This window comes from Cucurbita pepo, chromosome LG06 (assembly GCF_002806865.2).
Source record: "Cucurbita pepo subsp. pepo cultivar mu-cu-16 chromosome LG06, ASM280686v2, whole genome shotgun sequence".
Classification (NCBI taxonomy): domain Eukaryota; kingdom Viridiplantae; phylum Streptophyta; class Magnoliopsida; order Cucurbitales; family Cucurbitaceae; genus Cucurbita; species Cucurbita pepo.
Genome location: NC_036643.1, coordinates 5,715,478 through 5,787,283, shown reverse-complemented (window position 1 = coordinate 5,787,283; position 71,806 = coordinate 5,715,478). Strand labels below are relative to the sequence as shown.

Here is a 71,806-nt window from a genome sequence, read left to right as displayed (position 1 = left end):
AGCTTTTAGAGATGCTACTCATAAAGCTCCATTATGGGATGAAGTTTCAAGGTTTTTTCTCAATTCATATTCTTTTTCTTGGCAAGTTCATATCAAATTTGAAAAATTTAATCAATTTGATCTTATTTAGCATGTTGTAACATGGGTTTGTCTGTTTTTCTCTCTCTTCTAATGCAAAAGCTTAGAACTTTATCTCTATTTTTCTCTCTCTTCTTTAGATCTTTGAATTGGTTGAGATTTCAGGAAGCTAAGGGAGCTTGGATTCAATAGAACTCCAAAGAAATGCAAAGAGAAATTTGAGAATGTTTATAAGTATCACAAGAGAACCAAAGAAGCTCGAGGTGGGAAATCCAATAATAGCAAAAAGATTTATAGGTTTTCTGATGAATTGGAGGCTTTTAATCACATTTCATTTCAATCTCACCACCGGCAAGTGGCGGCGACACCGTCGCATTACGATCAACCGGGGAAAATAACCACCGATACTATTATATCGACGATGAACAATTCATTACCACCAAAACCCTCAAACCCTCTTTCCAATTTCCCAAACATGGCGCTTAACGTGATGTTTTCGAGCTCGACGTCGTCGTCAACCGCATCGGAGGAAGATCCGTTCCGAAGTAGAAGGAGGAGGAGGAAGAAGAGAAAATGGAGTGATTTCTTCTTGAGGTTAACAAAGGAGGTAATAGAGAAGCAAGAAGGGCTTCAATTAAAATTCTTAGAAGCCTTGGAGAGAATAGAGAATCAAAGAAAATTAAGAGATGAAGCATGGAGAATCAAAGAAATGAAAAGGGTTAATCAAGAACATGAAGTTTTAGTTCAAGAGATGTCGATAGCCGCCGCGAAAGACGCCGCGGTCGTTGCATTGTTACAGAAGATATCTCCATTCCCATCTCCGCCACCGCCACCACCACCGCCACCATCGACTCGTCCTCAAGACGGGGAGATAAGGCCGTCGAGATGGCCAAAGGAAGAAATTGAAGCATTGATAAGGGTTAGAACAAGAATGGAAATGAAGTATGAAGAGAATGGTGCAAAAGGGTTAGTGTGGGAAGAGATATCAACAGCCATGAGAGGGTTTGGATACAATAGAAGCTCAAAGAGATGCAAAGAGAAATGGGAGAACATAAACAAATACTTCAAAAAGGTGAAAGATAGCAACAAGAAGAGGCCAGAAGATGCCAAGACATGTCCTTACTATCACCAATTGGATGCTATCTATAAAGAGAAGGAAAAAGGCATGAGCTTTGATATCAATAGCCAAATGGAGCCATTGATGGTTGAGCCAGAGCAACAATGGCCGCCACCATTTCAGGTCAATCAAATCATGGGGAATCAAGAGGAAGAAGAAGAAGAAGAAGAAGAAAGTAGTAGCACAGAAGGGTTGCAATCTTCAATAAGCATATGATATCCATTACATAGCTGAAAAGGGGTAAAAGTTTGGCACAAAAAGCAAGCAACTTTGCAATACATGTGCTAAAGAGCACTAGAATTTGTATGATAATTAATTGTTGTTGTTTATAGTGGGATTAATTGAATTTCCCTTTTTTCTTCTTATTATCGTAATCAAGCTTAAATTATTGTCAAACTTTGTTCTATGAATTATTGTTGTGCATGTTTTAAAAGTTTGATAGAATTAGCTTACACATTTATTTTCATGTGTAATCTTGATGGTAGCTAATTCTATCAAGATTACACATGGCCTATGTAGCAATCAGTGTCGGGTCATTTCGGATGGTCCTTGCTCTAAAAAAAATTGAAAAAATGTTATGTTGAGAAGTGGAGAGTTAGACTCCACGGTAAAAGAAGTCCCTTACTTTCTTTTATTCTACTTGAATAGTTCGAAACCCATCAAAGAATAGACGGCTCTTGAGTTGGACATGCTCGGACGCATCATGTTCGACATGATATACGTTAGTCCCTTACTTTCTTTTATTCTACTTGAATAGTTCGAAACCCATCAAAGAATAGACGGCTCTTTGAATAGACGGCTCTTTGTGGAGACTAGAGGTCTTCTAAGACACTCTTGTATGAGTGAGGCATCGCTCACATAGACTATTTGAACAATCATGGCACGCTAGAAGGAGGGGTCAAACCTTCGATCTTGTGGTTAAGAGCCACACGCTCTAACCAACTGAGCTATTCCAGCATTTTTATGACAACTTGTGCCTAGGATTTATATAACAATTTGGCACTTAATAGCTCTCGCCTTCCCCTATGGCATGGTTATATTACTTACTCCTCATTTCTAAGAGTGAAGACTATCCACACAAACCAATATGAGTCTCCTTGCTTCTAAGAGNATCACTATGTGAATCTTTTAGCCAGAGTTCTCCTTGCAACTTCTCTCTATCCTTCTCTTTGTGTTCATCTAGATCGAGCGTGTGCGTTGTTGTGCGATCCTAACAACTGGTATCGATCCTAACAANATCAAAGAATAGACGGCTCTTGAGTTGGACATGCTCGGACGCATCATGTTCGACATGATATACGTTAGTCCCTTACTTTCTTTTATTCTACTTGAATAGTTCGAAACCCATCAAAGAATAGACGGCTCTTTGAATAGACGGCTCTTTGTGGAGACTAGAGGTCTTCTAAGACACTCTTGTATGAGTGAGGCATCGCTCACATAGACTATTTGAACAATCATGGCACGCTAGAAGGAGGGGTCAAACCTTCGATCTTGTGGTTAAGAGCCACACGCTCTAACCAACTGAGCTATTCCAGCATTTTTATGACAACTTGTGCCTAGGATTTATATAACAATTTGGCACTTAATAGCTCTCGCCTTCCCCTATGGCATGGTTATATTACTTACTCCTCATTTCTAAGAGTGAAGACTATCCACACAAACCAATATGAGTCTCCTTGCTTCTAAGAGTGAAGACTATCTCCACAGACCATACCTACATTGAGTAATAGAAAAGAAAGGTGTACCTTGTTGGTAAAGGAAGTGACTTTCAATTCTTGTAAGTCTTTCATAACTGTGAGATTGAAATGTCCATCATGCTTGCATGACGCATGACAACCATTGTACTTCCGGGTGTCTGGCTACAGCCTAGAGGAGCTAGTGTTAGGATCGATACCAGTTGTTAGGATCGCACAACAACGCACACGCTCGATCTAGATGAACACAAAGAGANCCCGACTAGCAAGTCTAATGGATGTGCGAGTCCGCCTGGTAGGCCCACACTCGCATGTGTGAGTCGTGGAGTACTACACATCCAACTATGTTTTGAATACATAGTTTAAGGATGTTTTTGTTTATTTTTTAGTTTGAAAATATTATTAATTTTTTTAAAATTTTAAAAGTATGAAATTTGAGGGTATTTTTGTTAAGAAGTAATTTTGTGGTCAAAGGGATAAGGGTAAGAGTAAAATGGTGGCCCTCTTTCGTTAAAAGCTAAAGGTCCCATTGGAAGTGAGTGGCCATGTTCTATTAAAAGCTTCATATGTTTTGAATACACAAAAAGCTCATTTTGATATGTTGCCACAAACTCACACATGCTATCTCTCTCTTCCCTAAAACCCTATCTATTCACTTCAACATTTGTCCTTCCTTTCAACTTGTTGCCAAATTCATCACCTAAAGTTGATATGAACCCGTTTTATTTAGATGCTACTTTTTGCTAGCGTATCCGTTAGAGAGGGAAATGAATCACTTCTTATAAGGATGTGAAAACTTGCCTCTAGCAGATACGTTTTAAAATCGTGAGGCTGATAGTGATATGTAACAGGCCAAAATGGACATATCTTCTAGTGGTGGACTTGAATTGTCACAAATGGTATTAGAGCCAGACATTTGGCAATGTGCAAGCGAGGATGCTGGGCACCCAAGGGTAGTGAATTGTGAGATCTCACATCGGTTGTGGATGGGAACGAAACATTCCTTATAAGGGTATGGAAACATCTCCGTAGTAGACGGGTTTTAAGATCTTGAGGCTGATGACGATACGTAACGGGCAAAAACGAATACTATTCCCCAAAACATTCCTTAGAACGGTGAGGAAACCTCTCCCTAGTAGATACATTTTAAAACTGTGAGGCTGATGACGATACGTAACGAGCCAAATCGAACAATATCTGCTAACAGTGAACTTGGATTGTTACAGTTTTCAAAGTCAATTCATACATGATCTAGCACTCAGTGAGTAAGACATCTCTATTACACAAATTCAAGAGTCTGATATAACTTGATCTCAGAATACTCTATAATTGTTGTGATATCCACATTGGTTGGAGAGGAAAATGAAACACCCTATATAAGATGTGGAAACCTTTACCTAGCAAGCGCGTTTTAAAGCCTCGAGAGGAAGCCCGAAAGAAAAAATCCAAAGAGAACAATATCTGCTAGCGGTGAGCTTGGGCTGCTCTTCTCGGTGTCTGTGTGTCAGTCTGCATCGGGTTTTGTCAGTCTCCCCTAAAACCTTTTTATTACGCCAAATTAATCACAAAAACATACCGCATTCTAGGGTAAATATGGACAATATTTCAAATAATTGTATTGATTCACTTTTCACTATATATATAGTTCGAAGGAATGAGATATGTAAATGTAGGTTAAATTAAGGGGAAAAAAAAAATATGACCCACATAAAATTGATTAAAAAATTTGTATGATAAAAATGGAATTAATTCCAAGAAATTTGGTGGCACACAAATTGGGTAATAATGAACAAAAGGGGCTTGTCATTTTCAGACACATGACTAACAGCTAGATGTTCTAATAGGTATCACAAAAAGGTGCTTGCTTTGAGTTTATAGGTAAAATGTAATAAAATTATGAGATTTAAGCATTAATGAGTTATTCAAATGATTGTTATGGACTAACCAATGATGAAAAGTGCGATCATTAGTGGCTAATGATTAGAGTCGAAATCTATTGATATTGATGCATCGTATTGTACCATTTTTTATGATGTTTATGCTTATAAATATTATGAACGACTATCTAAGACAAACCTGAGTTTGCAAATTCAATATCGTTTAGAATTGTTATAACCTAATCATACTTAATTTTGTGTAACTACCCGACTTTTTAAAATCGTTTTTAAGCAATTTTATATCATCAAAATCGCTCTCATTCGAATATAGTCTTGGTTGATTCATGTGCGTTTTCCTTTACTCGGGTGTATACTTGTGAGATCCCATATTGGTTAAAGAAGGGAACAAAACTTTCCTTGTAAGGGTGTGAAAACATATCTCTAATAGACACATTTTAAAATTGTGTGACTGATGACAATACGTAACCGGCCAAAGTGGACAATATTTGTTAGCGATGGGCTTTGGCTGTTACAAAGATATCAGAGTCAGAGACACCAGGGAGTGTGCCAGTGAGGACGCTGAGGGAATGAATCATTGGTTGGAGAGGGAACGAATCATTTCTTATAAGGGTGTAAAAATCTCTCTTTAGTAGACGAGTTTTAAGATTGTGAAGCGAAGCATTCCCTAGGCGGTGTGTCAGAGAGGATGTTGAGTCCTAAATCGAGGTTGATTGTGAGATCTCACATTGATTGGAGAGGTAACGAAACATTCCTTATAAGGTTCTGAAAAACTCTCCCTAATAAATACATTTTAAAATTGTGTGGCTGATGGCGATACATAACGTGTCAAAGCAGACAACCACGTGGATGCATAACTTCATGTTAACTAAATTAAAACCAAACACTTTCAATTCTTCTTGAGCAATGATCATGTAGAGGCAAGCAAACAAAAAAAAGAAAAAAAAAAGTTTGTAGAACGTCGTGACAGTCAACGTTATTAAAAGTTTAGAAATTTTTATAACGTTTTTTATAGCTATAATGAATGCTACAATAGACTGCTGTATTTAAAGCATTAGCCCAGAATGTCTCTGGCAATCCAGAATGAATTCTCACACTCTTTGCCCGCTCGTTCAATGTTCTGTTCATCTTTTTAGCAACACCATTTTGTCTTGCTTTACTGGGAACTGTCGTTGTTAATCTAATTCCCTCGACTGCACAAAATGTTTTGAATTCTGACTTGTCGTACTCCCCTCCATTGTCAGACCTCAGACATTTGATCTTCAAGCCGGTTTGATTTTCACTTTCAGCTTTCCACTTCTTGAAGGTGGCAAACACATTGGACTTATGTTTCAGGAAATAAATTCACACCTTACTGCTGAAATCATTGATGAAGGTGACGTAGAACTTTGATCCACCAAGTGATGGAACTGGAGATGGTCCCCAAACACTTGTATGGACCATTTCCAACCGCACTTTCTTCAATTCTCTGGCAGTCCTTGCTGACTCATTTCTGCTTGCAGTTCTCACAATGACCCCTATCAATAGATTTCAAACCTTCTAAAACTCGTTTTGCAGCCAGCATCTTCATCCCTTTCACGCTCATGTGTCCAAGTCTATTGTGCCATATACTTGAATCTAAAGTACTCTCAGCAACAACCTCTATGTTCATACACCTGCAGTGTTGTATAATGTTCCAGATTTTGTGCAACGTGCTACCACAATAGCACCCTTTATAATCTTCCACGAACTCTTCCCTCACTCTGTTGCATAACCTGTGTTGTCCAACTGACCAATAGAGATCATGTTCTTCTTGAGACCAAGAATATATCTGTCAACCTTTAATGTTCACTGATTTTCTACCGGAGTTATTATGCTGACATCTTCTTTTCCTTTAATCTCCAAATCTTTGTTGTTGGCAAGATACACCTCTCAAAATTTCCAGACTTGAAATTCTAGAAAAACTCTTTATTTGGAGACGAATGAAAAGATGAACCTGAATCCAAAATCTAGGATTCAATTGGACTATCCAGGCTAAGGACTAGAGCATCCCTAATGTCTTCGGCTGAATTTAGATAATCATCATCTCCAGATTTGTGATTCTGTTTCCTCTTTAGTCTTGTACAATCCGACCAAAAGTGACCTTTTTCTCCACAATTCCAACATGTTACTTTTGGTCTATTTTGAGATTTTTCTCGATTCTTTGATTTTGATCGCCCTTTGTTTGGGCCCTTCGGTTTACTTCTTCCCCGTTGGTCAACATTGAGAGCACTACTAGATGAATTTTCAATTTCTCGTTTGTGAATACTTTCGCCAAAAACTACATCTCGAATTTCATCAAACTTTAGTTTATCAGATCCTCGGAAACTGCTGATTGTGGCAACAATAGTATCCCACGACTCGAGTAAAGATGACATCAAAATCAATGGTTTAATTTCATCATCGAAATTAATCTTCACCGAACTCAGTTAACTTACGATCTCATTGAATTCATTTATATGATCAACAACAGATCCACCTTCAGACATTTGTAGATTCAACAATCTTCACATCAAACACACATTGTTCATAGCCAACGATTTTTCGTACATATTCGACAGCGCCTTCAACAGATCTGACGTTGTCTTCTCCTTGATGATGTTGAACGCCACGTTTCTGGATAGCGTCAACCGTATCAGCCCTAAAGCTTGTAGATCCTTGAGCTTCCACTGCTCTGTGGTTATGGTATCTGGCATCACCCCCCACAGGGGTTCGTGAAGATCGTTCTAGTATAGATAAGCTTCAATCTGCATCTTCCAGAAATCGAAACCGAAATCCGATCCATCAAACTTCTCAATTCCAATCTTTAAACTTTCCATCTTCACAGATCATGGTGAATTTCACCTTGCTCTAATACCAGTTGTTAGGATCGCACAACAACACACACTCGATCTAGATGAACACAAAGAACAAGAGAGAGAAAATACAAAGAGAATATTGGCTAAAGGTTTTGTATTGATGACTTGAGGTAGGTAGAATAAGAGAGAATACAGAAAATACATTTTCAAAGCGAGAATACAGAAAATACATTTTCAAAGCGAGAATACAGAAAATACATTGGTTATGGTTTAGTTTACTATATATACCTTTACCAGATATAACAATCTAATATATAACTATCTATCATATATAGGTTTACTGGATGTAGGTTTTTACTGTAACTATTTACTATTTATGACAATTTACCTTATATCTCATTTATCATATATAGCTTTACTATGTATAACAGTTGACTAAGCTATAAATAAGCATCAGACTCCATAACCTAACAATCACATAATTTCTCGTTTAGTCTGACATCTTAAGTATTAGCGCTAACACTAACCTGTCCTTCCAATCTTGAAAACTTACCTTGCAAGCCTTGGTCCATATGAATGAACACAACCGGGGTGATAGGAAGTCCAAATGACATCACAACAAACACATAGTGGCCGTATCTCTTTCCGAAAGTTGTCTTCGGCACATTCTCTTCTTTCATCTTGATATGATGATAACCTAATCATAGGTCTATCTTCGAGAACACCATTTATTCCCTAAGTTGATCAAATAAATTCTCTATGCGTGGACGGGGATACTTGTCTTCATTGTCTTCTTATTAAACTCCCTATAATCGATGCATAAATGCACCGGTCCATCCTTCTTTTTTACGAACATCGCTGGTGCTCCCCACGAAGATACACTATGACGGATAAAGTCTTTATCCAGCAATTCTTGTAGCTATGTCTTGAGTTCCTTTAGTTCTGCTAGTGCCCTGTGTCATGGTTGTACTTTCTCAACCATGTGGCGTCGTAATCTTGACACACTTACGACAAGCCTTGTGGGAAACTCAAGCCTCATATTCATTTTTTACCTGACTTTGTGGCTTCCCTTAAGCGAGGTTTTCATTCGCCAACCGAACATCACTTTTGCAGAATCCAAGCTTGTTCGGCCAGACACGCTACCTAGGCATGCATGTTCAATCTTCTGCGACACAACCGACGTGCCTCTACACCAGGCCAAGTCATTCAGCTCGACATTGCCTCTACTCGGGGCCAAGGTCTCTCAATGTAACACCGTTTTCCATCATCTCATCTTGGTTCACAATTAACATGGCCCTCATGCTTTGACTCCATCCCAGGTCAAGGGATGTCGTTGACCATAACAGCTCACTCGGTCATGCCATCGAGAATGGGCTCACGCGTCATTCATAATCTCGGGACATCCTGAACATCTATCCATTCTGGTTCAATCGAGGCATTGGCCTTCTTGTGTTCATGCTGAACCATTTATGGAATACGTACCAAATAGTAGGAGCAAAATCCAACCTACGACGCTTAGGCTAGGGTGCAATACCAGGACACTCGTGCTGCCCAGTATTGTCTTTGAAAAATCCATTTGAAAGGAAGCCGCCCAAGACACTTGTTTCAAAACGATCACCCTCACTGTGACACACACACATGGCATATGGTAGCTCGTTTAGGCCACAAGGCCCAGAGGTGGTGGGGAGCTGACACCATGCTTCCCCCATAATACAATTTTGCATCATGTAGACATGTACTAAAACTAATGCTTTATACTTGTGGGGTCTCATGTATGTATATAATTCATATAGGCGTGAAGAACGATAGTTTTTGTTCTCCTCTTTCTATGACTCTTTGAGGTCCCTACATGCACTAAAACATTTAGTGTAGGGTTGATGTATATGAAAGTGATACCCCCATATGTACGAAAGTAATGCATACCCAACGAGACCTAAAGATTACGAATGACATGAGTCTAGTGGGTTTCATATGTACAAAAGTTGTGCAAACATAAAAAAACTAAAGCACAAACCGTTATTTTAGGTCCTAGTAGAAATGAACGTCATGATTCATCTTTGCATGTACCAACATTTTCAAACTCCAACAAATGGGTCACTTACTAGACATTTGTAATACTCAACCATTTCTAAGCATGAACATCTTACGCGACTGACAGTGGTTGCTACATAAGCCATAGGTAGTCATGTTAGAGTCAACTTTCGCAATAGTTTCCATGCTTTAATACTTTTTGTAAAGAAATCTTTATATTTGAACTAACTTTGAGATTTATACTTTCAAACATGAATTTTAGGGTTTCTATATGGATAATCTCGTATCGAAATAATAAATCATCTCGATATCATCATTTACAAAACAATAATTACCTCTCGCACAATTCAACGATGGAAAGTTTTTTTCTTTCTCGAACTAAATGATATGATTTATGCATAAAAGTGAGATACAAGTGTATGGTGGGATGAGGGGTTTAGGGTTTGGTGGACAAGAAATTGGAGACATAAAGGGGGCAATATGATTAAAAGTTGGGAGTGAGTGAGGGGGAGCCCTATCAAAATGAGCAAAAGAAAGTCCAAAAAACACATCCATACAATGAGTTGAAGCCAAGTTTTGATGGGGTTTGAGAGAAAGAAACTCTTTCCTCCTCCTTTTGCCTTTCTTTTCTTTCTTTTCACATCTCCCATATGTCTTGTGATGAACAAAAAGGTAAGGCCCTCCCTTATTATGTCATTGTTCCTATGGCCTTCCAAAAGAGACAAATGCAACATATAAATCTTTTTAATAATGTATTTTCTATTGAAGATGGGGATATTCTATCTTTCTCTCTCTTCTTATCTATTCTAATCGTAATCTCAAGCCCTATCGTGAATAGATATTATCCATTTTAGCTCGTTACGTATCACCGTATCACCGTCAGCCTCACGGTTTTAAAACACGTCTCTTAGTAAGAGGTTTCCACACCTTTATAAAGAATGTTTCGTTCTCTTCTTCAATTGATGAGATCTCACAAAAATAACCCTAAATTTTGATTTTATCTCGAAAATACCTTTAAACTTTTAACAAAATGTTTTAAAAATACATTTTCCATTTGTTTTCGGATAGAAACCGTTAGTATTTTGATTCAGAAATACCCTTGGACTTTCAATAGTGTTCCAAAAATACCGTTCACTTTCAAATGTTTCATCAATATTCTTTAAAGTTAAAAAATACTCTTATCCTTAGTACCATATTTAAAAAATACCCATGAAATTTTGAAAGTAACTTTACACCCTTAACCCTCGTAAAAAAAAGTTCAAAAAAGCTTCTAACGTCAGTACATTGACGAAAATTGTTTATCTACACCTCATAGATTATCTTCAAACTTTTAAAGAAAAAAAAAATCTTAAAGTTTAAGGAAATTAATGTTACTCTTGAAAGTTCATAAGTATTTTTTAAACGGAGTTCTAACGATTCGGTCCACATACGTTAAATAAAAGCATTTTTGGACTTTATAAAAAAGTTTAAAGGTTACTAATCAAATGTTAAAAATGTATTTTTTTTAAACATATATTTTTTTTATAAACTTTAAAATTCAATAATATATTTTTTTAAAATAAAATACAAAAATAAGATATATTTTTATTAATATATAAAATATTGGTGTTATAAATGAGAGACTTTTATGAGTTGTAACAGAATATTTATTGCTATCCACAAAAAATGATAATAATAATAATAATAATAATAATAATAATAATAAAATATAAAAAAAATAATGAAAGGTCCACATCTTGAATGGCACACAAAATTGCCCCATTTCTTAAGTCAAAGCAAAAAATAAAACACTCCATTTTTATCTCTCTTTCTACCTATGTTCTTCATCATGTCTCTATGTCTTAAATAATGCCTCACTTATTTTCTTGTCTTCTCCAAAATAATATCTTTTTAACCCAATTCGTTTAAATCGGATAGCATCGAGGTCCCAAAGATCGTTACACTGTTTCAGGTTCTTCGATTTCATCTAGTATTTTAGCAGATTTTAATTTTAAAAATTGTGAGGAGGAGGACGAAGCATTCATTATAAGAGTGTAGAAATCTCTTCTTAGTAGACGTGTTTTAAAATTGTGAGGGTGACGGTGATACGTAATGAGCCAAAGTGGATGATATTTGTTAGCAATGGGGCCAAAGTAGATAATATCTGCTAGCGACGAGCGTGTGAAAAACTACCTGTCCTTAATAGATGCGTTTTAAAACATGAGACTGACGACGATACGTAACGGGAAAAAACGGATAGTATGTGCTAGCGGTGGGAGGTATGGAAACCTCGAGCCAAAGAAAATAATATCTGCTAACGGCAGGGTGTGGAAACCTACCTTTCCCTGATAGATACATTTTAAAAGTGTCAAGACTGACGACGATACGTAATGGCCAAAAACGTACAATATGTGCTAGCGGTGGGGAGGTATGGAAACCTCGAGCCAAATAAAACAATATATGCTAGTGGCGGGGTGTGGCAACCTACCTTTCTCTAGTAGATACATTTTAAAACTATTAGACTGACGACGATACATAACGAGCAAAAACGAACAATATGTGCTAGTGTTGGGGAGGTATAGAAACCTCGAGCCAAGGAAAATAATATATGCTAGCGGCAGGGTGTGTAAACCTACCTTTTCTTAGTAGATACATTTTTAAAACAGTGAGACTGATGACGATACGTAACAGGAAAAAACGGACAATACGTACTAGCGATGGAGAGGTATGGAAACCTCGAGCCAAAGAAAACAATATCTACTAGCAGCAGGGTGTGGAAACCTACCTTTCTCTAGTAGATACACTTTAAAACTGTGAGACTGACGACGATACGTAACAGGCAAAAACGGATAATATGTGCTAGCGGTAGGGAGGTATAGAAATCTCGAGCCAAAGAAAACAATATCTACTAGCGGCGGGGAGTGGAAACCTACCTTTCTCTAGTAGATACATTTTAAAACTATGAGACTGACGACGATACGTAACGAGCAAAAACGGACAATATGTGCTAGTGGTGGGAAGATACAGAAACCTCGAGCCAAAGAAAATAATATATGCTAGCGGCGGGGTGTGGAAACCTACCTTTCCCTAGTAGATACATTTTAAAACAGTGAAACTAACAACAATACGTAACGGGCAAAAACAGACAATATGTGCTAGCGGTATAGAGGTATGGAAACCTCGAACCAAAGAATACAATATCTACTAGCAGCGGGGTGTGGAAACCTACCTTTCCCTAGTAGATACATTTTAAACCTATGAGACTGACGACAATACGTAACGGATCAAAACAGACATTATCTACTAAAACATTTATTGATTATCGATAGAATTAAAAAAAAAAAAAAAAAATGGTACTGAGAAGAACTGTTTGAATGGCAGGAGTGAGAAGGAAGATTCCTTAAGAGAAATGGTGTAGGGCCAATGATCCTACAAATATTTATATTTTGTGTTATCCTAAGGGTCCATTTCCATGCCTACATGTGATGCTCCCTCTACCCTTCATTCCTTCTCTCTCCTCTCTCATTATTTACTTTCTACCCTCTCTCGAGACACCGTAAAACCGACTCATTCAATACCTATTATCCTGTCTCTTTCTCGTTCGGTGACCTCAACGGGTTAACATATCAATACCTTTACATCTTACAAACCTGAGATCAAAATCAATCGAGATAATAGCAATATTTTTCAAGTACGTATCTTACTGGCCTAAAATGTTCAACAAGTTTATTACTCGAAAAGCTTCAAACCTCATTCGGTTTGTGACACGGTCAAGATATCAGTGACTTGACATCTTACTACCTGAATATTCGTGACGTTTTTTTTTAGGTACATCCCTAATTATTTATTTATATTTTTTGCCACCACCTTTCACAATTTTGATAGTTTTTTAATTAACTAAACATAAGGGGTTTGCATGCAAGGTGTCATATCTTTTAATTTATTTTTAATGAAATAATAAATACAATATTTTTTTTTTATTATTTTTCTCTATAAACTTTCATATAACATTAATTATGGTAATTGGCTTCATTAAATAATAGCCATAATAATATATATTTATTTAAATTTTTTAATATATATTTTCATTATTTTTTTATTATTAATAATATTTTTTTTAATTAAAAAGAGTTATGAGACTATTAATTATAACATGACCCCTCAAATTATACATATTTCATTAATATATATATATATATATATATATATATTTTACATTTAAGTCATTTTTGTCCACTTATTTTTAAAAGTTTCAATTTTATTTTTATTAATTTCAATGGTCCCTACCATTTATCGATGTTATGAATTGCTTGCCACCTCACCATCAAATTTATTTTTATTTTTATTTTTATTTCATAATTAAAATTTTAAAAATTAAATTTACACAAATATTAAAAAAAAATAATTTAAAGGGTCAACTTTAGCCTCATATATATATTGATTTTTTTATTTTTTTTTTATTATTGACAATTTTTAAAAAAAAAATTACTTAAACTTTATTAAAATTTTTAGGCCAAAAAAATTAAATAAATTATTAAAATGGAAAAACATATAACTCTCGCCGAACTCTATTCTACAATTTCTCAATCCCCCCCCCCCCCCCCNTGAGTGTGTGTATGAACAACAAAAACCCGACAACCCGTCCCGACTCGTGAGTGTGTGTATGAACAACAAAAACCCGACAACCCGTCCCGACTCGACCCTTACTCGAGTTTTACTAAAGCCACAGTATGTTTTGTCTTCACTCACTCAGCAGTACTCACCGAAGTTGGTTTGCTAGCCACAATCTCATAGTTCCCACCACCCTCGTCCTCTTCCTCTTCATCATCGTCATCATCATCGTCTTTATCGTCACGATCCATCGGTTCGCTCTCCATCTCTTCGTTGCCCGAGTCGGGTCGGGTGATCTCTTGCTGCGGTGGCCATTGTTGTTCGGGCTGAACCATCAATGGAATCATCGTCGAAGAACCTATGTTTTCGAGCTCGAGCTTCCTGTTATTGTTGTTGTTGTTGTTTCCGCCGCCCTTTTCCCGATACAAAGCATCGAGCTGGTGGAAATAAGGGCATGTCTTGGAATCCTCTGGCCTTGTTTTTCTTGTTTCCTTCACTTTCTTGAAGTATTTGTTTATGTTTTCCCATTTCTCTTTGCATCTCTTTGCATTTCTATTGTAACCTATTCTCTTCATGGCTGATGATATCTCTTCCCATAATGGCCCTTTTGGTACATTCTCTTGATATTTGGCTTCAAGATTTGTTCTTAATTTGATCAATGCTTCCACTTCCACTTTTGGCCATCTTGATGAGCTTGAAGATGGACTCATAGTGTAATTCTCCCTACCATTATGATCCATTTTCATAATCTCCATCTTTTGTGGAAGAACTACTTGCAATGTCGATGAAGGTGGCGGTGGCGGCGGCGGTTGTACGACCGGTGTCGGATTTGACATGGGTATTGGTTGTTGTTGTGGTAGCGGCGGTGGCGTTCGTGACAGATTGTTGTTGTGGTTGTTGTTGTTCTGTTGGGATTCGGTTATTTTTTGGAGGAAGGAAGTAATGGCGGCGTCTTTAGAAGCCGCCATTGATCTTTCATGAGCTAAAATCTCTCTTTCTCTATTGATTTTAGCCATTTCTTGAATTCTCCAAGCTTCTTCTCTAACAATTCTCTCTTGTTCCCTTTTCTCAATAGCTTCCAAGAATCTCTTTTGCATTTCCACTTGTTTTTGAATCACTTCCTTCATTAATCTCTCAAAAAACTCCTTCCATTTCCTCTTCTTCGTCCTCCTCCTCGGTGCCTCGTCGGATGATGTCGATGAATCATCGACATCATCCGACGTCGAATTCGAGATAAGATCCGCTTCAAGAAACCCAACGGGGACGGACGAGGTGGTAGGGTTATTGAACGGAGCGGGCGGAGATGGGAGATGATGAATTGTGGGATTTGGTTGAGAGAAGGATATGTTCATCAAGTGGGGTAGGGTGGTGGTGGATGGAACAGTGGGAATGACGGTGGTTGACGGCGGAGGTGGCGGCGGAGGCGGCGGCGGCGGCGGTGGTGGATTGAAATTAAAAGGTGGGTGATTCTCAAGAGCTTCTAATTGTTCAAAAAATTTATAAGTTTTGCTATCTGGTTTCCCACTACGAACTTCTCTTGTTCTTTTATGGTATTTGTAAACATTCTCAAATTTCTCTTTGCATTTCTTTGCACTTCGATGATATCCAAGCTCCACTAATTTCCTGATTAAAAAAAAAAAAAATACCAAAAAAAAAAAAACAACCCCACAAGAGATAAAAATCAAAATTTCATACAAAAAAAGGAAAAAAACATCAAATTGCATGTCGAAAAGCAATGATTGAACTAAAAAAACGAAGAAATTAATGATATTTTCATATGAAAATTGCAAAATTTCCTCAATTTTTAAGAAAATCTCCTTGAATTTCAGTGTCACTGAATTGGGTTTTCAGTTTAATTAAAGATTCCCAAGAACAAAAAAAAAAAAAAAAAAAAAAAAAAAAAAAAAAAAAAAAAAAAAAAAAAAAAAANATGAACTGACAACGATTGAACTGCCGACAGTGAAACCCAGATCTTGGAAGAGAATTAAAATTGAAAAATTTCAAAAAATAAAAATAAAAATCGAAGCTTTTTTTTTTTTTTTTTTTTTTTTTTTTTTTTTTTTTTTTTTTTTTNGATTTGGTACCTGGAAACTTGTTCCCACAAAGGGCCTTTAACGCTTGCATCTCGAAAAGCCACGTCCATATCGGAGCGAATTTTGAGGAGAGCTAAGGTTTCCTGTCTCGGCCACCGGTTTCCGCCGAAGCTCCGGTCACCGTCGTCTCTTCTCCGTCTCTCCTCTTCACCAGAATTGTTATTAATCTCCTCCTCCGCCGCCGCCGCCGCTACACCCATGTCGCCGATTACCTCATCATGGCAATGATTCGTCTCCGGCACGGCGGCGCCACCGCCCAAGACGGAAGTAGTGGATTCACCAAGCATAGAGAGAATAATAACAAAGCTAATTGGGAGGACGCTCCTCCTTACCAAATTACACCACAAAACAAACCAAGGACCAAAAATAAATTAAAATAAATACACACAACAAATATATTTTTTTTAAATTCAAAAATAAATAAATAAATAAAAGGGTTTTTTGGGAATATAATTTAAAAAATTTATTTATTTATTTTCTTTTAGCTGGTGGAATCTTTATTCTTTAATGGGTTTTTAAAAAAAAAAATAAAAATAAAAATATAATAAAAACCTGCCACCTGGGGTTTCTCTATTTATTTATTTATTTAATTCTCTCAGTAATAATAAAAAGTGGCACAGAAAGTTATATAAAAATGGAAAATAATTTTAAAAAATAGAGAGAAAAAGGGGTTTTTAATTTAATTTAATTTAGTAAAAATATTATAAATATTATAAATATTATAAATATTACAGAGATTTTTGAACAGCTTGCACATACAGACAATAATGATAATAAGTTGGTTTTTGTCTGTCCAGCTAGATTTAGCTAAAAGCCGGCCCATATAACCTCACTTTTATTTTTTTTATTTTTTTATTTTTTTATTTTTTTATTTATTTGTATAAAATAAAATAAAATAAAATAAAATAATTTGTTTATCTTTATTAAAATAATTACAATTAATGAGAATTAATGCTCTGGAAATAAATGATTTAATTTTTTTTTTTTTTAGGGAAAAAAAATGGAGGGTTTCTTTTTTGGCAAGTTGGATGTGAAATGACAAAACTACCCCTCACATGGATCCCATTTGACCTTTAATCATTGAGAGGCTAATTTATTAAAAAGAGTATTATTTTATTTTTAGATCGGCAGATTAGTGATCTGTGACTGTCTGAGTAATTTCAGTATTTTTATACTTTAGGGTAATATTTTTTATTGACCAAAATGCCCTCGGTTGAGTTACTAAATTACTTATATATTTTTTAATTATTTAATATATAAAAAAATACTCGCTTGCTTTCTGTTTTCAACTTGTTCGGTGTGTGGGCTGTGGTTCTCTACAACCGGGCCTACGGAGGGGCCTACTCTGATTGGGACAAATGGTAGTTTGACAAGATTTTGATTTCTTTCTATAATTCCTATTATTTTATGAAATAATCTAATTATTATTATTATTTTTTTTTTTTTTTACACAAAATAATTAATTGTGGGATCCACGGTGGATTTAAGCTAGTTAGATGTATGTCAATGTTTTTAGGCCAAGCCATTTATGAGTAGATGTAAATGGGTGGCTATTTCTGGTTCTAGACTCGGTTAGGTCACGCTAGGTTATTCTCGTTATATAATCGGTCGGTAAAAGTATGTATGAGTCTTTGGATAGCGAGGTTGTTTTCCGTACGTGGAAACCTTCGTAGAAAATAAGTAATTTCTTATTTGTTAAGTCATTTTCGTTACAATGAACTCGAGAGAACTGTTCATGTAATACAGAAGTATGAGTTGTCTGATGTCTTCGTTTTTTTAGGTTTGTTTTGTATAGCGTGATAAGAACAAATGGATAGCACTAGTACATCATGTTTGGTTCAGAGAGTAAATGTGAGATCTCGCGTTGGTTGGAGATGAGAACGAAACATTCTTTATAAGGGTGTGGAAACCTCTCCTTATCATACACGTTTTAAAATCTTGAGAGTAATCCTGAAAGGGAAAGCCCAAAGAGAACAATATCTACTAATGGTGAGCTTGAGCTGTTACAACTGGTATCAAAGCCAGACACTGGACGATGTGCCATCAAGGAGGTTGAGCTCCGAAGGAGGGTGGACACTAGGTAGTGTGTCAGCAAGGAGCTGGGCCTCGATCCTACTGTGTGGAAACCTCTCCCTTCCCTACCAGACAATTTTTAGAACCCCGAGGAAAAACCCAGAAAGAAAAACTTAAACACGACAATATAATGAGCTTGGACAGTTACAGTAACGTCCAACCTTCTGTTCTGATCCAAATCTCACTTTTTTTTTTTTTTTTTTAATGTTATTTAAGAAATGAGTGTATAAATGATGTGTAGCCCTACAATTTTAGGGTATGACAAGTGTATATAAATTTTATCTTTCTTTTTTTTAAAAAAAATAACTAATTAATTTGTTAATTACAATTTTGTCCCTCACAAATAAATGTAGTTTTAATTTGAAAATGACTATAGCTATAATGTGATAAGGTTGTTGAAAAATATTAAGCCAATTTGTCAATTTTATTATTTTAAGAGTTTTTATATTAATTTATGGTTTTTTTTAATATAAAGTTTTAGAGAAAGTATTTTATTATGGATCTTATCTTTATTCTAATAATAATAATAATAATAATAATAATAATAGTCTATTTACTAATAAATATATCAACCTATTTTTATGATTGATGTAACTATTAAAAAAAGACATTTATATTTAATACGGAAATTAAAATAAATATTTTATTTATTCACGTATTTGAAGAGTTATAATTTTAATTATTTTAAATGACAATTTTTATTATAATTTTTTTTATTTCCTTTTAAATAAGCCTTTTTAAATTATTTTAATTATCATTACTTTATTTTTTAAAAAAAATAAAATTTAGTCCAACTTCAAGAAAATTTTAATTTTAATTAAAAAAAGAATAATAAAAGATGTTGACTTTGATTATTTTTTTAAAATAGTAAGTTATAAAATAAAGAAATGAGTAATAAATAAGTTTGGGTTGAGGAGATTTCGATTTCGTTCCATATTAAAAATTATTAAATTAAACAAAAAAAAATTAAAATGTTAATATAGTTGACTTGCGTCATGATTTAAAGCTATGAGGATTTCATGTATTTTTGTATGTCACGTGCATTGGAATACTTTCTTGTAATGATGAGTACAGATGCGTACATTACGATATCTATGTACGCCATGATATTATGTGGGCTCCTTCCCTCTACGGCTCCAGTAGCATGAGTGTGCCCTAGCTGAAGAGCAAGCCCATGGGTTACGTATATGCCTGCCTGGTGGATCCATGTGTGCGTATGTAGGTTACGTGTAGAGAAGTATTACACACTCAATTTTTGCCCGAACTGAAAAATAGAGTTCATGTATTTTTGTATGCTACGTGCATTGGAATACTTCCTTCTAATGATGAGTATAGATGCGTACATTACGATATCTATGTACGCCATGATATTATGTGGGCTCCTTCCCTCTACGGCTCCAGTAGCATGAGTGTGCCCTAGCTGAAGAGCAAGCCCATGGGTTACGTATATGCCTGCCTGGTGGATCCATGTGTGCGTATGTAGGTTACGTGTAGAGAAGTATTACACACTCAATTTTTGCCCGAACTGAAAAATAGAGTTCATGTATTTTTGTATGCTACGTGCATTGGAATACTTCCTTCTAATGATGAGTATAGATGCGTACATTACGATATCTATGTACGCCATGATATTATGTGGGCTCCTTCCCTCTACGGCTCCAGTAGCATGAGTGTGCCCTAGCTGAAGGGCAAGCCCATGGGTTACGTATATCCCTGCCTGGTGTATCCATGTGTGCGTATGTAGGTTATGTGCAGAGAAGTATTACACATCCAATTTTTGCCCAAATTGGAAAATAGAGTTCAAGGCCATGAAATGTTTTTATGAAAATATAGGTCCAACCACGTTTACTTGTATTTGCATTTTTTCGCCCCAATAGTGGGGTTACTTAATTGACTATTTCTTAAAATAGTCAAGTCACGTGTTATTCTTATTTTTGAGGTAAAGGTAAGACACATTTTGTATAGATGACAACGTCACAGCGGAGGCCAAGGGATCAAAGCTAGGATAGTTGCTTTTATATTTAAATTGTAGCCCTTGGATTAGACTAGGGCGTGTTTGTTACTTTGAGTTTTTTGTTTTTTTGTTTCCGCTATTTTCTTTAGGATTACTTTTTATTTCAAATAGATTTTCCTGCAAACGTTTAAGTCTATGACATTGTTTGCAAATATTTTTAATGAATTTTACGTTCATATTATACGTGTCATGCATGTAGTGACGACCTTATTTTTACTAGAAACAATAGAAATTTTACTCTTAATATCAGAGCTCTAGTGTTGAGGATTGTTAGGAGGGAGTCCCACATTGGCTAATTTAAGGAATGATCATGGGTTTACAAGTAAAGAATACATCTACATTGGTACGAGGTCTTTTGGGGAAGCCCAAAGCAAAGCCATGAGAGGTTATGCTCAAAGTGAACAATATCATACCATTGTGGAGAGTTGTGATTTCTAACGTGTAGGCTACTATGGATATCGAGAGTGGTAGTGTCGTGTCGATGATTGGTAGGTAGTAAGATCCTGTAGGCTACTATAGATATCGAGAATGGTAGTGTCAAAGGAAATTTTTTTGTCACTATAAAGTATGTAACTATGACTTACTGATTGCTCGTGAAATGTATATAGTAAAATGTTTGGTATAACTCTCCAAAGCTAGCACCATGACAGTTCAAGCACTCTATACCCAAACAAATTTGTAATTTTGATGAGTGTCTTTAATGGAAGTTGAATTTCGGAAGTAATGTAAAGCAGAAATCTCCGTGTCTCGACACTAATTGTGAGACTTAAAACCAAGTTTGAAGATAGCTACATGTGAAAGTTTTAAAGGTGTCACAAAGATAATTAAAGTTTTTCAGGCTCGTGTGGAGGTGGATTGTAGTACGAGATGTCCAAAATATGACTTGAAGTTATGAAACCCAGTATCGAGATTGAGCACAGTGGGAGATACATGGTGATGAAAGTGTAGAAATAGTTTCCAAGCCAACTAGTTATTGTACCTACGATAATCTCTCCAATACCGCTACGTAAATATGTTTCAACAGAATAGTATGATCAATTTTAATCAAGTTGGTGAATGTCACACCACCTCTAAAAAGAACCAATCTAAAATATTTGCTCGAGTTCCAAGTAAAATTAAAGTAACCCAATAAATGGATTTCACTGCCTATAAAACTTTAATAGAAGGCTTGATATAAGATTATAAGGTTACACATAAAACATGGTGCTTATTGGATTATTTTAAGGGGTAACCAACGATAGGTGTAAAATGACCAAAATGCCCATATAATTACGTTCCTCTACTTTGTGATCCAAGTAATGTCTCGATGACATGCAATTTTAAATGTTTTAAAGGGATTATGCAAGATCTCAAGGTGATTAGAACATGTTCGGAGTATGAACTAAGAGGAAACGGACGAAACTACCCTTAAAAACTTATGAAAGATTTATGCACTCATATGAATTAGGGCTTACATGTTAAAAAAAATTCTTTGGTTGTGCCTTAAGACTTAACAAATGACTCTTAAAGTTATAATACAAGATACCCTAAAGACTTTCCGATGTGTAGTGCAACATGATCCTATGACACAAACTACTTCGAAAGAACTCCATGAAGCTAGCTTGACCTCCGAACATAGCTGCAGACACTAGGGGTTCATGACACCAAGAACGTAGCTCCGAACTCCATGGGGAGCATGACACTAGAGGTTCCACTGACCTCTGGACATAGCTACAGACAAGTAGCTTGACTAGAGAGGGTCCAGGGGGTGTGCGAACCATCTGGAGATTCACACTCACACATGTGGGTCGTGTGTAAGAAAGTATTATACATTCATAGTAGTTCGAATTGGAGGCCACCACTAGTATGAGATGAGAAAGAGATATGTCCCTAGAGTATATTTGCATGTGATTGCATTTAGCATGACTCCAGAATGAGGTCACTCACTGAGTATTTTTTCGAAATATTCAGGTCGTGTGTCACATCATTTTTCAAGTAAAAGCAAAGTGTCCATGTACAGATGACGGTGGCATAGCGAGCAGAGACTATGGCACGTGCATAGGGTAGACTCATATTTAAATTCCTAGTCTTAGATTATAATAGGTTGTTTTGCATTTGATCGATTTAAATTATTTTGTATTTGTTTTATTTTCTCTAAATTTCAGTATTTTATATTTAAACACATAAGATCATGACTATGTTTTTAAGAGATAGAAGATGTTTTAAATGTTTTCGACATTTATACTAGAGATAGGTTTGTTTTTAAATTCAAAACCTAAACCAAAAACAATAATAATTTTGATTTCTTAAAATATTTTTGAAAATAAGTGTATACATAACCGTTAGGTTGAGTTGGAGAAATCTTTTGAACTAACTCATAATTTTAGGTTGGCTGAAACGGTGACTCGAGTAACTCAAATTGAGTTCATAACCATTAGGTTGTCGGGTTATTTTTTTATTATTGTTTTAAAAAAAATCTACTTATTCAGAATACATATTACACATCCATAACTAAAATTTTTAGAAAGCTCAAATATCAAACATTCACAAGTCACAATCCATGGCCCCGACTTCGCTATGTTTTGACTTTTTTGTGACCATCATCTCGAGAGAAAAACGAGACAAATATGTGAACTCGCTGTTGGAGATGCATGAACTCCAAGTACTTTCTATACTCTGCCACTAGCTTAAAATACTTCTTGAGGAATTTCGTCTTGAACTGAGCCCACGTCATCAGGATATTATCCTCCCAAGCGATTTTGAGGCAGAGTGTAATCATAGTCATGTGTCCTCTCCATGGATGTGACAAACCTAATTTTATAATCGTCGGGGCAGTTCATAAATTGAAATATCTTCTCAACGCCAGAAAACTACTGTTCAACTATCACTGGATCTTTAGATGCCCCATCAATGGTCGGAGAGTTCTACCTCTTGAAGTCTCTAAAGTATCTCTCTAGGTTACATGTCAAATAATTGTTGTCTGTATGAGAGATTGTTAGGCTCCAAAGACGTTTAGATTTTCACTTACCAGTTGTTCTTGAAGAGGAGCTCGAGATTTTACCTTAAAGGTAGAATCAAAGCAACCTGAGGGATTTTCACTTACCGATTGTTAGGCCTCTAATACCAACTATAATAACTCGACTTTTTGCACATGTACCAGACGTAATCGTTACTATTGACATGCTCGGAGTACCCTTTAAAACAACAAAGAAATGACATACATGTAAATCAAATCAACCAATACTAAAACTTTTATTCACAAAACATAATCCCTCAAATATCAAACATTCACAAATCATAATGCATTACTAACAATCCACCTCCCCTTCGGGATCCAGCGTTAGTGCTGACACAATGCTCGATGTCTGGCTCTAATACCATTTGTAACGGCCCAAGCCCACTGCTAGCAGATATTTTCCACTTTGGGTTTTCGGTTCTAGGGTTTTCCTCAATGTTTTTAAAACGCATCTACTATAGAGAGATTTTCATACCCTTAAAAAGAATGTTTCGTTCCCTTCTCAATCAGTGTGGGATCTTACAATCAACCCTCTTTCAGGTCCCAGCGTCTTCGCTAGCACACCGTCTAGTGTCCACCCCGAAAGATTACAGATAGATAGCTCAAGACGGCTTGGTTGAATCTCCATGAGGAATCCCTCAGGTTGCTTTGATTCTACCTTTAAGCTTTCTACATAGAATCACTGAATAATTCACCAAAGAGAGCAACGTAGGCCAAGATTCTTATCGCCTCTAGAACCCAAGATTCTTATGACCTTATCTGCTTCTACTAGAGGCTCTTGTTCTTCCATCTTATCCAAATCTTCAAAGCACAAAGTTTCCTTTCATGTTTGACCAAATGAAATCTCTATTGATGAAGCAATGGTCAATGATAAAGAAGTGGTTCGAAGTAATGAAATGGATTTCGTCTCGATTTATGAGGTTATGATATATGATAAGCTAGTAACACCTGATGGCTCTAACATTTCCTCGTATCCCATATGTCACAATCGAACTCTTGTGACAATAGAACAATGATTGTGCGACATTTGTTTAACCTAGTGAACAAGTCAGATGTGTGAAATTCACACTTCGCGGATAATATCGGCGTATGCTCGAGCCTCAGGTCACATTTGAGAGAAAAACGTGAGCGAAGAAATTTGTTGAAAATAGTTTTAAAGAAAGCAATAACAATGGCTTTCATAAGCATATAACCCGGGTAGGAAAAATTGACAACTAGTCACATCCCTCTATTGTACATTTTAGAGCATTTTAACCATGAGGGGTATAGATATGATTTTGGTGAACGGTCATACACCTCCATATTGACACAACAATGATAGTAAATGTCTATTTAACATGAAAGCAAGTAGAAGGGGGTTTGGAAGGGGCATGTGACCATGGACAACACGTCCTGGACAAGCATGACCGAGATATCCAACATGCAGCACAGGTAACATGACACCCGAAACCGACACAGGTGGGTAGGTAGAGAATACCTAGGGGTGCGAGACAACTCTCTCTGGACAAGTATGACCGAGACATCCAACATGCAGCACAGACAACATGACCATGTTACCTAATTGTCTTCGGTAACTTCTAAGAGTAAAGACGAGCATGTTTTATTATTATTATTATAAATTGGAAGGGATAGATGCCTTACAGAAGGGCTTCCTCTAAGATAAGTGGAAGAGATGCCCTTAGCCCCCCACTATGCCCCCACCTTCTTTTGTATTTACACCCAAACACCTACTTCCACTATTCTCTCTCCTCTCCTCACCTCTTTCTCTCTCTAAATTATATATTTTTTCATTTATAATCTTATAAGATTGAATGATGGAGTGTAGTAAGAAACACCCATAATGTTTTTACAACTCGATCACATGCCACATTGTGACTTTGTCGACCGAAAATTCAAACCCGTTGTTCTAGAGGTTTATCGGCCCATGAGTTTCTCAAAGTGGGCCGGTAAGCCGGGTAAACAGGACTAAGAGCGTACATAGGTTGGGTTGGGTTGGATTGGAAAAATCTTTTAGATTAATCGGAAATTTAGGGTTAATTCGATGTTGGTGACTCGAGCATCCCTCAACCTGAATAGAGTTCACAATACAACCCTATCCAACGTCTATTTCAGATTGTGTCGGGTTGGTCTTTTTTTTTTTTTTTTTTTTTTTNTACTTATCTATGATACATGTTACATTAATAACTAAAATCTCGTAAAACTCAGATATCAAACATTCACAAATCATAATGCATTATTAACATCAGTTACGAACGTCAAATATTCTTAATATTCATAATAACCTTAAAAATAGAGTAGGGTTGGATTGGGTTATAACCTATTTTCGATTTGGTCGAGTTGGTCTGGTTGACCCCACCAAAAAATGTCAACCAACGAACCGGGATAAAACAGTCTATATTGTTTAGATTCTCGAGTGATTATAAACACGTCTAGACGGATCTATTCTTATGTTTGGTTTCCCATTCTTTTTATTTTCTTTTGGGTATTTTCACAAAGGTGGAACAAACCACATTGGATCTCACACACCCACTTACAAACTTGCAATCATAATGTTTGCTCAATTATTATTATTTTTTTTTCATTAAGGTAAAATAATTAGAAAATAAATAAATGAAATTTACCTCAAAGTACACTTTTAACCCTAAGTGAGTATGTATGGATGGTTGAATTTTGAGGGTAAAGTAGGGTTTTCCACATCAAAAAGATTTTAAATTATTTTTTTTTTTATTATTATTATCATCAACTTGAATACAGTTCAATTGATAAAAATATTAGTATCGGTTAGATACTGTGTTTCATTTTTGGTTACTTACTGTGAAGTTTAGAAGTATAAATATGTTCGGAAGAAAAAAAAGATTGAAAAGGACAAACTTTGTTTTATTGTCTCGGAAGTTTCTAGGTAATTTTAAAATAGGCTAAATTAATAAAAATATCCCGAAATTTTTTACGGTGTTTTCAAAGTTACTATTAGTTAGCATTTTGTTTTAAAATACACGTTTAATAATTTTTTTTTAAAAAAACCCTTAATATTAAAAAAAAAAATCATTAATACCTTTCAATTTTTTTAAAAATTTAAAAAATTACCGTTTATCTACACTTCATATATCATTTCCAAATTTTTAATTACTTTTACGAATATTTTTTTTAATTAATTTAGTCTTGAAAATAATTCTAAAAATAAGAGACGAGAAACGAGAGCGGTCATCAAATTCTGCTTCTGTTCTCAAAAACGGGAAATACAGAACTAAAATGAGAAACGACGTTATCAAACGAGACCTTAGAAACCCTAATCGTAAAAGTTGTGGTAAGATGAAATCGGAGTCGGAATAAGATAATAGTAAGAAAGATGGAGACAAAAGGTTGAGCTCACATGGGGTTGGGCATGTGATCTCTGTCGGTCTTACCATGTGGATTACCCTCTTATTCATCTGCCACCACCTCTCACCCACCCCACCAACTTCATTTTCTCTCTCCCTCTCTTACTTTTTTTTTAAATATTTTTTTTGAAAAAATTCAATAATTCGACGACGTTAGAAATTTATTAACTACCCGCTACGATATGACTGTCTTTTAATACCGATATTGTGAGATCCCACGTCGGTTGGAGAGGTGAACGAAACATTCTTGATAAAGGTGTGAAAACTTTTCTCTATTAGACACGTTTTAAAAACTTTGAGGGGGAGCCTGAACAAGAAGATCCTAAGTGGACGATATCTACTAGTGATGAGCTTGGACTGCGAGTGGAAATCTCTCTCTATCATACGTGTTTTCTCTATTAGACGCGTTTTAAAAACCTTGAGGAGAAAGTCCAAAGATGACAATATCGGCTAACAGTGGCTAGAGCTGTTAGTTGAAACCTCTATCTATCATACTCGTTTTAAAAACTTTGAGGGGGAATTGCTCATTATATGTAAAAACTGAGTTACGGTCAATATTTGTAGACAGTGTTGTGAGGAACGTTTAAATTTGATGTATTGACACACCTGTTTTTGTAGAAAAATACCTCGAAATGGTTTCGCTCGTGGGCTGTTTTCGGGTTATTTTCCATATGGGTACCATTTGGGTTTTTTTCGCTTTCCGAACGAGTGTTATTCAGACGTTCGGAAGGAATTTATTTTTCATGTTTTCGTGCTTATTTGTATAAATTAGTTCTCAATAGTCTAACTAAATAACGTGTAATTTAAATATAAAAAAATTAAAAAAAAGTGCTTTTTTAACCTTTCATACCAAAATTACCCCTAATTATTTATTTACTGTTGTAAAAAGTAACCTAAGAATGTTCAAAAGTTACACTAAATTATAACTTCAATTGTACTTTACTTCAAAAGGTTTTGTTGTGTGTGGGGAAAGGAAGAGTAAATAAAATATCACTTTTAAAAAAAAAAAAAAAATAATTTATTAATTTCTTTATATTTATAAACTAAATTAATAAAAATAACCTTAAACGCCTCAACTTTTAGACGTTACAATATTTAAATTTAAATTTTTGGAAAAAAAAATTTTTAATACCCTTATTGTTAGTTTTATACGAAGACCGTTAGTATTTTGTTTCAAAAATACTCTCGAAGTTTCAATAGTATTTCAAAAATACCCTTAAATTTTTAAAATACCTTTAAACGTTTGTGGTTAGGTTTTTTTTATGACAGCTAGTATTTTGTTTCAAAAATCTCCTTGAACTTTCAATAATATTCCAAAAATACCCTTAAACTTTTAAAATACCCTTGTTGTTAGTTTTTTTTATGGAGACCGGTTAGTATTTTGTTTTAAAAATACTCTTGAACTTTCAATAGTATTCCAAAAATACCCTTATTGTTAGTTTATTTTACGAAGACGGTTAGTATTTTGTTTCAAAAATACCCTTAAACTTTCAATAGTATTTCAAAAATACTCTTAAACTTTTAAAATACCCTTGTTGTTAGTTTTTTTTGGAGACCTGTTAGTATTTTGTTTTAAAAATACGTTTGAACTTTCAATAGTATTTCAAAAATAACTTTTAAAATACCTTGTTGTTAGTTTTTTTTTGGAGACTGGTTAGTATTTTGTTTTAAAAATACCCTTGAACTTTCAATAGTATTCCAAAAATACCCTTATTGTTAGTTTTTTTTACGAAACCGTTAATATTTTGTTTCAAAAATCCCCTTAAACTTTTAAAATACTCTTATTGTTAGTTTTTTTTACGAAGACGGTTAGTATTTTGTTTCAAAAATACCCTTAAACTTTTAAACTACCCTTATTGTTAGTTTTTTTACGAAATATTTTGTTTCAAAAATACCCTTAAATTTTTAAAATACCTTATGGTTAGTTTTTTTACTAAACTTTCAATAGTATTCCAAAAATACCCTTAAACTTTTAAAATATCTTTTTTTAGGAAGCCTGCAAGTATTTTGTTTCAAAAACACCCTTAAAACTTTCAATAATATTCCAAAAATACCCTTACACTTTTAAAAAATATATTTACAATTAATATATATTTAAAAAAATATCCGCAAAATTTTACCTTTAAAAAAAAAATCATTTTTTTTTTTTTTTTTTACTATTTAAGTCCATGGACGGAAACTCTTTGTCAAGACCTCATAAAGTGTATTTTAAAAAATATTCCTCAAACGTTCCCCAAAATCAGCATAATGACATTTTTAAATTTTTTATTAAAATTTAAAAATAAAAAAAAAAAGTTCAAGGGTATTTTTAAAATAAAATACAGAGTCCAAGAATATTTTTATTAATTTAGTCATATTTATATATTTATACCGATAAATAAATGGCGAAAAAAGTGCATGTGCTTATCATGTGACCTCTTTTTTTTTTTTTTTCTTAATTAAAACCTTAAATTATGAAGTAATCATAAAGCTTATTATAAGCTTAATCTAATAATCAAGTGGGACTTTAAGAAAGAATTAAAAGAAGTACAAAGTTAATTAAGAAAAGGTACAATTTTTATTTGGGCCCTCTTGTGGGCCCATACAAAGCACTCAAATAAATAAATAAATAAATAAATAAATAAATAATTAATTAAATAAACAAATAAATAAATAAATAAATAAAAGCTCATTTTCAGCAAGTAAAGGGTGGGTGGCCCACCATGTGCCCACACAACATCAACTTAAAATGGGAAAAGGAAAGTACCAAACTAAAGTTTAAAATAAAGAATAAAAAAAAAATTATTATTATTATTATTTTTAATTATAAAAATAGTTATGTAAAAAAAAAAAAATATATATATATATATATATATAGCATGTTACTCTCTATCATGTCAACTTCTATCCTTTTGCTCTTTGTTACTGATGTCCACATCTTTGATGTTGAGAGATGCAAATGGATAACAAGATAAGCCTTTGCCAATCCATTTTCAAAAAGCTTCTTTAGTAGCGTTGTTTTTCATCACCCGAACCGTCCATAGGGACTGTAATTTCTGACTTACGAGAAAAATATTTGATGGGTATGTTAGAATTTGAATGACTTGTAATAAGATTTAGGAATCTGTATGCGCTTTAATAACCACGGGATATGAATTTGTTTGGTAACGCTGTTTTTGGTCATTTAAATGGATCGTAGGAGCTGTAATTCTTGACTTACGAGAAAATAATTCAATGGGTTTGTTATAATGTGGATGATTTGTAATAAGATTTAGAAATCTGTATGCGCTTTAATAATCACGGGATATGAATTTGTTTGGTAAAGCTGTTTCTCGTCATTTAAATGGATCGTAGAAGTTGTAATCCTTGATTTACGAGAAAAAAATTTAATGGGTCTGTTGTAATATGGATGACTTGTAATAAATGTTGGTTGTAGATTCAGAAATCTCTATGTTCTTTAATTACCATGACGTATAAATTTGTTAGGTCATCATCCAAATGGATCATAGGAGCCGTAAATCCTGACTTATGAGAAAAAAGGGTTCAATGGATTTGTTATAATATGGATGACTCATAACGGTGGGATGTAGATTCAAAAACTCTTGAATAACTGTAATAACTTGAGGCCGTCATAGTAAATATTGTCTGCTTTAGCCCATTATATATCGTTGTCAGCCTCACGGTCTTAAAACGCGTTTGTTAGGGAGAGGTTTCGAGACCCTTGTAAGGAATACTTCGTTTCTCTCTCCAACTGATATGGGATCTCACAATCTACCTTTCTTGAGAGCCCAACGACCTCATTGACACACAAACCGATGTTTGACTCTTATACCATTTGTAACAGCTCAAGTTCACCAATAGCAAATATTGTCTGTTTTGGTCCATTACATATCATTATTAGCCTCACGATTTTAAAATGCGTCTACTAAGCTCTTCTTATAATCCTATAGTTGGGCCTCACGGACACCTGGGCCATCGGCCTTACATCACAGACCAACCCACTTTTTTATGTATCATTTGGTTTGGGGGTGTCTAGACATGCATGTCCTCATGAGGCCCAGAGCTCTTTTGGGGGCAAACCAGGTCAAAGTGATATCAGCCTTTGAACACCTCAAAGAGAATGGGAGAGAAGGAGAAACTTATCGTTATTGTTCGACATTCGAGTTGAACGGGGTAGAACGATTTTTCTCGATGAATGACCGCCTCCCTTTTACCACGAATCCCTTGGCATTAGGGTTCCAGCATCACGGTCATATTTGTCCAAGACGTGTTGCCTATGGCTGTATATCAGATGTCCCAATCATGCTTGTCTAGGACGTGTTGTCCATAGCCGCTTGCCCATTCCAAACCCCTTTTACATGATATCATCTTAGATAGGTCTTTACTATTTCATATTGTGTCAATACGGGGGTGTATGACCGGTCACTAATATCGTGTCTACATACAACAAAGCTAAAATACCCCAAAATGTAGTATAGGGGGATATGACTAGTTGCCACTTCTTCCTACGTGGGTTATATGTTATCTAAGCCGTTGTTGTTGTCTACTCGTTTTTAGCATACAACATTGCTTTCTGTGAACGTATTTTTTTGCTCACGTTTTCTAAAACATTTTTCTTAAATGTGACTTGAGACCCGAGTATCTGCCAACGCATCTGCGAAGTCCGAGTTTCTCACTACTGACTTGTTCACTGGGTTACAACAAGTGTAGTACAATCGTTGTCCCGTAACCGCAAGAGTGCGGTTGCGACACTCAACACGACAAAGATAATAGTATCTTGTATAATGTACGAGTAGTTATTGTATACGACCATATGCAAAGCCCTGCACCTCATTAAGATCATATTGGCATACTCTCCCCCCCAAAAAAAAAGAACAGACCCCATTGAAGACGAGAGTGAGGTACAACAAGGCCATTTCTGTCCACCGCTCTTCTCACAGAGCCGTACGTGGACGTTACCGCTCATACAGCTCCCAGCCAGCAAGCAGTTAACCTTCCTCTACAAAGAATGAAAGTGTAAATGAATCGACATCAAATAGAGGAATTCGTTTTTTTCTTTTCAACAAGCCACATGTCAGATCCGAAGCATCCCTTTCACAAAAACCTATGGATCCCCCCCTCCTATGAGCACCTTGTGATCGTTTCTCAAAGATCATTACGAGCCCTCTCCCTATCATATAACATTAACAATTCTTAAATTTTGTATGTCTTCAGAAACTCTTAACCCGTTAGGTCGTAATATTGAATCCCGAGCATTTTCGAATCCATTGTTGAGTCTTTTCATCCCAACATGACGAAAATGAATTCTCCATTTGCAGAGCAAACCGCAATCACATTTATTGATATTTTGCACTAACTAATTGGTTCGTTCTAAAATCTCATCGTGACCATAAACACATATGAACTTCATACATACTTCGAACCATTTCCATCTCTCGTCAGCACGGGAATTTGTAATTAGCTCGTGTTTTTAACAAAATGTTGTGGAATCGCAATATTGTTACACGAACGAAGTCGAAACGTCTAGATACCGTCTCACTAGACCTCGATAACGGTCTACGAGCCACTCGGTTTGGTTCATAACGTTGTTGTTGTTAATATGTGCAAGAACATGGTGACTATATTTTTGATATCAAATCGGTTGTTGTTTAATGATCCAGGCCCATAGCAATGATGTTGGGCCTTCATTTTCAGTCTAACAGTTGCAAGCCACGATGCGCTATGGCTTGTCCACAGATTTCAGCCCCGCCTCTCTCGCAGTTCATGGCGAAATCCATGGCGGATCGTGCACTTCAGAGCTCTCTATAAAATCCAGGGTATGGTTCCGCCCTTCCAATCTCTTTTGTGCTTCGCCATCGTCTTCTTCTTCTGTTTCGACTTTTGATGTTTGATGATTGTGGCTGTGAATTCTTAGGGTTTCGTTTTTCTTTTCCATTTTTGCTTTGCTTCTTGAGATCGGTAACTTCATTTTCGCCCAATGATGGAAAAAACACTATCTATTGATCGGTTGCAGATGGCTCTGTTCGTCCTTAGCCTTTACTCATCTCCATATCCTCTTTCATTCAATCCATACATGAAATCGCACACACGTCACTGTTGGTAAAGGCTTTTGATGAACGAACGCCGTTTGCTTTAATACTGTGTATGATTCTGTTAAAGCTATGAGATCTGAGGGCTCAATTCTACTTCGTTCCCTTTGTTCTTGGTTTTGTTGTTCTAGGTTTTACGCATAAGAGAACATGGTATGAACAAAAATCTTACAAAATTGGAAAACAAAAACACTTTAATCTCAATCAATTACAATGAAATCATACGAATTTTGGTCAAATTCGAGTAGAAATTCATGATTCCCAATTGAAATTTTTGAATCTTCAGCGGAGTTCATGAATTTTATGATTTCCGGATAAAATATGTTTGTTTTTCCCGAGAATTGAGTATTTTTATTTATGTTTTCTTTATATTGAATAAATTATTTATTTAAAATTTTTATAATTAAAGAAAAAAACATTATCTTAAATAATTCTATCATAAAACCTCATCAGATAGGTTTTTAAATTTAGACTAAAAGAATCATTTTAATTTAATTTAATTTCTAAAGTTATTTCTTATTTTCAGGCTGACATTACATTCATAGGAAGTGAAAAAAAAAATGTTTTTACCAATAGCTCCTTTTTTACGATAACTTGAGGTGGTGAAGTTTGGAGAGAAGATCAAACCCTCCTTGTTCATCGTTAGTCAGCCTTCATTCTCCTTCACTGCCTCCGATCCTGACTGTTAGTAGGGGATTTTGATGAACCCCATTTCCTTTATTCCGTGTGTCATTCAGTTCAAGCTATCAGATCTGAGGGTTTCCTTTATTTGTGTGCTTATCTCTAACTATTTCACCTCAAATCTTTTTGGGTGTGCCTTAAATTTCATTTTTGGCTCCATGCATGGCCGCTTTCTTTAGTAATAAGCACTCTGATTCTTTGATCGTTCATGTTTTGTTTTTTGTTTTTGTGGGTCATGCTTAATATCCAGTTCTATCAAGATTTTCTTCTATTTATACGTTTTATGCAGTTGATTAGGATCTAGTATTATCTATTTGGGGTATTACGAATAATATTTGTACTGGGCTTTTTTATTATGAGGGGAATGCTGCTTAGGAAGCTAAATCTTATACGTCTAAACTCGTTTGTTTTTCATTTGTTTATATATTTGATATTAGTCTTTTTCTTCTTAGGGATTTATGCATCTGTTGTTTGAATCTGTTTCTAATTTCAAGATGGTATTTTTTGGATGAATTGCATGCTGTTGAATAAGAGCCCTAAATTCTGTGGATTAGTTTTCTTCTCCTGTTATTTGCTCTAAATTCTATGAAATGGTTTGTATCTTTATGTTTTAATTTTTTACATGTAAAAGGGATTGTGTTCTTATTAATAATACAAGTTCTAAATGATTCTCATTTGTAACAACTGTGATCTGGAATTTGCTTTGCTTGCTTTAGTATCCTGATTATTGATCTTAGTGTTCGTCTTTCTTCCCCTGTTTATCAGAAAACTGCACATGCCCACTGCCCAATCATGTAAAACTAGTTTCTAGAGGTATTAATCTGTGTAGAGGTAGTGATGAAAATCAATTTTTGGCTGAGGGGATCTTGTACACAGTCTCTGCTCTTAAAGTTGCACAGAATTTTTTTACTGTTTTTTTCTCAGCTTGCACGAGTTAGCTTTGAAGTGATGATTAGTCTAAATAATGGCTTGCTATTCGTTTTTTAATTCGAGTTGTTTTTTTAGAGGGATGTTAGATTGTAACCGCCCAAGCCCACCGCTAACAAATATTGTCCTCTTTGGGTTTTCTCTTTCGAAATTTTTAAAACGCCTCTGCTAGGGAGAGGTTTCTACACCCTTATATAGAATGCTTCGTTCCCCTCTCCAACAAATATGGAATGGAATCTCAAATGGATGATGAAAAGTCTAGGAACATTGAGTTTTGAAGTTCAAGGAGCAACTTATGAAATATTTTATTTTTGAGACTCAAAATACTTGCTTTGCTTTAAAAATTACATCTGCCCGATGATGGAATACTCCGATTGGAGCAGTTACTAATGATCTTTATTACTAGCCTTTGCCATTAACCAGCACATACATAATCTCTCTCTCTCTCTCTCTCTCTCTCTCTCTCTATATATATATATATATATATATATATATATATCTACACACATATCCATCTATAATCCATCCATTTGCTTTGTTTGTTTCTTCTTTTCTTAATGAGTGGTTAAGGATGTGTAGAGGCTAGTAATGAATGAACAGTCTATCTAGAAATGATAAATAAATGAGATCTGAGGGCATCTTGAACTGTTGTTCTTGTCAGATTTTACATTAATCTATTTTTGAATTGTGTTTATCAATTAGAAACACTGTTTTAAAAATTATTCTAAACGACCTCGTAATGTTGTATTTTTAGTTTGATCTTGAAAGACAACTTCAATCAAACTAATCCATTTTCTTCAAGGGGGGCATACCTGATGTTAATTTCTTTCCTTTTTTTTGTTTAACTTCTATACATGTTGGTTTGTTTTAAAAAGTATTCTGGTGAAGAAAGCTATTTCGTTGATAGGAATGCTATTAGAGTATTATTAGGATAGTTTAGATATTAAATTAGTATGTTGATGATGATTAATATTGATAATGATTACGGAGTAGCCAAATATGAGATCCCACATCAGTTGGGGAAGAGAACGAAGCATTCTTTAGGGTGTGGAAACCTCTCCCTACCAGACGCGTTTTAAAAGAAAACTCGGGACGGAAAGCCCGTGGGGTCTTGGACCGTTACACAAAATATGCCTGATATCATTTAGAGCTTATAATTTCCTCTAGCATCTTAAAATTGCCCCTGCCCAATGATGGAAAAACTCGTGCTTTGGAGCAATTGCTTTGATTTCTAATGCTAGCTTTTGCCCTCAACCACTACTATCTCTTTCTCTCTCTCTCTCTCTCTCTCTGGAAACACACACATGCAAATACATATATATATATATATATATAAAGCCTTTTCCATTTCCATTCTTTTCTTTTATTGTGGTTGGAGATGAGTAGAGGCTAGTACGCAAATCAAATGCAAACATTGTCAATGAGGAGCTAAGCTATGAGATCTGAGGGCATTGTGCAAAACTGTCATCCCTTTTCCTTCTTAATGATGCACTTGAATTTTGATGCAATTTAACTTTAAGTTGACGCAGTTGTTTGCTTAGTGCTCTCCTGGTGATGGGAAAGCTTCATAGTTTCTAGCATCTGCCGAGCAGAGGTATGTCCAATGTCCTTATTTTGCATTCTGTGCCCTTTGGAGTCCTTGCATGGCCTGTTGTTGTTGTCTTTGCTCAAACCTTTGATGCTTGATTGTGGCTGTGAGTTCTTTGAGATCTTCTAAGGGTGTTTTCTTTTAGGCTAAATTATACAAATTACCCCTGAAATTTGAGGTAGAACTATAGTGGCTTAGCTCTTAAATTTTGCAATTTTTCGAAAGAAAATAGAGTTTTCCTTCTTACATTAACCGACGTCTGATATGATTCTATCTGTCATTGCCATTCAATCTGTCTGATAATTATTCGCCATACACGCCGATGCCAACCGTTCAGCCTCACCCATCGACATCCAGCCGTTAGCCATGCCGAACGCCCATTGTTGTGCTTCGGTTCATCGTCCATAGCCTTAGCACAATCAAGCACCTCCAACCAAGCAAACTGAAACAGTAACAAATCTCAACCGTTCTCTTAGAAGTTTTGATTAGGAATTAAGTTGAGTTTCCTTGTTAAAGTAAAATTAGTTGTTCTTCAGAAAATACACACGCACTTAATGTTTTACTTATGATTTATGTTTTATGCTTATGGTTTATGAATTATAAGCTTACATTTGGACTGTTTATGATTTATACTTTTATGCATACATTTGGACTATTTTGAAGCATATTATGATTTATGATTTTTTTTTTTTTTTTTTTTTTTAAAATTTCAGGATCTATCCTTTCTTCTAGAGGAATTTCTTTACTTTTATAGTAACTGATTGCTCGTGTTTATTTGCCTTCGGTTCTGTGGTAATGTTCTACTATGTTACGATATATTTTTCAAATTGAGCTTTTAAACACAATTCTTGCTTCTTGTTGTTTATATTGACGAAGAATGTGTTGTTTATTATAGATTAATGCGTGTTTGTTTGTGAACTTTTAATATTTTTTCTCGAATGTCTGAAACTAAAGAAATAATTTGTTAAAAAAAAATTAAATTATTAATTTCCATTTATATTTGACTTAAGAATCTTCAAATTTAAAGATAGAAACTAAGATGTATTTGTTTTACGAGTGAACTTAAATTATTTACAAAAATTAAAAATAATAATAAAAAAAAAAAAGTTGACCTACTTTGTAAATTTAGTCTTAATTTGGATTAAGTAAAATAATAATAATAATAATAATAATAATAATAATAATAATGCTCCTTATGAGTAACTTAAAAGGATGCCACGGTATTCTAATCACCGACACATTGTTTCAAGTCCACGGAAATTATGGCAAGCAAGACAAACTTGTCAAGTTTAATACCGACACATTGTTTCAAGTCCATGGAAACTATGGCAAGCAAGACAAGATTGGTAAAGTGCATCAATCAATCTACTACATTGACGAATCAACTAGGCCACAAATTCCTTAAACTTAAGTAATAAAACAGAGCGGATGACATTTAGAAATCCATTTTCCAAAAGAACTTGTAGAACTTTGGTGGATCCCTTAATTTAAGAGTTGGAAGTCTGGACTTGTTCAAGCAAATTGGGAAAGGATATGTAACTCCTTTAAAAATCTCGAGCCCTGAGATATCTCTTCCTTTAAAAATCTCGAGACCCGAGATATCTCTTTCCTACTGAGGCACGAAAACTCCCATCACAAAAGTAATGTTTTCTTTGTAACTTGGCCAACATGAATTGGATCCATATAACAACAACAATAAAGGTTGTGGCATGGGAATGTACAACTCGAAATCACTAGCATCCTCACAAAGTTTGTCTATGGAAAAAGAAAAGGCATCATCTATAGTTGAAAACCAATCTTCATGGAGAAAAAATGGTAAGGTGCCTGAGAATAACAGTCATTGGTTGGTTAAGACATATAAAACCACTGAAGATTGAAGATCACGGTCCACCTTGAAGTGAGCATGGAAGAACCTTTTATCCTGCATTCCACACAACACAACTCAAGTATCCCACAAGATTATTAAGTAATGGATAGCAAATACAATACAACACTTCTAACCTCCTTGAAAGAATGCGATTTCAGAAAGTCCTTCAGTGGTCTCTCTTCTGATTCAAACAATACAATGTGACTCGTTTCTGTCCAGTTTTTAGCAAATTCTGATGCGAAATCAAGTGGGTTCGTCAAGAAACGGTCTGACTCGACCGGGATTTCTTTCTCTTCGCTGCAAGATACATGGGGACATTTTAAGCATCACAGATGAACAATAGTTACAAGTACAAGGCTAACAGCAATTTAAGTTGTCAATCATCCCTGGCTCTCGTCTTTGTAATTGGACCTTAAGTTATGGAAGTTTCTAGGTATTGGTTCATATCACCTGACTTTCTCGATCACAATCAGCCAACCTCTCAAATCTACTATTAGATAAACGTGAAACAATTTAACTAAATGATATTCAAATGTGTTGAAATGATAAAGATGGAGAATCCACCTTTTTAGTAGCTGTGCTTATGGCTAAGGTTCTGATTTTTTTAAGCAAACATGCCTTTGGATGGGAATTTCCAAGACCCGGTCACTTACTCACTTATATCTCTCTCTGCTACTACTGAGTCTGCTACTACTGAGTCATGTTAGAATCTCCACCATGATATGATATTGTCCACTTTGAGCGTAAACTCTCGTGATTTTACTTCCCATAATGGCTCACACCAGTGGAGATGTATTCCTTATTTATAAACTCATGATCATTCTCTTAATTAGCCAACGTGGGACTCCCTCTCAACAATCCTCCCCTCGAACAAAATACACCGTACAATCTCCCTGAGGCCTATAGAACCCTCGAACAGCCCCCCTTGTGAAATCCACTTCTCTTTTGGCACTTGGAGCAACTTGTTTCCTCCTTTTTTGTATTCGTAGTTTATCTATCCTCGTTAACCAGTGAATGTATTTTTTGTGATTATTATCAAATAGGAACTTCTTTTGTATTCCATTTCATCATACCAATGAATGGTTTCTGAAAGAGAGAGAGAGAAAAAAAAAAAAAAGCTTTACACACCTTGGTGTGCAGTCTAGAAACCGCATTGGTAAGTTTCGGTGCAGAGTCGAATAGTATGGTGTCGAATGGCAGGGCATCAGAAAAAGGATGCTTTTGACTTTCTCAGACACGGCTTCTTTAGCCAGATGATTCATTACATCCTCTGTTCCTCTCTGCACAGTAGGTCTTCTGGTTAGATAATAGAGCAGAAGAAACAAAAACACAACCAACTTTGAATTTTTCTTTTTACTAATTAGCCAACATAGATACCTGATGAACCAAACTCATGTACAAACCCATTGGGATATTTGTAGCCAGCAAAAATATTACAGCCAACTTCATTTTCATAGGACGTTTACTGTGGACGTCTCGCGATTTTTCCCTTTTACCATTCGGAGAAGCAGGATATCTAAGGGCGGCTAACGAATAGCCCGAAAACATCAATGCTATTGGAAGAATGGGAAGGACAAACCTGTCAGTAACAAAGTTAAAAGAAAACGAACACATACTTCAAACCAATGCCAAATTGATATAGGTTGGGTGTTTTCAATAGTGTGAAAGAGATACCTGAATTCTTTATGGCCAAGTAGACTATGAACTCCTAGAACCCAGATGATAAGACCTGTGAGTTTCCATTTTTTTGAGGAAATGATGCCAGAAATGGAAAATGGAATGAAACTGAAGAGCATGGCAGTAAAGCCCTGGGTGAAGTACCAGTGCCATTTGTGAGTTCCATAAAAATCTCCACCAGAGGAAAGGACATTGAACTTCAGAAAATTAAGAGGGACAAATACCCAGGAGCCATACATTAATCTATCCAACAGAAATGTAATCCCAAGAACCAACGACCTGGTATAACAAATTTGAGGGATAAAGAGAGATTTAGATACTCTGAAATCTTAAGAGAGTTCAAGAAAACGAGTGCGAGAATCTCCTAAATATTCGACAGAGTGCCATGCAAATTAATCGACCCGAAACGGCATTTGGTCTATCCAGGAAAATAAATGGGGAGAACAATCATCTCATCGGTTTAGGAACGAATATAAAGGGGCAGCCAATAAAATCTCCATCCGCCATTCATACAACACCATTCTTATTAACTTACCTAAGATCTTTACAATGGTTTTGATCTTTCATTATAAACGTTTGAAATCATAGTCAAATTCCAAAACCAAAAACAAGTTTTTAAGAACTACATTTTGTTAAAAAATTATCAAATGCAGCCAAAGGAACCCACTAAAAAATACAAAAGAAAGGGCATGCATAAACACCGGTCAAACCCAACAAAAGGGGACTTAAAAGATCAGAACAGAAGGCTCCAACTGTTATCAATTAAAAATAATGAAAAACCACAAAATCCTGTATCAATGGATACTCAAAGGGAGACGGTGAATTATGCAATACTCAGTCTCCTCCCTTTGAACTTTTCTTAATCGATGCTATTATTACACTTACACATGGTAGAAGATCAGAGTGAACTATATGTGTAAATATAATGGCAAGAGGATATGATAGGAAAACAAAAAAAAAAAAAAAACCTTGATTGGTCATGATTTATTACCACTGTTCACCGCTAACTTGGCAGATTTTTAACTTACTCCAACTTTCAAATTATTCAAGAGGTGAAAGTGAAAACAGGGTTATATTTCTTTTCAATCATGGGATTATCAAACTTCAGAAGTACTAGCTTAGTATGGAAATTTTCCTCTATAAATGATGAAGCGACACCAAGAAGAAAAAATGGTCTTGCAACACTTCCAGAAGTTGAATGTGCAACCATCAAAATTTATTCCAGACAGAAGGAAATCAAAAGGTTGGCTTTGTATCAACATATATCCTAACTTGGCCACCTAAATTCACATCCCTAGGTTTTTCCTTGATTAATTTCATCAATTTGCACCCATTAGATAAAACACCGCTCAATTTTATAGACATGATTTGAATGATTAACCAATGATAACAACTTTTGTTCTATAACTGCTTGACATCTTGGTTTTTACATCACTAATTCTAAAAATGAAGTTCAAAGAAAATGATAGTAAAGACAGGGAAAAAAGCCATACCTATTCAAGAACCAAGAACAAGAAGTTAAACATGTTATAAGTTATAATAATTAGGAGATTTGGTACATACCCAATAGGAGCAGCCTCTAAGAAAATAAACCTTAGTCGATCACGTGCTGAAAACAGCTCAAGCATACCAACATACAGCCAAGTAATCGCACTAGTTGGGCGAACAGCACACGATAATGCTGCCATAAACAAAGCCATCTTCCTCCAAACCTTAGAAAATCTAGTGGGAGCAACTCTTATACAAGGCCAATAATACAAGCTGACAAGTGTAAGAACGGTCTCTAAGCTGTTCGATAGAGTTCGATTGAAGCAGAAGAACATAAACCAGTTTGTGAGCTGGGAAAACAGCTGAAGTAGAGTTAAGTATATTTTGTCTATCAATCACAATGTATTTCTCTTCTTTCAAGATTATAAATATATGTCATCCACCAACAGAAGGATACAGCCCATTTTGCAACATAATCACCAAAGAGGGCAGAGGAGAGTTTGTAAAAGTAAAAATCACCAACAGCGGAGAATATGGATTCCAATAGCCTGGGAGCTTTAATCTATAAAGCATGGTAAAGAAAATTTCACAATTCAATTTGCCACAGCCAATCAAACAGGTTTACTAGATCATACATAGTTGAATAATTTACCATGAACAATGGAGTATCAAGGCCGAGTATAGCAAGTAATTTATAAAGACAAGCAAACGGCAAAGGATGGAAGTAGCTACGAATTCCCCTCTTCCATTCCCATGTCAGATGACCATACCTACAAAATGGATACTCATCATTGAATTATAGCTTCGTCAAGCTATTTCATCAAGAAATTACAGCCCAGAAATCAGGAAAATTAGAAGCGGAAAGGAGATTAGTAACAAGGAGAGGAGGATCACAAGAAGGAGAAACGTTACCCGAAGGCGATGCGGTGGGCAACTTCAAGGGCTTGCCAGTGTTCATCTGGATTGAAATAAGTCTGCAATAAAAGCGCATTTGCGAACCGAAATGCCAAGCAGAGCACAAAGAGCTTGTTAGTGGAACAGAAATCATCATAGGTTTGAGATTTGGGTTTCTCGGATGGAAGAAATTCCGGCGAGTCGTCGATTCCGCCGGAATTTGATGCTGCGACTGAAGATCTTTGCCTTATCTGAACCATTCTCCGATCTGAGATTTTCGGAGTTTGAGAAGCAGTTCGGTCTTCTGTGCTCAAAACTCTCACAAATATTCTTAATTTTTTTTTTAAATTTACTTTTTAAATTTTAATATTTCAAATATATATTTATATGAACGTTCGTAGATTTCGAAAAATATAAATATAAATTTTTAAATTTCAAGGGTTTTTTTTTTTAAAGTTCGAGATATTTTCAAAATAGTAACGGTAACAATTAAAACATTAAGGTAAAAACACTTTATATTATCCTAAGTTTAAGAAAATGAAATATTATTATCCTATGCACGTGTCATGGTCTGTACTAGCAATATTGTCGTTAATAGTACATGGGTGTCTTGCTTTTACCCTACACATAACCCACACGTGCGAGCGTGGACCCCCAGGCTATTCGCACCCCCTAAACCCTTCATAGTCGAGCTAGTTATCTGTAGCGACGTCCGAAGGTCAGCAGACCCTTGAGTGTCATGCGAGGCATGATCATTATCATCATCATCATCATAGTATATGCGTACGTACTCATCATCATAAATGGGGAAGTAATCCGATGTTTATGTACACGCAAAAATGATCATTATCATCATCATCATCATAGTATATGCGTACGTACTCATCATCATAAATGGGGAAGTAATCCGATGTTTATGTACACGCAAAAATGATCATTATCATCATCATCATCATAGTATATGCGTACGTACTCATCATCATAAATGGGGAAGTAATCCGATGTTTATGTACACGCAAAAATGATCATTATCATCATCATCATCATAGTATATGCGTACGTACTCATCATCATAAATGGGGAAGTAATCCGATGTTTATGTACACGCAAAATGCATGAGGTCCTTATAGTTTTCATCTTTATGACACAGTTCTATACTCGTCCATATATTACTCTAAGTAACATCCATGCATTGACTTTCATACGATTATCATCATTAACATTAATAGGTTTGTTTCTTAGAAAAATCGTCGTCATAATGCACCATCGCATTTAATACATGTACATCATCTTAATATGGAATAACGTTATAATAAGTTCTCTCATCATCATACATCATACATCATACATCTTACATCATCATGCCATCATAGCACATCATCATGTCATGTCATCATATCACATCATCATATAAGATTATCACGTCATCACATCATCATACAACATCATTACACATCATCATATAACATAAAGCATAAATGACATGTGCAAGGGACACTGAACACGTGTCTTCATACATAAGGTAAGTCCTTCGACTGAACCGATAGTAAGACCACTTATTTGGTTGGCTTTAGCCAAAGTTCTATCTAACTCCAAATTTGCTTGCTTTCATTATTCAAATTCGTTCTCACTTATATCGAGACTTCACCTATTTTGAATATAAACTTAATTGCCCTCAGTGAAAATCGAATTTCATGTTTTTATTATTTTTCTTTATTCTATTCAAAATTACTTTCGGCCCGTTTTAATTGATTTTCTAAAAAAAAAATAAATAAATAAATAAGCTACTAGTGTAACATTTTTGGTATATAATTTATGACTAAAATCTAAATAATTTTGACTAATTTTAACTAAAATCTAAATAATTTCGACCAATTAAGATAAGATAGAAGAGGAGGAAAATCTAAAATATAATTTATTGTGATTTTTTAAAACATAGAAATTTGTAAGGAAATTAATGAAATTCTGACCTAGAGTGAATTTGAAAATTGACTTACGTATCCAAAAACAATAATATTACTTCTTGTGAGTTTGAATCTGTGCAATATAACAGACAGATTATGGGCTTGAATATGTGCAATACCGCGGGCAGAACAGTATACGTCTACCGAAGATTTATGAAAAAACTCTATTTTTTTTATATGTAAAAAGAACTTTTACTGTAAAATAGAATTTTTTTTTTTTTTGGATGGTAGGAGGTTACCATTTTTTTTTTCTTTTTCTTTTTATTATTATTTTTTTAATAACTTTAAACTTTCAAAAGTAACGTTATTACGTAAAAAAACCTAAAAATTTTGGAGATAATCTATAATATGTTGATAGACAGTTTCTATCGATAACTTACCGTGTTACTCACTTTTATTTTTACCACAAAGATACGTACAATTTCGGAGAAAAACAAGAAACGAATTATCTTGGTGCTACTGTAATGACCTGTTTGCTACGGGAAGGTTTCCACATCCTTATAAAAAGTGTTTTGTTTTCCTTTCAATCAATGTGGGACATCACAATCCACCCCCTTTGGTGCCCGCGTTCTTACTGACACACCACCTCGTGTCTACCCCCCTTCGAGGAAGGGCGAGAAAGCTGACACATCGTCCCGTGTCTGGCTCTGATAACATCTGATAGGGGAAGGTTTCCACACCCTTATAAAGAGTGTTTTGTTCTCTTCCCCAACCAATGTGGGACATCACAACGACACCTTGAAAAAGAAACACGAATTTGATGGAGAAAAAGGGGACACGAGGGAGTTAGAATCAAGTTAAAAAAACCTTCACCTAGTGTATTAAATGATACCCGAAAAGAAAAAAATGATGCATATATTTTACACTCGAAATGTTTCCCTCCAACCATTTTCTCTTTCGGGCACAGTTCAAGTAGTGTTCGTCGAGTTATATGATTGAAGTATTGCATTCACAAGTTAGTAAGTCGTCCTATCCTAAGAGAATCGTTTGTTACACTTTGAGTCCATTGTTGAGATTGAAAAATGCAACCATATACCACGTGTTTCATGATCGATGGGACCTACTTTTCTTGACCGTTATTGAACTCCAAATATTTTAAATTAGCTAAAAGATAGTCATACTAACCTTAAACACCTTTGAAGAGTTGAAACTAGTAGAAAAGTGTCTGAGCGTATCAGACCCAAGCCGGATTAGCCGAAGAGTTGACCTAGAGCTATTAGAAAATGTATTATCCTATAGACTCCAAACCGCTCAAATGGAATGAAAAGAAGGAATTGTTGTAACTCAAAAAACCACGGGATCTTCCACTTATAATGGATTCCCAATTTCTTAACCTAATAAACGTGAGACTCTCATTCTTTTCTTTATTTTTTTTCTTTTTAATTTTGGGTTATAACAATGCATACAAGACTTAAACATAAATTCCTTACGATCATATTAACACAGCAAACATAATCAACAAAACAAAAAGTACATGCATTGATATGTATTTTCATGCATCAATCAATTTCGTCCAACCCAAATGATATGAAATCAACTTATTGGAAAACTCGGATGCCAAATGATAAGAAATCACTACAAAGGGAGTAATATTCAGATTACCTTGTTGATCGAATATCTCAAGGCAAGAATACCTGTTTGAGATTCGAATCACTCCACAAACAAGATCGATCATGTTTAGCTTGAATGATTCTTGTTGATCAAATATCTCAAGGCAAGAACACTTGTTTGAGATTCGAATCACTCCACAAGTAAGATCGATCATGTCTAGCTTGAATGATTCCTGTTGATCAAATATCTTAACGCAAGAACACTTGTTTGAGATTCGAATTACTTCACAAACAAGATTGATCATGTCAAGCTTGAATGATTCTACATGCAACCTAAACTACATAGAATTGCAAAGAAACTTAGTCATTGGCTAAAGAAAGCACAAATGCTCATTTTACTACATTTTCCAAGTCTCTTGGTTTATATCACTAACTCATAAGTTTTCCAACCGTAAGCTCACATACAGTTTCAGACTCATTTTGGTGCTCCTAAGCTTTCTTTGGCTGAAAGTTCCTAAATTCAGATTCACGTACGAAATTTCATTCATTCATAAAATTGAGCTTAGAATCTATTCTCGAGTCATCATCACTTAATTATCATAATATTACTCTTAAGCAGTGTCTAAATTGCAGTTATACGTATTTTCTAGCCTTAATTGAGTAAAAAGAGCTTCTAAAACAGTCAAAACGATCCAAACAAGTCGAACCAACTGAAGCCAAACCGAGCTAAGAAAGCCGACCATGTTTCTTTTTCCAACTATTACATTCAAATTACTTTCCCACCAAGAAAAATAAAGCAAAGGTGTAATGTATAATACCCATTAAATAACACAACTCATAATAATAATTAAAGAAAAATCTTAAGTAATGTATTTCTAGAAGGCTTTAATTTCTTCAAATATTATTGAATTCTCATCTCTAATAATTAATTTCCAAGCCCTTAGAACGCTTTGGTTGACAAAATAAGTACAATTACGTGACATAAAAATTCTATATCAAAGAAAATTACATAAATTTGTTGACAAATACCCAAAACTAACCTTTTGGTCATAATTTAGGTACTTAAACAAGTTTTCAAATGAAAAAAAGGGAAAAAAAAAGTTTGAAAATTGCGGGAGACCTAATCGGAATTCAAATATGTACGAGTCAAAGTAGAAGAAAGAGGTCTCGACGTAAAACTGTCTTAAACCAGTTGGTTAATATGAACATAGTTAGCCGATAAAGTCATTAATTGTTTGTGATGTCCTACGTTGGTTGGGGAGGAGAACAAAAACATCATTTACAAGGGTGTGGAAACTTTCTCGTAGTAGACAAGTTGTAAAGTCTTGAGAGTAAGCCTGAAAGGGAAAGCTCAAAGACGACAATATCTGCTAGTGGTGGATCTGGGCTGTTACCAATGGTAACGAAGCCAGACACTGGACGATGTGTCAGTCTTCTCGCTAGGCCCCGAAGGGGGGTAGACATGAGACAGTGTGCCAGTAAGAACGCTGGGCCCCGAAGGGGGTGGATTGTGATGTCTATAAGGGTGTGGAAATCTCTCCTAGCAGACGTGTTTTAAAGCCTTGAAGAGAATCCTGAAAGGGAAAGCCCTAGAGGACAATATCTGGTAGCGATGGATCTGGGCTGTTACAAATGATATCAGAGCCAGACACTAGACATGTGTCAGCCTTCTTGCTAGGCCCCGAAGTGGGGTAGACACGAAACGGTGTGCCAGTAAGGACGCTGGGCCCCGAAGGGGGTGGATTGTGATGTCTATAAGGGTGTGGAAACCTCTCCTAGCAGACGTGTTTTAAAGCCTTGAAGAGAATCCTGAAAGGGAAAGCCCTAGAGGACAATATCTGGTAGCGATGGATCTGGGCTGTTACAAATGATATCAGAGCCAGACACTAGACATGTGTCAGCCTTCTTGCTAGGCCCCGAAGTGGGGTAGACACGAAACGGTGTGCCAGTAAGGACGCTGGGCCCCGAAGGGGGTGGATTGTGATGTCTATAAGGGTGTGGAAACCTCTCCTAGCAGACGCGTTTTAAAGCCTTGAAGAGAATCACGAAAGGGAAAACCCAAAGTAGACAATATCTGCTAGCGGTGGATCTGGCCTATTACATTGCTATTCAAAAGTCGATGATTCGATCTTCATTTTTAAAGTTCAAGCCCACTAGACCATTGTAATGGGGCGCTCTTCCTCAGTATTTTTCATCGCTCTTTTCTATCTGCCACATCGATCGAGTATAGCACGACAGATCTATACAAAGTGGTAATCTCTATTCTTTGTCTTGTACATTGTGTACATATCGAAAATTAGAATCCAACAGTTGTACATAGTCGAGTATAGTACGATTGATCTATACAACTGTAAGCGGTGTGTTCTTTGATTTGATACCTGTAGGTCGATTATCGTCGTTCATTCTAAATACTAATTTGATATTTCTTAAAATTAAGAGATTTTAGATGAGAATCGACTCGAAAATGAAAATATAGCTTTTAAAAATTTCCACCAAAAGAAAAAAACAAAGTAATACAAACAAAAAAGGGGTTATGATGAGATTAATGAATAATTAAGAGAAAGATCCATCAATTAAAGAGTGGATGCCGATTTAACACCCAATTAATAATGAAAGCCTAAGAGGAAATGGCTATTGATTTTCACATTAAAAAAAAAAAAAAAGTAAATCTTGAATTTTTTTAAATAGGTAATTTGAGGTTATTTAAATGGAATTGGGTGATAATAGTCGTGAAACTAGGGGTTCGGTATCTGCCTTGAATGAAGCGGAGAATTCTTGCTCAAAACGGAGAACGAGGGAGGGAATGAGAAGAGATTTCTTCCTAGCTAAACGAGACGGAGAACGGTGATCATTCTCGGTCTCCGTTTGAAAAATGGGAAAAAAATTTCTCAATAAGAAACCCTAAATACTTGTGGGTGACCGATAGTGAAGTAGTATCGTGAGGGAAGAGTGAAAAGAACCCTCATCAGTGAGTGAAATAGAACATGAAACCGTAAGCTTCTAAGAAGTGGGAGGAAACCAGGACTCTGACCACGTGCTTATTGAAGAATGAGCCGACGACTCATAGGCAGTGGCTTGGTTAAGGAAACCTACCGAAGTCGTAGCGAAAGTGAGTCTTTATAGGGCAATTGTTACTGCTTATGGACCCCAACCTGGATGAAGGACTCCTGAAAAAAAAAAAAAAAAAAAAAAGAANAACAGCTTCAACTCACATATAAAAACGATAATTTAGGCTCTTTTTAAAGGAAAAAAAAAAAAGGAAGACTTTTCTGTCTCCACCTCATGGACATCTCTAGTTAAACCGTGATTAAACTCACCTCTTTCAGACCAAAACCTTAATCGAGTGTCTCAAATCAATCAACCCAACCACGTCAAGTTTTGTTCGTTTGACAAAAGTAAACTATACCCTAAACCCTAAACCCTAAACCCTAAACGACCGAAAAAATAAAACTTGATTAGAACAAGAAAGGGTTTGAGGGATTAAGAAAGAAGAAGGAAATTAAGAGGAGATACCGATGTCATACCCAATTAATAAAGGGAAATGGGTATTAAAAACTCATATAATTAGGTGAGGCATAGAGATGGTCAACTAATTAAAGTATGATGTAAATACATGAACCATTTTACGCCATTATCATCCATCCAATCCAATCCAATCACCTGGTTGACAAGAATTAGCCGAAAAAGAAAAAAGAACGAGAACAAGAACACGAAGAACACGAAGAACAAGTAAAGAGTTTGGTTTCGTGGGGTATCAAATCTTAATCACTTAAGAAACCATTTATTAATCTTTTTCTTAAATGCTGTTGTTGCGCGACGTTTAGATTTATTAAAGCCAACAAAAAAATAAATAAATAAATAAATAACGTCTTGGAGAATTGAGAAATTGTTTGGTATACATTAGAGGGACGCAGCTTGCCAAACCCTAGATTTTCAATTGTGTGGTGTACGTCTGTCAATTTTGAAAAATGTTGAATAGATCGAGTATCTAATAGACATACCCCGACTTAAAATTAAAAATTTGTGAATCTTATAGACATTTGTTAAAGTTTAAGGATTAAATAGATACACAACGTTAAGTTCGTAATAAAGGTTGGGTCAGGTTCACAAATTTTTTAGACCCGACCAAATTTTAAACACAAATAACTCTTGAACTGACTATAATTTTCTGGGTTGGGTTGGTTCGGGTTGTTTGAGCCTGTTATTTAAATTTTTATTTTTAATAAAAATATTTATTTTCAAACATTTAATTAAGATTTACAACTCCATTTCTTTTTCCGCGCCTCGTAAACTAACCTAATTCATAAAATTTTCAAATTTACGAGTTGGGTTGAGTTGATCACACATTTTTTCATATCATCAAATTTTTTGAACACGAACACACAGTAGTTCATATAGTTAAACTTGTCGTTTTTTATAATATTGTATTTACTTGGTCATTTCACGTTCAAATTACGTTCCTAAATTTTGAATGTCGGCATGACACTTGACATATTCATTAGAGGTAATACGAGCACTCGAACATTTAAATTCAAAGACAGAAATGCATATAAATTATCATTGAGCTATGTTCATTTTGACATAAACTTGACTGATTAAACTATATTTAGACATCGACCCAAAAATTAAAATATTTCAAATATTCAAAATATTTTTTTTTATATAAAAACAAAATTTTTATCCTTTCATAATTAAAATATTTTATTAATTATTTTAAATTTTTTTTATGGTTGACCTATATTTTAGAATAATTAACATTATATTACATTAAAAACTAAGATATTATGAATAACCAATCTAAACCATTGAATAATTATCATTACTTTAACAAGTTACCAAGAATTATTCTCAAAAATACTTTTCAAATAAAACAAAAAACAAAATTACTACCAAAAAAAAAATATTTAATTTCTATTTAAATAATTTATTTATCGTCTGTATCCTAAAATTAAAATAAAACGCGTGAATATTACAGAATAAGACATTAAAAAAAATTAAAATAAACTCGATAATAATAATTATATATATATATATATATATATATATATATATATANAAAAGTAAAATCGGAAAAATAAATTTACTAGGAAAAATGTCGTTGTTAATTAAACTACATGTCGAACCATAGGGACTAGGTTTGATTTTAACGTATTACCATGGACCCTCGTAATATATTTAAATATATTTTTTTAAAAAAATAAAAAATTAATTACAGGTTAAAATAATAATAATAATAATAATAATAATAATAATAATAATAAATTCTACAAAAAAATAAAAAATAAAAATCGTGTGAAACCAACAAAAGTGACTTACCATCCACAGCTTCAAACCAAACTTATCAACTTTCTCCTTTCTTCCTTTATATAAATCTCTTCTCCATTCTCAACCTACCCGCTATGGACGGCCTTCTCGTTTCCGCTTCGACTTCTGGGGATGATACTAAGTCGTGCTCACGAGGACACTGGCGCCCAACCGAAGACGAGAAGCTTCGTCGGCTAGTTAAACAGTATGGCGCACAAAACTGGAATTTCATTGCCGAGAAGCTGCAAGGAAGATCAGGTATGTTGTTTCGTGTTCTTGTTTTTGTTCTTGTTGTTATCGGGAAAATGAAAAAAAAAATTATGCTTTCCGAATTTATTTATTAAATTGTTTTTATTTTATATAATAAAGTTGATAATTTTATAGGGAAGAGTTGTAGATTGAGATGGTTTAATCAATTGGATCCGAGAATAAATAGAAGACCGTTTACAGAAGAAGAAGAAGAGAGGCTTTTAACGGCGCATCGGATTCACGGCAACAAATGGGCATTAATTGCAAGGCTTTTTCCGGGAAGAACTGATAACGCTGTGAAGAATCATTGGCACGTAATAATGGCTAGAAAGCAAAGACAACAATCTAATTTCTCTGCAACTAAACTAAACTTTCCTGAATTTTTCATCGGTTCCAAATCCTCTCCGACAGCATCGGCGATAGCAAGAACAAGAACGCACGGCGGCGGTTGCGGTGGAGGATTGTTTCGAAGATTCTGGGAACATCAAAACCCTAATAATCAGTGGAACAATAGCTTATTTCCCCATTTTCCGTCGTCTTTGTTCTTAAGATGGTATCAGAGTTCGTTAGATTTGAGAAATTTTAAAGATAATCGATCGAAATCGATTAATTTTGAGATTTCGAATGAATCGGTTGAAAAGAAGGATATTAAGTTCATAGATTTTCTTGGGGTTGAGTCGTGAAAAAAATGGCGTATGATATATTATGATGTAATTAATTTGGCTTTATCTATTGTAAAAATTAGGGTTTTATTTTTTAGTTAGCGTATATTTAATTTTGATTCTTTTTAGTTCAAAGGTCGTGGGCGTCACGAGAATCGAATCATCGACTCTTAGAATAGTAATCGATATCTTATCTATTGAGTTATACTCGAATTTGCATTGAAACGATGAACTTTTTGGATCTAACTCGTGTAAAGAGTACTAACATTTTTTTCATACGACGGAGTCTTCAAAATACGTATTCGAGACAATAATCAAACCAGATAATCGAGAGCGGAAATATTCTACTAATTTCATTCAAAACGAGCCTGTGATTCCCTCTAGTCCGTTTGTGGGTTGAACGTTTTTCAAAATGCTGACATTAAATACACAAAAAAATATGAAATTTCAGAGATCTATAAGATATTTTTTAAAGAATACGAACATGAACGTTCATAAACTAAACTTATAATTTAACGGTTGAAAATTTTGTTTCAACTCTAAATTTGCATTAACGAATTGAATGATATATTAAATGTTAATTTAATTACAATTTTGACTTCTATTTCTTGAGAAAAAATAAACATGTTCATCATTAATTTCATTTAAATACTTTTAATTTTCCAAGTAAATATATAAATTACATAATAGATAAGAATTTCAAGAATAAATGCCTTCTAAGGACGCTTATTGTTAATTACATATATAAACACTATTATTGTACATAATTTTAGCCTAATTACTCAATTTATAACCTCTATTTAATTAAATTCTCATGCCTTCCATACAAAAATTGAAAATTATTAAACGTGTTCATATCACCTGATAATCCGACCATAAATGTCGGGTTGAGTTATATTCTTTTTTTCGATTTGGGTTGGGTTGAATTTTTGTAAAATTAAGATTTTGGGTGGTTCGTGATTTGACTTTTTTTTGGTCGGGTCAACCCAACTAATAAATGTCGGGTTGAGTTATATTCTTTTTTGTGATTTGGGTTGGGTTGAATTTTTGTAAAATTAAGATTTTGGATGGTTCGTGATTTGACTTTTTTATGGTCGGGTCAACTCAACTAACCTGAGAATGTGGTTAGAACATGACTCAATCCTACCCTAATTTTAAGATTATTATGTTGATTATGGGTCGAGAAATTGTTACGGAAGCAAATCTTTATTTTCCTCCCATAAAAATAAAAATAAAAATAACAAAATGAACAATACACGTATTATCTGTTCAAAATATTTTTTAAATTCAATCAAATTGTTTGGATCGTAAATATTTTTCGATTTAAAAAATTATGAACACGAACCAACTTAACCATTAAAATACTGTAAGTTAGGTCGGTTCAAATTGTTTAGATAATTTATTAAAAATTTTATTTTTAATATATATTCTTTTAAATAATTGAAGAAATACTTGTATAGAGTAAAATAAAATATTGATATAAATAGTAAAAAAAAATTGTTTGAAAAATGACATTTAACTTTATAAATAATTTATTCTATTGTAAGCATGAATAATTCTAATATCTATTATTTCAAGTTTTGTGTAATATTCTCCATAATAAAGCATTTGATTTTGACCATAGAGTAAAAATGAGGAAATGAGTGAAAATGGTAATTAAAATCAAGGTTGGTGGCACGGTAAACGTCTCACGTCTTGTTGAAATAATTTTGAAATCAAGACGAGAGGAACGAACCATTTTTTATATGGGTGTGAAATCTCTGTCTAGCAGACAGCGTTTTAAAATAGTGAGGTTGATGGTTATACGTAACGGGTCAAATTAGACAATATCTGATAGCGGTGAGTTTGAACGAACACCAAAATTATAATATTACCAGTGAGTCAAGACTGACGGGTTTTGATTAATAACGTGTCTAGCTATTTATATTGTTGTTGTAGTAATTATTTAATCATCTAACTTTTGTCACGTGAACATGGCCTATGCATCGGGAAAAAGAAAATTCAACTTAGGGGTCATATCTTTCACTTCCAATATAGGACTTCTATTGAGCACGTGTTGATCCATTTAATAGTTCTTGCCGTATTTTCTTGAAAAGTACTTTGAATGACCCTCCTCTGTGACCAGATAGCTCTCGAACACTCCTCCACCTTGACCGACAACCTGCGGACACTTGAAAAAGAAAGAGGAAATGGGCGAGTATATAAATATACTCGTTAAGCAATCTACTTGTAAGCTCTCATCTCATCGCATCTTTAAGATTTAAATATAAATTAAAACTGACATAATAGTGTCTCCCGAGTTAGTTCAAACAATTTACTCAAAATACACCAAAACGGCATTTTAAGATATTAAAAAGAGGAAGACGACTCGATCTAAGTGCACCTTAGCAGCTGCACAGCTATGCACACTCACACCCTCAATTGTGATCGGTACAGGCAGTCTAACCTATAGGCTCTCGTCAAAGTAGTCTTTGTAATGATTTTTTAAGCTATGTGCTCATACACTGACTCTAGCTTTAGGTCTTCCATGGCTTACCATCCATGCTAGTCTTATAAGCCTATCCATACCTAGACGTTATACGCTCCTACACTAGAGTGTATAACTAAACCCCTCGGTTCATAATGTAGGATTAGGTTGTACTTAGCTTGTTGTTTATATTTTCCATAGTTTATCATTCAGTCTATGCTACTAGCACGTCAGACTGATTTACATAAGGTAAGCACATATTCCATACCTTTACTTGAATTGAAATTCAAACACTTGTCACATAAGTGGTTACCTCGTATTATCGTGGTCTATTTGACAATTTTATTCTGTGATGAGTGTGATAATTAAGCCCACACTAGCCGATATTGTTCTTTTTGGGTTTTCTCTTTCGGATTTTCCCTCAAGGTTTTTAGAACATGTCTGCTAGGGAGAGGTTTCCACACCCTTATAAAAAAATGTTTCATTCTCGTCCCCAATCGATTTGAGATCTCACAATCCACCCCCTTCGGGACCAACGTCCTCACTTGCACTCCATATGATGCTTGTTTTTTTGTTTTGTAATGGAGGAAAGTTCTCCCGAAGAATATAAGAAAGAGGCTAAATTGTATGTTTTGAAGTGTTAGTAAAGGCCTGAACTTTCAATTTTGCATCTAAAAATCCTTCAACTTTCAATTATGCTCGAGAATATGGATGTCTATTTCTCGAATGCAATGCGAAAACTCGGGTCAATGTGGAGCAATGCTTTGATGAGCTTGTGTTGAAGGTACATGAAAACACGAAACCATCTTCAGCTTCCTAAATGACGTATCGCTTTATACAAATTGTGCGTCTCAAGTTCGAATCCAAGAATGGATTGTGTTGTTTAATTTGCTACTAGTTTCTTCAATCTTCCCTTTATGGATCATAAGTTACGTTCAACTAGAATTGTATTCTTTCGGTCTTCGTTATTAGGTTGATGATTAATTGATTTATTCTGGTGTGTGTTTTGATTTATCATGAACTTATAACTTTACAAATACAAACATTTTAAGATTGTCACGACTTCCTCATATGAGGTTAGTCGGTATCACAATCGCCTTTTTTTTTCTTTTTTTTTTTTTGGTAGCGAATTTGGCAATTGTGCGATGCTCATTCTTAGACACTGAGTGAGTCAAGCCAACTTTGGATGTGTCGCCTACGGCTGAGCAACATATGCTCAAGCCTCTGGCCTCGATTTGAGAAGAAGGTTTTAGAAAGCGGGGCAAAGAGATTTTGAAAGAGAGTTTTAAACAAGGTTGAATGAGAGATTGAAAACGGTGTTATATAGCATGCAAGCAAAATGCAACGGCTTAAACAGTATATAACTTTTCGGGTAGGGTGAATTTGACACCTAGTCATCATTCTATAGTACATTTTGGGATATTTCATGTCTATGTCTACCAGGTGTAGACATGATTTTACCGAAACATCCTACTCTTAGAAAAAGCAAGAAGAAAATTATACAACATGAAGGCAGTAGTACAAGGAAAGGGTTTCAGCATATAACGAACAAGCGGCCATGGGCAACCGTGACAGTCAACATACCAACCTCTCCAAAATTTGAGGTTGGCATCGATTTGAGCCCAAAACTATCAGTGACCTAGGAATTAGTTGCTAGGTGAACTCAATGCAATATCTAAAACTCGTAAAGGGAGGTACCTTAAGGCATGCTCGTGTTGATGAATTCTACTGAGAGAATAGGAAGAGTATACCTTAAGGCGTTCTACGTCAACTCTAGGTTCATCTATCTAGGTCGAAGAACACAACACACCCCCATAAGTCCAAATAATTTGATTATGAATTTCATATCAATTTACATAAGAACATCATCATTGCAAGAGTTCCCGACGAGCATGATTACTCACAGAGTCGACATTACATTATATCGAATCATACGAGTTTACACTTATTTGGCTCAAGCTTCGAGTTTGAATCAAGTATAAGTATGCACACATTAGGAGTCTTGACAATATGTTTGATAGAATCTAAAGAGGAACATCAGAAGGATAATCTTGAGGATACCTCTTCGTTGTTTGCCTGAGTACTTCCTCTTGTTCTTGAAGGTTTGAGGGTAAATGGTCATAAACATCATTGAACAACTCTGAAAGTGGAGGCTTCTCTGTCTTCTCTGCACTCTGGATTGCTTGCAACAACTGAACCAACAAAATGGGTAGCTTTAGCAGATTCAGCACCATTGAATCTCAATAGGGTTAATGAAATTCTATTTTTGAATTTTATTCAATCAAACAATATGTTTATCGCATCGATTGGAGAGGAGAACGAATCATTCTTTATGAGAATGTGAAAACCTCTCCCTAGTAGACGCGTTTTAAAAGCCCATGCTCATTGTGTGTTCGAGGGCACGGTTCCTGGGCTTATCAAGCTCTAAAACTCTTACGTTTTCTTATAGAGGTATAAAATGAATGAAGATTATAAAATAAAAGTAAAGTAAAAATTTCAAATATGGCGTCGCCTAGACTTAAACGGGAGACTTTTATTGTGTAAGACTAACGTGATAACCAACTACACCACGAAGGGGAAGCATAAAAGGGAAAGCCCAAAGAAGATAATATATGCTAGCGGTGGGTTTAGGCCGATACAAATAGTATCAAAGCCAGATGGGCAATGTGCCAGTGAGGAGGCTGAGCACCAAAGGGAGTGGACACGAAGCGATATGCCAATAAGGATGCTAGGTCCCGAAGGGGGGTGAATTGGAGGGTCCCACATCGATTGGAGAAGGAAACGAGTGTTAGCGAGGACGCTGGGCTTCGAGGAGGGTGGATTGTGAGATCCCACATCGGTTGGAGAGGGGAAACGAAACATTCTTTACAAGGGTGTGGGGTGGACAAGAGGTGATGTGCCAGCAAGGATGCTAGACCTCGAAGGAGGTGAATTGGAGTGTTGTACATCGATGGGAGAAGGAAACGAGTGTCAGCGAGAACACTGAGCCTCAAAGGGAGTGAATTGTGAGATTCCACGTTAGTTGGAGAGGGAAACGAAGCATTTTTTATAAGGGTGTGGAAAATCTCGAAGGGGGTGGATTGGAGGGTCACACATCGATTGGAGAAGGGAATGAGTTTCAATGAGGATGCTAGATTTCGAAGGGGTGGATTGTGAGATCCCACGTTGGCCGGAGAGGGGAAGGAAGCATTTTACAAGGTTGTGGAAACCTCTTTCTACCAGACGCGCGTTCTAAAAACTTGGAGGGGAAGCTCACAAGAAAAAACTTAAAGAGGACAATGCTTGGGACGTTGGCATGGCTATCATAGCATGAACTCATTGATTACCAGACCCAAGAATTCATCCAAACTAAGAAGTTCATCACAAAAGTATACTAATTCTCCTGAGTTTCTTGTATTGTTATTCACAAATCTTTGTTTTTATTCCTAGAATTTAGTTAACAATTCAAACATTCCAACAAAAAGCGAAAGCAAAAAACTGACCTGTTTTTTAATGGTGGTTTTATGCTTGGACTCATCTTCTACACTCAACCATCCATTATTAGTAAGCCATTTAGCAAAGCGATTCACAGGGTTCCTCTCCATTTTCCAGTGCTCAATCTCATCAACAGCGCGGTACTTACTGGAATCATCGGAGGTAGAATGGTGACCAACTCTGTAAGTCAAAGCCTCGATCAGAACCGGCATTTGCTCTGCAACCGCCATGGATCGAGCTTTGCGAACCGCACTGTATACGGCTAGGGCATCGTTTCCATCGATTCGTATGCTTCGGATTCCATAGCCCTGGCCTTTCACTACCACGCCATCGCCTGCAAAATCAACGCCAAGATATTAATTAGGGCTTCGAATTGAGAGCGTGAGATTATGGATTTTGAACGGAATTTGGGGATCCGGTACTCCGGAATTGTTCTTGGACGGAAGTGCTGATAGCCCAGCCGTTGTTGCGGCAGATGAAAATCACCGGCGCTCCTAATACGGCTGCGAAGTTCAACCCCGCGTGGAAATCGCCCTGTAAATCCAATTCAATTTCATCCTTAATTTTAAATTTCAAAAATATATATATTTATTTATTTATTTATTTATTTATTTTATTTTATTTTTATTATTATTATTTTCGGTATAGATTAGAGATGTTTATTTCACTAGCGGAAATTATCTAATTTTTTTCAATATATTTATTTAACTCTCATTATACTCGAAAAAATGTTTATTTAACTCACGCCTAATTTATGGATCAATAAAGTTGAAGAGAAAAATAAATAGATTAAAATATTTTAAGCTATGAATTAAAAAGAAAATACCCGAACATTAGCGACTAAACCTTACCTCGCTAGTGGTGCCATCTCCAAAATAAGCTACGGCACAAGCATCTTTTTTGTCCATTTTAAGCGAATAAGCAATGCCAACTGCTTGTGGAATTTGTGTTCTGTAACATCAAAACGTCATAAAGAAAGTAAGATCAGTTTTGGATAACCATTTACTATTTACTTCTAAAGAAACGGTTTTAAAACCTCATTTAAACGTTTCGTGTTTATTTAGTCTCTCGTTGTTGATCGGTTATGTCAAATCATTGTCGTAAAGAGAGATTAGTATTTATAGAATGAAAAAAGTTACCCAAGAGGCGATGAAATAGTGAAGTAATTGTGTTGATTGGAGCCATAGTGAATAGGCATTTGTCGACCCTTCCCATAATCGCTTTTGTTTCCGAACAACTGGTTTGCAAATTCTTGCAACGTAAACCCACGCCATAACAACACTCCCGGCTCTCTATACTGTCAACCCAATTCACAGTTAAAAAAATAAATATCTTAATTTTCTCGATAACATAACTAATAAATCAACGTGACTAACTTGAGCATAGTTCAACTGATTAATGCATGTAAAGGCTGTTTCATTTACCTGAGCTAAAACGACGTCGTCGGGGTGAAGGGCAGCGGCCGAAGCAACCGAAATGGCTTCTTCTCCCGATGAAGTTAAGTAAAATGAGATTCTTCCTTGCCTTTGTGCTTCGTAGAATATGGTATCCATTGTTTGAAGGGTTATCATGTCTTTGTACATCTTAATCCCTGCATCTTTGCTCAACTATCAAGAACAAAAAAACAAATATTAAGGATGTTGTAACGGCAAGAACAAAAAAACAAATATTAAGGATGTTGTAACGGCTTAGATACACCGCTAGCAGATATTGTCCTTTTTGAACTTCCCCTCAAGACTTTAAAACGCATCTGCGGGTAAGGTTTCCACACCCTTATAAATGGTGTTTTGTTCTCCTTTCCAACCAACGTGGGACATCACAATCCACCCCCTTCGGGGCCCAGCGTCCTCGCTGGCACTTTTACCTTCCTCCAATTGATGTGGGACCGCCCCAAATCCCCCCCTCCCCCCCTTTGGGGCCAGCATCCTTACTGGCACACCGCCTCATGTCTACCCCCTTCGGGGAACAGCGAGGAGGCTGGCACATCGTCCAATGTCTGGCTCTAATACCATTTGTAACAGCTCAGATCCACCGCTAGCAGATATTGTTCTCTTTGGATTTTCCCTTTCAGACTTCCCCTCAAGGCTTTAAAAGGCGAATGCTAGGAGAAGGTTTCCACACCTTTATAAACGATCGTTTGTTCTCCTCCCAAACCAACGTAGAATATCACAAATGAAAATTGGAATATATAAATAAATAAATAAATAAATAAATAAATGAAAATAATACCTGCGTGAACTTATTCGATGTAGCTGTCTCTCCAATTTCATCAATAACACGATAACACGGAACTCGCTTTTGAGTCGTCGACTCACCAATGAATCTCAATTCACTCGTAAATGGAACTTTTCCTCCCGGGAAATCCAATTCCTATAACAATAAATATTTTTTTTAAAAAAAAAAACTTCAACAACAATTAATAGTTTCTTAACTAAAATCGAGAGCGTTAAAAAAACTCAACATATATAAAAGTGAACAATATTTTCATTATATCGTGAAAATGGATAAAATGTAAGAAAAACGTCAATATATATTCTATATTTATTTTTTGTTTAAATATTCATTGTCATCAACATTTTCTTTATCGACATTTTTACATGAGACCTCAACATTTTTATGAAGATAGACATTATTTTATATGATTTGACAACATTTTTATATTAAATATTATCATGTGCTATGATATTAATTATTGTGACATTATTTATATGATATGACAAGCTTTTAATATTAAATATTATCCTATATTTATATATATATAGTAATGTGTTAAAAAAATTAAGGACAGTAAATATTAAAAAATAGGGGAAAATATTGAGTAAAAATGGTAGTGAGATAAAAATTATAAATAAAAAAAACATGTTTGGGTTAAAAAAGATATATAAGATAAATATTTACAGAGAGAATAAAGTTTAATAAAGATATGGGTTGGCAAATTCTTTTACCAAGAATAATATATATATATATATAGATATAGATATATATATATATATATGAGTCAGTAAAAAATATTATTCAAAGGTTTAGACAGAAAAAAGGTTTTAAAGAGAAAATTAAAAAAGAAAATTAGAATTAGAGATGTCGGATATCTGACTAATTCAGAGGATAAAATTGGAAGAAAGAAAAGGTGGAAACACGGCGACCGAGAATGGATNTAAAATTTTGAGTCGGCTCACGGGTTGACATTTTTTTTGTCTGGTCAACACGACCAACCAAAAAATAGAAATTTTGAGTCCGTTCACGGGTTGACATTTTTTTTTGTCTAGTCAACACAACCAACCAAAAAATAGAGTTACAACTCAATTCTATCCCACTGGACTGTTATTATGAATTTTATTTGGGTTGCTTAAGTCACTAATTAATTTCGAACTGTCCCAAAACATTTCTCCAACTTAACCGACTCATAAGACGAATATGTGGAAAAGTTACCGAAAAAAAAATTTAATATTACTTTGTTTAGTGTATTTTTACCTTCACAAAATTTATTTTTGTTCCTTATACATTTAATTTTTATTTATTAAATCAAATAAAAGAGTTTATTTTAAAATTACAAAAACTAAAATGAACTAATATATATATTTATTTATTTATTTGAAGTGGGAAGAAAAAATATAAATTTTAAAAGAATTAAATCTAATTCTATTTCTTTTTTAAAAAACAAAGAAATGAATTAATTATTAAATTCACATTTAAAAAAAAAAAAAACAAAGCCTTCAATATAATACATCCTTTAATTAAATAAATAAATAAACAATATATTAAAATGTGAGGGACAAAACTGTCAATTTTACAAATAAAAATTAGTAAATAAAACCATTTTTATAATATTCTTCAATTTTTTACTCTCTATAATTATTAACCTAAAAAAAAATTATTTTTATAGATAAATTGTTAAATAATTAATCAAATTTAGATAAAAACGAGTTTAGTTATTAATTTTGGATTAATTAGTGTTTGATTAAGGTTTAAAATTTAATTATTTATTTATTTATGTTCAATCTCGAACTTAAAGGAACATTTTGTTTTGGATTTTATCGAATCACATCTAACTTTTAATTTATTCCATAAAAAAAAATTAATTTTTTCAATTAAAATAATAAAAAAAATTGACGTGACAATTATTATATAAAGTTAATTTATTCTGCTCGATAATATTTTTGAAACCCACTAAAAATATTTTTTAAATAAAGTATTAACCATTTTCATTTAAAGCAAAAAAAACACACGCACATGCACGATAGAGAAAACGTTCAAAATACTAATAAAAACAGCCACCAAACCTGATCATCGTTGTCATGAACATACAGCTGATCCACATGACGCACAGCTTCCGTGGATTCAAATCGAGTAGTCGACCAAAGAGATCCAATCCACACAGGAGACTCCGAAACAGAAGAGAGCAAAGATGGGTAGAGATGGTTTTGGTTGAGAAGGGCGAGTAAATTCCGAGACGATGATCGCACGAACGGAATCATAGCGACGAGAGAAATTTCGAGAGCAAAGAAAGAAGAGGAAGAGTTCAAAATGATTTGAAAGTGGAAATTTGTAGAAGAATGAAGAAGATGAGAATGGAGAGTGTCCTATTTGGATTGGGTTTGATCCTTATCGGGTGAGTTGGTATGGTAGGGGCTGCTTCAATGCTCGTCCAACCCTATCCCAATTTAAAGTGTTTTTAAAGAAATAGGTGTGGAACCACTTTTTTTAGGACACCAAATTCGACACGTTGTTTTTATTTTCGGTGAATATTTGGGTATCGATTCATACGCCGTGGTTGTCGAGTTACCTTTCAAAGAACGTGCCATTTATGATATTTATTATCAATTTAATTCTCATCGTCTAGTTTTTTAGTTAACAGTCTTTACGTCCTTCTTATGATTTGAAAAGTAACGGAATTAGTTAACTATTGTGAGTGTGACAGGAGAGTAAGAGAGGAGTACATGAATGAACCGAGATCATATTCAAATGAGAAAACTCGTAAGAATAGGATGATTAAAAAATATTAAAAAAAAAATGGTTCGATTATACGAACTTCATGGTTAAGTGTGGTTTACTCAAAATATGCTGAAAAGACTTTGTTAATGATTACGTTACATAGAAATACAGAAGCATAGGAGAGAGAAATTCCGTAGATGTTTGATGTTTTTTTTTAACTCAAGGGTAAAAAAAAAAAATCACTTTTCACAAAGGTAAAAAAAAAAAAAAAAAAAAAAAAATTTTTTTTNTTTTACTTTTAACCTAACGGAATGGTGACTCGAGTATTATCTATTGACTTAAAGCAACTTTAAGCTATTTTTCATAACGAAGGTGTAATATCGACAACTTCTCTCGAACTTCTTTCACTAGGTTGGATGTAAAACTCTTTCTAAGTCAGATGGTTCGAGTCACTCATAAAAAAAATTAGTTTAAAAAAAAAAATTTATGGGCCCAACCCAAGCCCAAATAGTGGTACAAGCTTATTGGGCTTGGGCCTGCATTTATTAGAATTAAATCAGTTCAATATTTTAAAAATTGAATTATTTATTAGTCACAAAAAAATTACAAAATGAAATATTAAAGTTATAATATAACTAAAAAATTAGTGTAAGCAACAAAAACTATTAAATCATAATAATAATAAATAAATAAATAAATAAAGGTGATATTAGATTAAATGGGTAAATGAAATATATTTTCTTATTTAATACTTTATACTAAAAATATTAAATATATTTCCAAAAGTATTATTTGTTTATTTATTTATTTATTTATTTATTTTCCCGTATTCTTACCATTTAATCAAAATTCATTAATTTATTATAGCTTGTAGGCATAAATAAAATTAATAATTTTTTATTAAAATAAATTGGTAATAATTAAATCAACTACCAAATTATATATATATATATATATATATATATATATGCTTACTTGATAAGAAAAGACAAAAAGAAGAAAAAGAAGAAAAAGAAAAAGAAAAAGAAATAAAGTGTTAATTAAATGGAGAAAAATTTGTTTGGTGTGGGGCAATTGGTGTGTGCTACAACAACACAAATATAAATATAAATAAAAAATTAAGTTTAATTAAAAGTTTAATCAATTATAAATTTTTATATTTATATTTATTTCTATTCCGCCTGTAAATTTTAAAGTATTTAATAAAAAAAACGGGTTTTAAAAAAATTAATTATCTGAAAAATTCCGTCAATTTAATTATTTGGATTAGATTCAATCAAATATACAAAACTTTATATATTGGGCTGGCGTGGGGTTCAATTACATTTCGTTGAACCCTACCGACCCGAATTTATTGTTAACTTTAATTTTTTTTATTTATTTATGATGTAATATATAAAAATATATTTTATTTTTATTATTTAATTTTCAACCCCTCTTTAAAATAATTTTTAACTACTGTGAAATAAATATATTAAAATTGAATGGTAAAATTTAATTAAATTTTTAAAAATAAATAAATAAATACTTTCTGAACTAACCTTTTAATTTTTTTTTTCATTAAAAATAAATTTTTGAATAAATAACTCATCACTCAAAAAAAAAAAAAATTATGGTTGAGTTAAGTTGGGTTCGTTATTTAATAAAATTATTTGGACTACAAAAATTACCACTCGAATATAAATATATATATATATATATATATACTCGTGTATTCATTGAAACTTTGAATTTGGAAGTTTTTGTTTAGAAAATTCATAAACTTTTCAAAAACATCGACTAGATCAAGTCCTCACGGTTTTAAAGTCCTTCAATCGATGCGCGATCTCATAATTCACTACCTTTGTAAGCCCAGCTATGATACCATTTCTAACGGCCTAAGTCTGTCTCTATCAATATCGCTTTCAGCCTAACGTGTAACGACCCAGATCCATCGCTAGCAGATATTGTCTTCTTTGGACTTTCTCTTTCGGGCTTCTCCTCAAGGCTTTAAAATGCGTTTGCTAGGGGAAGGTTGCCACACGCTTATAAACGGTGGTTTGTTCTCCTCCCCAACTAATGTGGGATATCACAATAAGATATGAGTCGTTACATAACGAGTTTAAAACACCTCTATTAATGAGAGGCTTCCATACTCTTGTAAGTAATGTTTCGTTATGTAGTTTTAAAAATATATATATTAAAATTGAATGGTAAAATTTAATTAAATTTTTAAAAATAAATAAATAAATGTTTTATGAATTAATATTTTAATTTTTTTTATTAAAAATAAATTTTTGAATAAATAACTCGAACAACTCAAAAAAAAATTAGATTGTGTTCATTATTTAATAAAGATTAGTTGCACTGAAAAATTTAAAACTCGAACAATTAGATTGTGTCTAAAAAATGCTCGACTCAAACTAATAAATTTAGAAACATTAAAAAAAAATTATAAATCTTTGAAAATTTCAATATTTCAATTTATATATATATATTCCTATATTGAATGAAACTTTGAATTTGGAAGTTTTTGTTTAGAAAATTCATAAACTTTTTAAAAATATCGACTAGATCAAGTCCTCGCGGTTTTGAAATGAAGATATTTCTACACACCCATAAATAATATTTTGTTCCCCTGTCCAATCGATGCAGGATTTCACAATTTACCACTCTTGTAGTGGATCCAGCTATGATACCATTTGTAACAGCCCAAATCCGTCTCTAGCAATATTGGCATCAGCCTTACGGGTTTAAAACGCGCCTATTAATGAGAGGCTTCCATACTCATGTAAGTAATGTTTCGTTCCTTTCTCCAACCGGTGTGGATCTCAAATTAAGTATGAACGGAAACTGGTACTAAACTCGAAAATTTAGGTAAAACGACCTTTATCAAAAGGGTCCATTGGGTAAAGTGAAAGGAAAAAAAAGGAGGCATGTGAGTCCCTTAATTTTAGGCACCAAACAAACAAACAAACAGTCTCTTTGAATTGCCAACACCATTTCTATGAGTAAAAGCTACGTTTTGGAATAAAACAAATGAATCATGTCAATCTCCTTTTTGTTTGTTGTCACATATTTAAAATTATATATATAGGGTTACAGTGTAACGACCCAAATCCACCGTTAGCAGATATTGTCCTCTTTGGGCAAGAGAGAAACCCAGATCCACCGCTAGCAGATATTGTTCTCTTTGAGCAATGGCTTCCCCTCGGGCTTCCCCTCAAGACTTTAAAATGCGTCTATAGGGGAAGGTTTACACACCCTTATAAATTGTGATTTGTTCTCCTCCCCAACCAATGTGGGACATCACAATCCACTCTCCTTCGGGGCCCAGCGTCCTCGCTGGCACTCCTTCCTTCCTCCAATCGATGTGGGACCTCCCCCAAATCCACCCCCTTTGGAGCCAGTGTCCTTATTGACACACCACTTCGTGTCTAGCCCCCTTCGGAGAATAGCGAGAAGGCTGGCACATCGTCCGGTGTCTGGCTCTGATACCATTTTAACGACCCAGATCCACCGCTAGCAGATATTGTCCTCTTTAGGCTTTTCCTTTCGGGCTTCCCCGCGTATACTAGGGGAAGGTTTCCACACTCTTACAAATGGTGGTTTGTTCTCTTCCCCAATCAATGTAGGACATCACATACAGGGTAACTGCGTCGGGTTTGAATATTAATAGTATTAATGAGGTGATAAGAACATATATATATATGGGGGAAAAAATTGTGACAAAGATTGGATGGGATAGGGAATCTTGTTTAAATTAGGCATGAAATTTCCCTTTTTTGGGGACTTGGACAACGAGTTGACCCATTTCCTATTCTAAATTCCAAAAACTATTTATTCATCTTCTTTTATTGCAAATATTATATATTTTTTTGCCATGTACGACGTTGGTCGGAGAGGAGAACAAAACATCATTTATAAGGATGTGAAAACCTTTTCTTAATAGACGTGTTTTAAAGCCTTGAGGGGAAGCGTGAAAGGAAAAGCCCTAAAGCAGGTTGGAGAAAGGAACGAGTGTCAGTGACAACGCTGACTCCAAAGGAGGTGGATTGTGTTGTCCTACATTGATTGGGGAGGAGAACAAAATACCCTTTATACCCCTTTAATAAGGGTGCGGAAACCCTTTATAACCCACATTGGTTGGAAGGAAAAAAGAACGAGTGTCAGCGACGACGCTGACCTCGAAGAGGGGTAGATTGTGATGTCCCACATTGGTAGGGGAGGAGAACAAAACACGTCTTTAATAAGGATGCGGAGAACCCAAAAAGGACAATATACATTTTTTAACCTAATATAAATTTTGGACAAACCCAAAGAGGACAATATATGCTACCGATGAATCTGGGCTGTTACATTTTTAAACCTAATATAAATTTTAAGATTTAAGATTTAATTATAAATTTCTAAGAAACTGAGGAGGACAATATCTGCTAGGCTGTTACATTTTTAAACCTACAATACATCTCGACTGTTACATTTTTAAACGTGAATTTGTTACATTCTTAAACCTAATATAAATTTTAAACTCTAAATTATATGCTAGAAATTACAAAAGCTACCAAATTTACATTAATTTTATTTATTTATTTATTTATTATTATTTTTTAAAAGGCAAAAATAAATAAATAAATAATAATAAATAAATAAAATAAAATGGTCTATGATTGATAACTTTTGTAAAGGAACTTTTTGGGAGTTGAGATCACGAGTTTTCAAGAATAAATAAATCAATTTTTAATTATATATATATATATATATATATACTTTCTTTTCGGGTAAAAATTGGATGTTTGAATTTTGTTCGGTAAAAGTTTGTAAAATGGTTTTCACAACGGCACATACATACGTACTCGCGCACGTATACGTGCGTGTGTGTCTCTCTCTCTCTCTCTATATATATATACATACCTGGTGGGGGCAGCTCCTCTATTGTGGGTTAACGGGAAACCCGACTCTACGAACTAGAGGAAAGGCTGCACAGCAATAGTCAGGGCGTTAAGACCGGAGTTTTTTGTAGTGCTAGCAGTAATGCAAATGAATGAATCTCATCCCCTATCAAGTTCAGTGCTTACGCCCCTTTAGAGATAGGGAGAGGGGCAAACTAAGATTTAAGTAAGGGCATTTCTGTACTTTGCTCTCCACTTCTAAATTCGTAGTTTGAGCAGTAGCTTCATCGATGTTACCTAATAAAAGGCTTGTTAGGGAAGAGACCATCTAATTCTCTGGAAAGGATTAATTGAAACTTCTTTCTGCTAGGCCTACGTATTTCCCCGGGGAACTCATACAGAGTTCTGCTAATATATATATATGAGAGTTTTGTAGTGAAGCAACGCGAGAACAATATTTACTAGTAGTGGGTTTGGGTTATTACAAATGATATCAGAGCTAGACACTAGGCGGTGTGGCACCGAAGACGCTGAGCCCTGAAGGAGGGTGGACACCGGATGATGTGCTTGTGAGGGCGCTAAGCCCCAAATAGGGGTAGATTCTGAGATCCCACATCGATTAGAGAAATGAACGTTGGGCCCTAAACGGGATGGATTGTGAGATTCCATATCGATTGGAGAGGGAAATGAAGCATTTTTTGTAACAGTGTGGAAACCTCGAAGCGGACAATATCTGCTAGCTATGAGCTTAGACTGTTACAAGTAGTTTATACAAAACCTCGATTCATCTCAACTTCATAGTCTTTAATCTCGAGTGGGTGTAAAAAAAAATTCCAACCCAATCAGTATACAACCCTAATTAATATACTGTGTGAACAATTTTTAACGAGATTAGTTGATGAACTCCAAACCGTCTTCACATAGTAACCGATAAAAAAAGGTTCATAATCACACATCATTAGAACAGTACACTAAATTGTATAACTAAACAATCAATCATGCTTTCAATTTCATCAATTCCACATGGTATTTCATTATCAATTGAGCTCGAGCATATTTATATGCTTTCTACTTCAATCAATTCTACGAGTCAAAGCTTAAAATTATGTTTCATTTAGCTACCACAAATACTTTTCAAAATCTCGTAATTAGATGTTAAATCATAATAAATGTTAGTATAATTGTCATCGACCCGAAAAATATAGAAGAATAGATTGAACAATCAATCCAATAAAATCGAGTCATTTTGAATCGTAATTCTAATATACTAAATCGATATTAGTTTATTTGATAGAACGTGACAAATAAATGACAAGAGAAAGACGTTAACTAAAGCTATTGTATATGCACAATAAACATAGACCGAGGCCCATCATTAGCTGATATTGTTCTTTTTAAGCTTTCCCTTTTGACTTTCTCTCAAGGTTTTTAAAACGTGTCTGTTAGAAAGAAGTTCTCACGCTCTCTTACAAAGGGTGTTTCGTTCTCCTCTCGGGATCTCAAATAAAGAATAAAAAGTACGTCGATAAAAAAAATAAATTAAAAATAAAGGAAAAAAGCATAAGTCATATAATTTATATAATTATTAAGGATTTAAAGTCATATTTTTTTAATAAAAAAAATTATTTTTCGTAGAGAAAATTTGATAAACCTTGATTGATTGCATTGTCAATGCTGAGATGACTGTCGTGTAATTCGCGGTAACAATAACAATGACACCGACAACTTTTTNGATTTCTAAATTATGCCATTGTTTTATATTATAAAAGTAATCAATAATGACATCATATTGATCATCATACCATATAATAACCTCCAATCAATGCCACATCATAGGATAAGCTAGAGCCCACACGTGTCCATATGTATGAAATTTATTGTTACAATTAACGGCGTTGACTCGCTCCATAACTGAACTAATCTGAAATACCCAACTCAAATCAAGTTGGGTTAGATTATTTTTAGTTCCGGTTGAGCTGAATCTTTAAAAAATCAATGATTCGATTTGGTTTGCAGGTCAACATCAACCCGAGATTAAAAATATTTAACATCGGTAACTAAAGTTAGTGACACATTGTTATTTATAAATATTTGATATTTGAATTTTATAAAATTTTAGTTATTAATACAACAGGTGAATAAATAAGATTTTTTTAAAAATTAATTAAATAAAAAAGACAGAGAAACTTGAATAGATCATACAACTTATCACCCATTCAACCCGTGTATAATTATAATTTTAATCTGAAATACCCAACTCAAATCAAGTCGGGTTAGATTCTTTTTTGTTCAGATTGAGCTAAATCTTTAGAAAAACGATGATTCGATTTAGTTTGCAGGTCGACATCAACCCGAAATTAAGGTTATAATCTAACTTATTTGTGATTAAAGTCAGTGACAAATTGTCATTTATAAATATTTAATGTGAATTTAGTAAGATTTTAGTTATTAATATAATCGGTGAATAAATAAATTTTTTTTATTAATTAAATAAAAAAATACCAAAAAATAGAGGGTCAGGTTGTCAGTGCATAATTAATTTTTTAAAAAATATATTGTGAAGAAAATTTTTAAATTTTTTTTAGTTTAATAAAATTTATATTTTAAAAAATGGAATAATTACAAATAAAGAGGTGACAAACAAAATTAAAAAAATTATTTAACCACTAATATTTTGAAAATTTAAAAATATATTAAATTTGAAAATAATATATATAATTTTGAATATAAATAATTAAAAAAAAAGAAATGAGGAACTCAAAAGTCAAAAAACGGAACAGAAGCGAGATAATAATATTATATTAAATTAAAAAATTCCACGTCATCATCGTGTTCTTCTAGAACCCTAGACTTCTGGCTCCCATTCCAAAATCCTTATTTATTTTTATTTTTAATTTAAATAAATAAATAAATTGAAGAGAGGAAAAAGACCCACAAAGCGTCGCCCATGATAACGACTCTTCTTCTACAATACTTCCACTACCGTAATCGTACCGCCATCGCCATTTTTACACCTTCAATTTCTTCCTCTTCCTTCTCCATTTCCATCGGTTATCGTCATCATGCTTGGTTCTAGCAGAAAGCTGCTCTCAAGCCCTACCGAATCCCCTGATTTTAGGGCTTTTGACGCCATGGATTTCGGTTCTCCTGCTTCAACCAGGTCCAGGTCCAGCTCCAGGCCGGCGTTGAATCATGACATCTTCAGGAGTTGGAATGGGAAGCAGATTCATCTTAAGGATGATGAGACGGTGGAGTATGGATTTCGTTTGAGTAGTCCTCAACGGAGCCCGCAGTTTTACCGATCTAATTACCAGAGCCTGTCTCCGCCTTCGAAGGCTCTTGCTATTGCTACTGGACAGAAGGAGCTTATGGAACTTGTGAATAATATGCCGGAGTCGTGTTACGAGTTGTCGTTGAGAGACTTGGTGGAGCAGCCGATGGTTTTAGGACAGCAAGAACCAACTGGAGCGAATGAGAGGGATAAAGGCGGTGATCGGGAGGTTTTTGCGATGGAGAATCGGAAATCGAGGAAGGAAACTAGCGCGTTGGTTGGGAGAAGTTCGTGGAATATGGAGAATGGAGGTTTGTATCTGAAAATGGGATTTCCGAATTCTATTGGAACTAGAACGAAGAAGAAGAAGAAGAACAACAACAACGATTCTGGTTTGAACACGAGTGCTAAAGTTTCACCTAAACCTTCTCATCCGGTGGAAAAGGATTGGTGGAAGAGAAGACTCTCAGTTTCATCTGAGACTGGAAGCGTTGCTTATGATTCTAGTGTTAACAATGGAAGCATCAAGAGCAGTAGCAGTAGCAGCAGTAATGGCAGCAATGGCAGCAACAAGAACAGAACAAAATCCTCCGGCAGGTAACACCATAGCTAGTAATTAATGGTTTCTCTGATTCACTCTCCACTTTTTAGCTTGAGAAATGAATGTTTGATCTTCTTAGTTGATATTAAGAACAGAGAAATTCACCATTCAAAACAACTACTTCTACTTTGAATCATTTCGGCTAGTAATTTCTCAATCTGTCCAGGGATCTAGTACCATAACAATTTCCTGAGTTGAATATGAGGTTTTTGAAGAACCTGCAAATTCACTGTTCGAAATAGAATCATTTCTACTCTGCATCATTTTATATAGTTTAATTTCTCAAGCTGTTTCGTGATCTAATATCCTAGGAATCTGCCGAGTAGAATTGAATATGAATGGGTTTTCTCTGAAATGAAGAACAGGCAAACTCCATTAAATACAGAATCATTCCAACTCTGCATCATTTTGGATAGTTAAGATTTCTCAAGCTGTTTCATGCTCTAATATCCTAAGAATCTGCTGAGTTAAATTGAATATGAATGGGTTTTCTCTGAA

At 34.6% G+C, this 71,806-nt stretch overlaps 6 protein-coding genes, 1 long non-coding RNA gene and 2 other non-coding genes across 10 annotated transcripts in view; 4 read left to right on the top strand and 5 right to left on the bottom strand.

The window, feature by feature from the left end:
* LOC111797518 (trihelix transcription factor GT-2-like) overlaps window positions 1-1,609 on the top strand; it is a 1,835-nt gene extending 226 nt beyond the window's left edge. The window contains exons 1-2 of the mRNA XM_023680535.1: window positions 1-51; window positions 244-1,609. The exon at window positions 1-51 is cut by the window's left edge and continues 226 nt beyond it. Of these exons, the coding sequence (XP_023536303.1) occupies window positions 1-51; window positions 244-1,411 (1,219 nt within the window). The 3' untranslated portion in view covers window positions 1,412-1,609. The remainder of the gene's footprint in view (window positions 52-243) is intronic.
* Window positions 1,610-2,078: 469 nt separating this feature from the next.
* Window positions 2,079-2,152, bottom strand: TRNAK-CUU. The gene has a single exon. It is a non-coding gene; the product is annotated as a tRNA-Lys (tRNA).
* Window positions 2,153-2,657: 505 nt separating this feature from the next.
* On the bottom strand, window positions 2,658-2,731 carry TRNAK-CUU. The gene has a single exon. It is a non-coding gene; the product is annotated as a tRNA-Lys (tRNA).
* An 11,384-nt stretch (window positions 2,732-14,115) lies between these two features.
* Window positions 14,116-16,677, bottom strand: LOC111797250 (trihelix transcription factor GT-2). The gene is made up of 2 exons (XM_023680206.1): window positions 16,306-16,677; window positions 14,116-15,844 (listed from the first exon to the last, which is right to left on the bottom strand). Exons 1-2 carry the CDS (start codon window positions 16,599-16,601, stop codon window positions 14,356-14,358), a joined length of 1,785 nt encoding a protein of 594 aa, XP_023535974.1. The 5' UTR covers window positions 16,602-16,677; the 3' UTR covers window positions 14,116-14,355.
* A 15,790-nt stretch (window positions 16,678-32,467) lies between these two features.
* On the top strand, window positions 32,468-36,702 carry LOC111796816. Of its 2 annotated transcripts, XR_002815427.1 has the most exons (3): window positions 32,473-32,568; window positions 33,368-36,043; window positions 36,375-36,702. It is a non-coding gene; the product is annotated as an uncharacterized LOC111796816 (long non-coding RNA). The 2 variants fall into 2 exon arrangements; XR_002815426.1 differs by having other exon boundaries at window positions 32,468-32,568; window positions 33,368-36,702.
* A 963-nt stretch (window positions 36,703-37,665) lies between these two features.
* Window positions 37,666-42,297, bottom strand: LOC111796814 (GPI mannosyltransferase 3). The gene is made up of 9 exons (XM_023679580.1): window positions 41,982-42,297; window positions 41,722-41,839; window positions 41,527-41,631; window positions 41,145-41,431; window positions 39,579-39,860; window positions 39,282-39,483; window positions 39,033-39,184; window positions 38,039-38,201; window positions 37,666-37,958 (listed from the first exon to the last, which is right to left on the bottom strand). Exons 1-9 carry the CDS (start codon window positions 42,221-42,223, stop codon window positions 37,875-37,877), a joined length of 1,635 nt encoding a protein of 544 aa, XP_023535348.1. The 5' UTR covers window positions 42,224-42,297; the 3' UTR covers window positions 37,666-37,874.
* Window positions 42,298-50,857: 8,560 nt separating this feature from the next.
* Window positions 50,858-51,874, top strand: LOC111796815 (transcription factor MYB105-like). The gene is made up of 2 exons (XM_023679582.1): window positions 50,858-51,039; window positions 51,166-51,874. The coding sequence occupies exons 1-2, from the start codon at window positions 50,877-50,879 to the stop codon at window positions 51,711-51,713; spliced, it is 711 nt and encodes a 236-aa protein (XP_023535350.1). The 5' UTR covers window positions 50,858-50,876; the 3' UTR covers window positions 51,714-51,874.
* Window positions 51,875-55,974: 4,100 nt separating this feature from the next.
* Window positions 55,975-62,258, bottom strand: LOC111797572 (2-oxoisovalerate dehydrogenase subunit alpha 1, mitochondrial-like). The gene is made up of 8 exons (XM_023680619.1): window positions 61,914-62,258; window positions 59,863-60,003; window positions 59,058-59,240; window positions 58,773-58,930; window positions 58,485-58,584; window positions 58,056-58,167; window positions 57,642-57,967; window positions 55,975-56,351 (listed from the first exon to the last, which is right to left on the bottom strand). Exons 1-8 carry the CDS (start codon window positions 62,106-62,108, stop codon window positions 56,184-56,186), a joined length of 1,383 nt encoding a protein of 460 aa, XP_023536387.1. The 5' UTR covers window positions 62,109-62,258; the 3' UTR covers window positions 55,975-56,183.
* An 8,102-nt stretch (window positions 62,259-70,360) lies between these two features.
* LOC111797724 overlaps window positions 70,361-71,806 on the top strand; it is a 1,825-nt gene continuing 379 nt past the window's right edge. The window contains exon 1 of the mRNA XM_023680833.1: window positions 70,361-71,304. Within this exon, the coding sequence (XP_023536601.1) occupies window positions 70,499-71,304 (806 nt within the window). The 5' untranslated portion in view covers window positions 70,361-70,498. The remainder of the gene's footprint in view (window positions 71,305-71,806) is intronic.

Excerpts from the sequence above, each read along its gene's own strand:
- LOC111797250 (XM_023680206.1), bottom strand. The coding sequence starts at position 16,601 with ATGCTTGGTGAATCCACTACTTCCGTCTTGGGCGGTGGCGCCGCCGTG.
- LOC111796814 (XM_023679580.1), bottom strand. The coding sequence starts at position 42,223 with ATGGTTCAGATAAGGCAAAGATCTTCAGTCGCAGCATCAAATTCCGGC. Across the intron at positions 41,432-41,526 it reads ATTATGTTGCAAAATGGGCT|CTGTTTTCCCAGCTCACAAA; the intron begins GTATCCTTCTGT and ends ACTCTACTTCAG. Across the intron at positions 39,861-41,144 it reads TTAGAGGCTGCTCCTATTGG|GTCGTTGGTTCTTGGGATTA; the intron begins GTATGTACCAAA and ends TTGTTATACCAG.
- LOC111796815 (XM_023679582.1), top strand. The coding sequence starts at position 50,877 with ATGGACGGCCTTCTCGTTTCCGCTTCGACTTCTGGGGATGATACTAAG. Across the intron at positions 51,040-51,165 it reads GAAGCTGCAAGGAAGATCAG|GGAAGAGTTGTAGATTGAGA; the intron begins GTATGTTGTTTC and ends ATAATTTTATAG.
- LOC111797572 (XM_023680619.1), bottom strand. The coding sequence starts at position 62,108 with ATGATTCCGTTCGTGCGATCATCGTCTCGGAATTTACTCGCCCTTCTC. Across the intron at positions 58,585-58,772 it reads ACTATTTCATCGCCTCTTGG|AACACAAATTCCACAAGCAG; the intron begins GTAACTTTTTTC and ends TTGATGTTACAG. Across the intron at positions 57,968-58,055 it reads CGTCCAAGAACAATTCCGGA|GCGATGGCGTGGTAGTGAAA; the intron begins GTACCGGATCCC and ends TTGATTTTGCAG.